The sequence below is a fragment of the Lathyrus oleraceus genome, chromosome 5 (genome assembly GCF_024323335.1).
Source record: "Lathyrus oleraceus cultivar Zhongwan6 chromosome 5, CAAS_Psat_ZW6_1.0, whole genome shotgun sequence".
In the NCBI taxonomy this organism is placed as follows: Eukaryota; Viridiplantae; Streptophyta; class Magnoliopsida; order Fabales; family Fabaceae; genus Lathyrus; species Lathyrus oleraceus.
In genome coordinates, this window is record NC_066583.1 from 573,265,220 (window position 1) to 573,337,308 (window position 72,089).

Sequence of the window (72,089 nt, forward strand, 5' to 3'; positions counted from 1 at the left end):
GACACGTTCGTCACGATCAATTACCAGCATTGAGGATAACTTCATGTGTGATCCACTAACTTTAGGAGATGCCCCTTGAGGTATTTGCACTTATCAGGGTGAGAGGTTGGTGTTCACCCCCAAGCTTCCTTCTCGAAAGGCTATATTCTTCTTATCGATCAACCATTATACTTTAGCTTTGAAGGCTTTGCAGTCCTTGGTTGAATACCCTTTTGATCCTTCATGATATCCATATTGCACATCTGGATCATACCTAGGTGGGTATGGTTGTGACAACGACTTCAGAGGTTTAGGATCCACTAACGAGCTTTGAATTAGAGGTTGCAGAATCTGACAGTATGACATGGGAATTGGATCAAGAGAAGCATTCCTTCTTTCCAGGTTTTTACAAGGTCTACGTTGGCTCTGATATCCTCGATCTTGGGCTTGATGATTTAAATAAGGAGTGATCCAAGGTTGATAGTATGGTGCTCTAGGCATTGCTGGTTGCCTATAAGGATATCATGGTGCTAGAAATGATGATCGTTGAAAAGATGAATGACCATAAGGTTTTTGACAATGCACCATGAGAATACTTAACATTTGCCGTGACTGCATTGATTACATCATCTTCTTCCTTTTAGGAGCTATTGAGGGATTCCATATCACTAGCTTGGCTGCTCGAGGTGTCTTGGATTCTTCCATTTTTTAGGTTGCTCTCGATGCGTTTTCCAACTTTCACCAGGCCAGAGAAGCTTGATGACACAATGCCTACCATTATTTTGAAGTATGAGTTTTGCAAGGTATCTGTAAACATGTCAACTAATTCTTTCTTTTGGTTAATGATACTTGGTATATATAGCATGAATTTAAGGTTTTTTAATATTCAACAATGACAAATTTACCCTTGAATATTTATTTGAAATTAAAATAAAACTAAAACAATTAAGTCAAATAAAAATGAAATGTTTATAATAAAATAACATAAAATGAAAATAACTATTTTATTAACTATATTTATTTTTTATGAACATGTTGACAAAAAGATAAAAATATACGGACTCAATAAATAAAAGTTGAGCGTAAAAGTGCTCGTAAAGTTAAGATGAATGCACCAAAATGATTAGCGCGAAATAAATGACTCAGAAATATACAGGTATTTATCAAATTTTGAAATGGAAAACACCCGGTTAAAACACTCAGACAGATTAAAATATGACGAAAAAGTGGTCGAAAAAATAAATCGAGCATACCAGGTTAAACTACGTGAAACATAGATTAATAAAACTGATGTTTGCAAGTTTAGTTTTGAAATTTTTTTGTCTGTTGTTTTGGCACACATTTGACAATTGATTCAACAAGTTTTCCTGTAGATCCAAAATTTTATTTCGACTAATATTTTAGGCACTATGCGGTATGGAGTGTATGTCATGCTATGCAGAAATGCAACAACTATGATGAATGTATTGAATCACATATTCAATGTCAAAATCGGGGTGTGACAAAAGGTTATGCAGGTTGAAAAATGAAAAGTAAGTTTGAATTAAATGAGGCTTATGGTAGTATGTGTTATGTTGGTGAGAGGATAAGATGAAGATGAAAACGTGTAGTCTGCTTATGAGGCTCTCGACATGAAAAAATGAAGTAAAAAAACAATGGCATCTAACCTTTTCCTTTTTTTCTGTCTTTTTTGAAAATTGAGAGATGATCTATTTGATCGAAGAGGGGCCGCAGATCTTCTATTGGTTTGCTGAGTGTTTTTTCTTTCTTTTGCCATCACATTTAGCTTTTATATCATGATAGTTTGGAGTTATATTTTTACATTAGGCCAGTAATACTTTTTTTTTATATAATAAAAATGAGTTAAAAATTAAATTGAAATGAAATTCACTCTTTTTTAAATAAAACGAATAAAATCAAATTGAACGCTTCACTAATTCTATTTATTTTTTCTTGATATTTTGACTAAAAAACAAAACTAAAAGGGATTAAAATGAATAAAATCATGTGATAAAATGCGCGAAAAATATAATGAATGCATTAAAATAATCTAAGCGAACTAAAGTTCCGTAAAACAGGCAAACAAAGATCAAATCTTGCAATAAAAGTACTCGTGGGAGTTGATATTGATTTTGCATTTTCCATTCCAAATCTCTTTAAGAGTTGTTTGTTGTATTTAGCTTGATTTGTGAACGTTCCTTCTTTTATTTAATGCATTTGTAGCCTAATGAAGTATCGAAGTTCACAAAGATTTGTCATTAGCACCAAATATAAAATCATCAACGTAAATTTGAACAAGTAAAATGTTATGCTAATACTTTGATAAAAAGAATTGTATCAACCTCTTCTATTTGAAAGTTTTTTTCAAGTAGAAACTTGTTGATTAAACAATCATACAAAGAACGTACGCAAGGGTGGAGGGTGGGCTTATTTTAAACCACAACGATCTTTTTTCAACTTGAAGAGATGATTAGGAGAAGATAAGTTTTTTGAGTCCAGAGGTTGATCAACATATACTTCCTCTTGGATGTAACTTCTTAGAACATGCTCTTTACATCTATTTGGAAGTATTTAAAATTTATGATGCAATAAAAAAGGAAGAAACATTCTTATCGCTTATAATCTAGCTACAAATGTATATGTGTCGTCAAAATCTACGTCTTCCTATTGATTGTATCCTTTTACAACAAACCTTGATTTGTTTTTTTTAAATAAAGTCACTTTCATAAAGTTTGTTGCAAAAGACAGCTATTTCGTTTCAATCACAAGATTGGTCATATGTTTGGGAACAAGCTCCCAAATATTGTTTCTCTCAAATTGATTTAACGTTTCTTGTATAATAAGAGATCAATATTCATAAATGAGAGATTCATTAACTTTATTTGACTTTATTTGAGTAACAAAATCCATAAAATTACATACATGATTTATAGAGTGTCAAGTAGTTACCCTTTTTTAGATGTCTGATAATACATTTTGAGTTTGAGGTAACTTGTCGCTTTCCATTCTTTACGTAGATCTTGATGAGTTTCTTTATTGTATATTTATATTTATTTGTATATTTTTCCGTCATTTGTTTCTTTATTTTTGTCTTCATTTGGATCTTTGTCTTTGATTTCGTTTGTCTCTTTGTCTTCTAAGAGGTTTTTCTCTATAATACATGCACAATCAAATACTTCTACGTCTACTACATACTTGGAGTTAGTTTCATTAAATTTAACATGTACGAATTATTATATAGCCATTGTTAATTTGTTATTAAGATGAAAAGCTTGACTAAATGTGGAATAGCCAAGAAAAGATCTCAATTGGCTTTGGAGTCAACTTTACCAAGGTTACCCTTCCCGTTACGAAGAAAAAAACATCTTTAATTGAAAATATAAAGGTGGGAAATATTAGTCTTTGTTCCTTTATATACTTTACTAGCCATAATTTTTAGAATTAACCTTATCAAGACGTTATTCACTACACTGAGTTGTACCATGCAATGAATCCTTTGCCATCTTTCTCGGAAAAAATAGCTAATTCAAGAGTTTTATAACCTCTTGTAAGAGACATTATTTTATCCATTCATCTAGAATAAGGTTTTATATACATGGACTTATCCATGTGTTTCAACTATATCATAAAACATCTCTCAATGGTATCAACCATGAGGTTGGGATCCAACGACTATTGTATATTATATATAGCCTTGATCGTAGCTGGATGACATCAAATATTTTTTTTGGCATTTTGGAACGCTTATTAATATAGAACTTGAGGTGGATTATTATCCCATTGATACATTATTTTGATAAAATAAATTTGTAATTCATGTATGTTCGTCATTATAACTACAAGTTAAACCCGACAAGGATTAAGTTAGTATACATAGTTGATCCACTTAGGAATAAGCATTCCAGCCATATATATTTGTCCAAATTAAAGACTTTTAAAGTCACGACATATCAATTTGTCTTACTACTTAAGGACATTCCAGTCATATATATTTGTCCAAATTAAATATTAACATGATTAAGCACATCATCCGCCATTGATTACTCATCGGGGTTAGCCTTAAAAAGCATTATGCTAAGAATTCAAAAGAATGAAATATGTTTGGTGTATATGATTCAATTAAATCTCTGAAGGCTTACTTTAACACCCCAAATTCGAATAATTTATTTAATTGATTTTTTATTGCTTTATTTAATTATTTGGGTAATTTGATATACTTATAATTATTTATTTTGGTGATAGTATGTGTTATGTGATTTTGGGGGGTTTATTAGAATTTAGTGGAGCTTTATTTGGTTAAAATAATAAAATAAGAGAAATAGTGATATTGGGGAAGAAGTTATAATTATTAGAAAAATAAGGGAAAATGGTGAAAGTAGAGATGGATGGAAGGGTAAAAGTGTGAAAAGAGAGTTAATTATATTTTAGGTTAAAATAAATAGAATATGTGAGGGAAACCAAAGTTACTGATACGTAGAAGTTGTCCAAATTAAAAAGAGAGGCAAGTGTGAGAAAATGAGAACAAGGACTTGAGGGAGAAGAAGAACACCATAACCAAACTTAATTAGCTGCTGAAGATTCAAGTAATGAGGGAAACTACTCTAATATATGTGTTATTGCATGAAAGGTGTAACACCCTAAATACTGAAACTTATATAAAAAGATTTAATTGATAATTTAAGATGTCAATACGATAACCATCCAAAAACTTTCAAAAACATTTGCAACATCCAGCGAAGTTAATATAATAAAAACTTAAAAATCAAATTTCACAAATAAAATATCAGACTTTAAACCACATAATTCAACATTGACTCAAAATATGATAAAAATGCATTGTTCACGATGTTACATATCAGAGCATTTAACCGACTAAAAATGATGAAACAGTAAATAAAACAAAGATTAGCTTCAACAAGGCATCTTCCACACACAACAACAACTTTACTATTGACTATCTGCAAGATTTCCATGGTGGACAACATTAAGTAAAAGGGGTGAGAAATAAATATTGATATGAATAGTGTAAAGAATGCAAAGGTAGAAAAATGTATATCATATCATACATTCAATGCACAACCAACATCACCGTAATCTCACACATGTTCACAATAATATGCAAATATATGTAATGCAACTCACGGTACAACGTGATACTATGCATATGGTACCAACTTAACATTTGTTTCTCTCAAGAACCCCCCCCCCCTTCTGAATCCATGAGCCCCCCCTTCTGAGCTCAAAACCCCCATTATGAGCTTGGGACAAGCCACTAGTCCCCACTAGGGGTGTTCAAAACCAAACCAACCCAATAGAAAACCGCAAACCAAACCAAAACCGCAAAAAACCGCATTTGGTTCGGATGCGTTTGGGTCATTCTCTAACAAAACCGCACGGTTTGGTTTGGTTTGCGGTTTGTATTTTTCAAACCGAACTAAACCAAACCAAACCGCATTATGTTACAACTCAAAATTCAATTATCCCACATCCAATCCAAAACTCAAACTTAGTATGCCTTAACCTTATAATTAAAAACGATTTTCTCTTACTCACACTTAGGGTTTCAATTTCAACCTTCTTAAATCTCTCCTAGTAGTGTCGAACATTCTTCTCATCTTACTTACCATATACGTTTCGCCTTTTCTACTATAATATTTCCTCTCTTATGTTCTTTCTTTTTTATCTTTTATGTTACTATTTTCTCTTCCAATTACATTTTTATCGCACATTTTTTCTCAATCCCGCATCTCTTATGTTCTTTTTTTCATCTTCTCTAATCTCTCCTCTCATATGTTTTTTATGTTTTATTATAATGTCTTTGATATTATTTTATTTTACTATTATATATATGTTTTTTATTCCATTTTTATCTAATCTAATTTTGTGTATATTTAATGTGAAGTTTTTGTCTACATATGATAAGTTTTGATGTTATTTAGTAATGTATGAATGACTAAATACAAAATTATGTTGTTCTCTATAGGTGTATGTATGGCTCAATAGAAATATTATAAAAAACCGAATCAACCGAACCAATCCAAACCGCATTGGTTTGGTTTGGTTTGGTTTGGTTTTATTTCTAAAAGCCAACCGAACCAAACCGAACCGCATGCTTTTTTCTCTTGCGATTCGGATGATTTTTATCGTCAAAACCGCCCAAACCGCACCGCGAACACCCCTAGTCCCCACTCTGAACTAGTGAACATGTCTCTTTCAACAACACGACACAATGATGCATGTTCATACAAATCAAAACAACAATAATAATAATGCTTACGGACCCCCCTTCTGACCATAAACAACATGCATTGACTCACAATAGTAATCTCCCTTCTGAATTTCTATCCACCAATAATATCAACAATGCTCACCATCAATACATAATTAATCATCATATAACCATGCATTTCATAACAATATGAGTCATATTCATATCATATAACATCATCAAGCAATATAAACACATCTAATACACGTCCACACAACACTTAACCATGCTAAATCATCTTAACATGAATTCATCATTAATTCATTCGTTTGCATCAATTAATCATTTGCTCACTGTCGTTTACTATTGTGTAACAAGTAAAACTATTAATTTTCACAATTTACAACACCCATCTAGCCTCTTAATACATCATTAAGGGATAGTCATATGTGTTACCTTTCCAACACTTCAAACTGCATCTTATTTGGATTTGCGGAACTAAAGTTATGACAAAAATAGTCAAATAAAATAATAGGTTTCAATTTAGAAAATTTTCAAAATCCAACTAGCATCAATCGATTGACATCTGTGTGCAATCAATTGACATTAGTCCTCATTAAATTTTGCCTTTCCAATTTTTCATGTTTTGGCTAAGACTAATAGATTGATTCAAGTAATTAATCGATTGACATGGTTTAATTTTTCAGGTATTTCTAATTTTTCATGCGTGCAATTGATTGACACAGGATGTCAATTGATTGACATCACCCCAAATTCGAAAAATCCAAGTTTTTCACAAGTTAACTTCATCTTCCTTATTCCCTATCCCTCGTACATCACCCAATTCTCATTATAACATCCAAACACATCATATCATAAATTTAACAACATATAAGAATCTCATCACGATTAAGCATGATATAGTGCACAAATTAAACCATGAGTCATAACAATTAGACATACAATTTATTCATCACTTTCATTAAAGTCATGTTTATGTTCAAAGCTTCAAGATTCCAACAATGACATAGAATCACATACTCATAAATAGGACAATACACACACAAATTTAGTCATGGAAATTTGATATTCACACTTTCAATCATCAAATTTTCAAATCAACACATAACAACAACGATTCGTAAAAAGTTTCACACAATCCCTAAAGAGAGTAAGGGTCTCTCTTCTCTATCTTTTTATTTCAGACACCCATATAGAAGTCGTGAGTCATAACAATTAGACATATAATTTATTCATCATTTTCACTAAAGTCATGTTTATGTTCAAAGCTTTAAGATTCCAACAATGATATAGAATCATATACTCATAAATAGAACAATACACACACGAATTTAGTCACGGAAATTTGATAATCACACTTTCAATCATCAAATTTGCATATCAACACATATCAACAACGACTCGTAAAAAGTTTCACACAATCCATAAAGAGAGTAAGGGTCTCTCTTCTCTACCTTTTTATTTCAGACACCCATATAAAAGCCGTTTCTCTCCCCTTACCTCAGGTTTCTAGCTAAAATTCAGAATTGATGAAGGTTGATGGTTTGTGTTCTTCCCTTTTTAAGCCCTAGCCTCTTTTTTCTCCAAAATCTCTCACTTTAGGTATTATTTTCCTTAAGGATCCCCTAATCCCTTTTATCTCTAAAAACCTAATTTCATCTCTTAATAATTACACTAAGGCCCAACTCTTCTTATTTTTCTTATCACTTCCATTATTTCTCCTTAGTTCCTATTTCCACCCAAAACCTCTATTTTAATTTTAATTTTAACTAATTAAAAATAATTATTAATTCTAATTATTTTAATTGTTCTATCCATCCACCAAAACTCTCATTATATCCCACCATGCACCATATACACATATAACTCACAATATATTTAACTAAAATTATACCACATACTAAATAATAAAATAAAAACACAATTTATTTGATTAAATAAATTAATCAAATTTTGGGGTGTTACAAAGGGTAAAGAGGGATTTTCACCTTCTTCTAGGTTTTTCTCCATTGATGTGTTTGATGAGTTTTAGAATATAATCATGTAAAATTTATGATAATCAATGTATGTGATATGAAATTTGTGTCATGTGTGTTGCGTAATTTTATGTTTGATGAATGGATATGAATATGAATGTTATGATCACCATTGTTGTGTATTTGGTTTTATGAATAAAGTATTGAATTCATGATTAATTGATGAATTTGGATGTTAATTAATGTATATATGATGGGTTGGTTGTTGTATAATATGTGTCTATTATTTTCTGTGTGATTTGGTATTCTACGGGTCTAAATCGGATCTTCGAACGAGCTTTGCTAGTGAAAAACGCAAATTCTATTTTCTAAAACAACGTGACGATATGACAATCATGCATTTGAGGCAGCTGACTGTCGTCAACATGATGACGGGGAGACCGTCATGGTCTTCAGGCGAGATTTCTCCCGTCGATCGTCATAGGGTGACGGGTTTATGAGAGAATGGAGTTGCGGGCTAGGTGACGGTCGTCACTCAGGTGACGAGCTGGTCGTCACGACCGTCAAGGACCATTTTTGGGCATTTGATCCGGATTTCGATGTTGTTTTCTTTTGTGGTTGATGGTTGACTGTTGTTTTTTATGTATTTGATGAAATTAATTAATTAATTAAGGTGTATTATTTTGATAATGAAATGATTGAATTAACTTGCATGATTATAAGTGGTGAGTTATGATTATATTTATGAGTTGTGATGCTGCTAATATAACTATGTGTTATGAATGTAATTGTAATTGCTTGTGTTAAGGTGCGTAGTTCAGAAGTGGGGACTAGTATGGATGATGTATTGCATGTTGTTTATGGTTAGAAGTGAAACCATAAGCGTTGTTGTTGTTGCGTTACTTTGTATGTCATTAATCATTTTGTGTCAATGTGTTGAAAGAGGCGAATCACGGGTTCAGAAGTGGGGACCAGTGACTAGTCCGGAGTTCAGAAGTGGGAATCTGGTTCGAATGAAGAACCATTGTTAAGTGAACGAGATTAGTAAGAAACCTCTGATGTTCAAATTGGTACCACATGCATTGATTCAAATTATGAGATACATTGCATACATAAAGGCTATGTGAGTTGATTGTTGTGTTGTTGCGTAAATTGAATGTGCGTTGTTGTTTGCGTGATTTAAGCTAGCCTTGCATTCTTTTACATTGTTAATATATTTGAGCATATTCTCACCCCTTTGTTATTTGTTTTGTGTTGTTTTGTACATTGTGGTACAAATACTCAGGAGGAGTAAGTGTTATTGTGAGTTGGAAGAAGACTATGAAGCTCTCTTCATTTTCTTTATTATTTTATCGTTGTTTATTTTGAACTATTACTCTTATTTGTAAAATCATGGAACATGTCGCTTAAACTATTGAGTTAATGTTTGAATTTATTCAATTTCATTAGTACTTCATTTGAGGAGATAATGGAAGTTTACGTTATTTATCTTGAGTTCCGCTACGAGTTTTGAAATATTTGAAAAACATGCATGTTATGTTTGAGTAGTATCCTAAAATGATGGTTTTATTCCTTTAAATTGAGAGTCGAATTTTAATGTGTTATATTTAGGTTCTGTTTGGTTGAGGATAAATGGAAAGGAAGGGAGAAAATATTTAATGACTTATGTGTTTGGTTCAGATTTTAAGAGAGGGAGGGGTGGTAGATAGAGGAAATCAAAATCCCTCCTGAGTCACTTTCCCCTCGTTTTGGGGGATTTGGAGGGGACGAAAGGTATTTCATTTTAATTATAATTATATTTACCAATTTACCCTTATTTATTTAAATATAAATTTAACTTATTAAAATGTTAAAAGTTTTATTTTGAATAAATTTTATCTTCCTTTTATATTTCTTGTATTTTTATATCTTTATCTTATTATCATTATATGTGTTTAATTTTTTTTTTACTTTTTATATTTTAATGTTACTTTTTAATTATCGTATATTTTTGTTTATAATATTTTTTGTTAGATTTCATTGTATTTGATAATCTTTTTAAAATCATATATTATAATCATTACATTTTTATAAAATCTTTCATGATGTTCTCGGATTAAATACTTATAATTCGTCGACGAATTTGTATTTGAATTATAAACAGTAAATCAGGAGTGTTATGGTAAAATTAGAAGGATAAAAAAAAATAAAAATAAAAATACCTTTCCTCCCCTTGTGAACTAAACATATTTATAAATAAAATATCTTCTCTCTTCCCCCTTTCATATTTTGAACCAAACATGTACGAAATTAAAATATCTTCTCTCTCTTTCCCTCACCTCCCCTCTCCCCTTCCTTCGATTGAACCAAACAAACACTTATTATAGCAACAATCATTTGACTTTGAATTGCAATATCTGTCTTAACTCTAGTTCTCTTAAATTCTTTAAACGATGAAGAGAACAATAATGTCACCAAATTAACTCACTTGACCATAAACTTCATTCTATACCATAGACTTAACGATACAATTAAATTATTGAAAAACCTAATACACGATATCATGATCTCCATATCAATTTATATATAGTTTTTATTTAACAACTTAAATACTTTTCCGTTTAAACAATATATATGGTCGTTTGTTTTGGCTTTTTTTTAAAATGATTTTTATAGTGTAACATATTTTGATGTAAAAAAAATTTACAAATGATTTTTTTATAAAAACTTCAAATTATAACTTGATTTGAATAGTTATTTTAGGTATTTCATCATTTTATCAAAAAAAAATTGGATATCAAATTTTTTAAAAATCACTTAATTTTAAAACTATTTCAAATAATTTTTTCTAAAAAACATTTTTGAAATAGAACTTTTTGAAAAAACTGTGATTTTGACTATACTTTGATATTCAATATTTTAATTTATAAAACTAATCATTTAATTTATAAAAAAACAAATTAAAAGAAACTTATAATATTTTAGAAAACATTTTTCTAAAATTCATTTTCAAAAATATAAAAAAAAATCATTTTCTTAAAGCTAAAACAAATTAACCATAATCAAACTATCAAATAATAAAAAATAATAAGCATGTTACCATAATTTTTGTCGTTTTTAGTTAAGAACTTAATTATTTTTACATGTAAATAATATATAATCAAATTATCAAATATATATTATCAATAAAGTAATCAAGCATTTGACCATTATTTTTATGTAAATATTGGTGGATGTATCATCATATCATAATCATATTCATAATATACTAAAAAGAAGAAGAAAATTTGAGTCACATGTTTGTTTATTATTGCTGTATTCCTAAACAAAGAATTTATCATTTACTACACTTTTATTTGTTTGTTTTCCCGGTAACAACATCAACGAAGGACCAATCCCACTCAAAAACCCTAATTTTCCCATTTACAGTACCATACACTGATTTCAAGGTTTTCGTTTCCCTCTGCCTCACTCTAACGTATCTCATCCGCGACCGTTATAGATCAAATAGATCAATCATAGTTAAAATTTTCATTTTTTGCTTTTGCGTTTTCAGTGTATCGACAATAGTAGTAGTTCGAAGAGTTTGGGCTCACTCCTTCGACTTCAATGGCGGAGGACCACAAAGATGCGAGTGATTACAGTTCGGAGGATGAAGGAACTGAAGATTACAGACGTGGTGGATATCACGCGGTTCAGATTGGCGATACTTTCAAAAATGGGTGCTATGTGGTTCAGAGCAAGCTTGGTTGGGGGCATTTTTCCACTGTTTGGCTCGCTTGGGATACTCACAAATTGGTTTGTACCCTTTTCATTCTCTTTGTTTCCTTGGATTAAAATTTTAAGCTTTTGGTTTTTTATGATTGATAATTGAGTTTAGTGTTTTTGGATTATGAAGGGGTGTCAATGTTTCTGTGATGGAGAACTTTGACTAAAATGTATGCTTTGTTTTCTGTTTTCTATGGGTTTCTTTTCAATATTAAAAATCATCTATTTGTAACTGAAATTTATCATTCTTAATTCTCAACTAATACATAGATTAGGAAATTTTGCTGCTTGATCTTCTGTAATATTCTACTCTAGCTATTACCATTGGGTTCTAGCGCAAGTGGTTGGCAAAACTCTGAGTGTTGTAAACCCTAGGGTGCTGAGTTTTATTCTCTCAATATGTATGTGTGTTGTGTGTTCAATTCAGTAAATAAAGTTGATTTTGTAATTAGTTATTCATGCTTCTATTGCATTGATTCTCTTTATAATTTGTTAAGTTGTTGTTCATATCAAGTTTGTGTCATTTGAGTTCTTTTCATTCGACCGCTTTGTGAATATGTTTGTTGAAGCCCTAGACAACACACATGCTATGGTGTTTGTTTATATATTAACAATGAGGGCATTATTTATTATGTAGCGATATGTTGCCTTAAAAATTCAAAAGAGTGCTCAACACTACACTGAAGCGGCAATGGATGAAATAAAGATTCTCAAACAAATTGCTGAAGGGGATGTAGAGGATAAGAAATGTGTTGTGAAGCTTTTGGACCACTTTAAGCATTCAGGGCCTAATGGCCAGCATGTTTGTATGGTTTTTGAATTCCTTGGTGATAATCTTCTCACACTTATCAAGTATAGTGATTATCGAGGTGTTCCCCTTCCCATGGTTAAACAAATTTGTTATCATGTTTTGGTTGGTTTGGATTATTTGCATCGTGAGCTCTCTATAATACACACTGATTTGAAGCCCGAGAATGTCTTGATTCTCTCTCCAATAGATCCATCTAAGGATCCTAGAAAATCTGGAGTCCCACTTATCCTTCCAAAAACCAAAGACAGGACTGTGTCCAAGCATGGGACGACAAATGATAAAAGTTCGAATGGAGATCTAACCAAGAATCAGAAAAAGAAAATGCGCAAAAAGGCTAAAAAAGCAGCTCAGAAGGAAGGTCCCGAGGTAGCAGAGGAGGATTCTGAAGCACCTGAGCAAGATAGGTGTAGTAATGATGTGAAATCAAATGTCGAAAACGGCGAAGGTAAACCTAATAGTCCTGCAAGTTTAGATGAATCCGCAAAGACTTCTGAAATTCAGGATGTTCCACAAGGAAGTCAAGTTTCTAGGAGAGGTAGCCGCTCTACCAGAAAAAAGTTGCTTGCTGCTGTTGATCTCAAGTGCAAGCTGGTGGATTTCGGTAATGCTTGTTGGACGTATAAACAATTTACGAATGATATTCAGACAAGGCAGTATAGATGTCCTGAGGTTCTTCTTGGTTCCAAATACTCGACTCCAGCTGATATGTGGTCCTTTGCTTGCATTTGCTTTGAGCTTGCCACCGGTGATGTTCTTTTCGATCCTCACAGTGGTGATAACTATGACAGGGATGAGGTAACCTGTTTTGAATTTCAAAAGAATATGTTGGCTTTACTTCCTCTATACTTTTTTCTTTGTATATATATATTCTGTCTTAGGAATTTGAAATCCATGTGAAAAATAACATTTTGAGGAAATAATTTGTCGAAATGCTGCTTCTACTTTTGTGATTCAAAAGTGTGTTCAAGTTGGTAAAATTGAAAAGTTCTGTGACCAAAATAGTCTATTTGAAAAATGAATTTTATTCCAACTAAGGATTTTTATGGTATTTATGCTCGATTGCATTCAGAAAGTTGAAGTATTGGTAGAACTTTTGATATGCGATCATGCTACTAGATCACTCAGAAGGCATTTCTTCAAAGAAATGAACTCGTGTCTATACTCTAGCATTACAAAATTATTTTGGTCTAAAGATGTTCCACTGTTTTCAAATTTTAATATATTTGTTGTTTATTTTGTTGATGTTTTTAGAATTGAAGCTTCACTTGTTTAAATTTGCCGTAATTTTTATTGGGCGTACTAAAACCATACATTTTCCTTAGAAATAATGCACACCGACAAGTTTATTTTTTATACCCATTGAAAATCTGTCGATTCTTATTCTCTTGGAAAAAATGTACAAAAACCTGAAATACTGCTGTGGACTGTGGTTATTTGGACTTCAACTTTAATTGATGATTTAGTTTGATGAGATTTCTAAATTTACTCTTCAGGACCATCTGGCATTGATGATGGAGCTTCTTGGAATGATGCCTCGCAAGGTAGGCATGTTAGGTGTTATGCTGCAAAATGTCCAAGTTGTTATATCATCAATTTGCATCTTGATATCTTGATATGCACAAGGAGAAAAATATTGCGCACTATAGAGGCTTCATTATCCTGCATTCTATTCATTCACTTCATTATAGCCACCATCCATAGTCCCTATTGAATATACTCTTTTTCTGTCTATGATTCTCAATTTTGAATTTATTAGTAATTTAGTATCAACATTTTATTTGTTCCCATCCTCACAAGTTGAGCAATTACTTTGTCTAGATTGCACTTAGCGGCCGCTATTCCAGAGACTTTTTCAACAGATATGGCGATTTGAGACACATTCGTCGGTTGCGGTTCTGGCCTATCACTAAGGTGTTGACAGAGAAATATGATTTCAGTGAGCAAGATGCAAGTGACATGGCTGACTTCCTAGTTCCGTTACTCGACTTTGTTCCTGAAAAGAGGCCAACGGCTGCTCAGTGCCTCAATCATCCATGGATGAGTGCAGGTCCTCGGACTCTTGAGCCATCTTTGACTAATGTGCAACCTGATGCTATTAACGGAGAAAAGTCTCTAAAGTCTAGGGAAAAGACCGAGCATGAGGCTGTTGAAGTTGGTATGGGGAATATGGCGATTGATGGAACTCAAAAGTCACTCAAAGATTTTCAGCCCACAAAGTCATTGGAGTAGAGACAAGTTGGCTTATGTTGGTGGTTTATGCAACATGTTGCTTTTATATGGTAAGTTTTGGTGGTCCTTGGAGCATGATATTCTATTTAACTGTTATTTTATAAGTACTATGTGCAAATGAGTCATACTTAAGAGGTTGTGATTTGTGAAACCCTTCATAGGGTAGGGCAAAGGAAGCTGAATGGATGCCTGTTAGAATGGGGTTTAACCACTTCTTTCACCTCTTACAAAAGTGTGTAGAAGATAGCTTCCTTCACATTCAATAGAGAGCACATCATCATCCCGAGAATATTTTAATTTTTTGGAGAGTTTGTTTGATATTTATCTCTAGATTAGGTGTTCATCTTCCAAAATGTTATATTTTAGGAATTTGAACTGTACATTTGAATGAGTTCTTTTTTTGTATCTATATCAGATTTTGTTGCTATAGACATTACTGGGACATGTTTCTTAATTTTTAACATTTTTAATAATTTTACTTTTGGGGATTTTTTACTTAAAACTTATCTTTGGATTCATTATTCACGTTATTTTCTACAATCATAATTACTAGGTTTGTTTCACGAACAATAGGGGATGTTTTGAGTGAATTTCAAACAAATTGAGTGAATATATCTATGAAAAAAGTGTTAAAATTACACTCTATATTTTTTATACTTTAGTCAATTTGTTTATAAATAGAAAAATGAATTTGTAAACAAATGCTTTTCCAACTTTCTTGAATCTCAATTTAGTTGCTCAATCAAAAGATTGGGGTTACTAAGGTAAAAAAAAAACTCGAGTTTCTTGCGTCAAAAGTGGGTTAGGCATACTCCATTTTATGGGTTGTAAAGCTTCTAGTTGACAACTATGTTTTGAAAAAAAATCTGCCTATCAACCTCCCCTACAGATAGAATTCGAATTGGCTTGATAAAATTAGACATTTTAATTTTATGAGAATATGTAAGGAGTTATTAGTTTAATATATTTTTGCATTTTTTTAATTTTATAATTACAAAATAATTACAAGAAAAATAGACTTTATAAGTTTTATGCTAACATATAAATAGTTATTAGGTTAATATATTTTTTTGCGTTATTCAGAATTCCCGTGATCTTAAGTAGAGATTGTATGTGATTTTGACTTTGGAAAAGGGAAGTTAAATTTTAGAAGAAGCCATAGAAATATGAATGATATGACAAAAATGATTATATGAATATATTGGGAGTCTGTTTAATATATATAATAGATTTGACAATTATGTAATTACATGTCTGTCTCTGAAGATAGTGTGACATATGACTAATGTTTTAATGCACTTGCACACAACACCCAAACAACAGCAGTGAAGAGTCTTTTGATGGCTCACATAGCTTATTGTGAACTTGTGAAGCAGTGAAAATTTGTATGTATATCCCCCTCTGGAATAGGAATAAAAACTAATGCATGCTACAGCATCAATAATGTGAGTAATATCATGCATACTTCCAAATCCATTTCGGATGATTGATGATCTTCATGCACAATCCCTGCATTTATGCGTGCTTACTTTCCTTTGCATTTTAAAATAAAACCTGAAAAATGAATCAGAATCCCTTCAGGTTTGTACCACTTAATGCATATTATGGCTATATTGATATTGATGACTAAACCTCAGAAGTAGAGGTCAAAATAAGTTCGGCTGGGCCGAGCTTTCTAAAGCCCGAACATTTTTCCAAACTTAAAACTTGAATTAGAGTTCTACTTTGTAATAAGATCTTTAAATAAGTCATTCGATGATTGCTAAAAAGCTTTAAAACTCAGTATGCAGTTAACAATTTTTGTACACATCTAATCATGCATCGGCATCGAAAAGAAATTTTTCTCTAAAAATTGTAAACAAATCTTGAACACGTCCATTCATATTTCATCAACCTGTCATAGTATAAGTAAGTTTTTAAAAGTAATGTTATGATGTGTTAAGATAAAATATGTTTGGCTATGTTAACCTTGCTTATAAATGTATAGTAGTTAAAATTTTAAATTATTTACATTTATCTAAATAGGTAACAGATTTAAAAGACTTTTAGGATACCTTTAGTTTAGTCTTTTTAGCTAAATAGATTTTTAAAAAAGTCTTGGCCTAATTTATTTTGTAAGTAGGTTAGATCATTAGTCCTCAAACAGAGTTCAAAATACTTTACATATCTTGGATTAAAGATGTTTTATTAGTAGATATCATGATAATACATGTACTCAAGATCTACGAAGATAAAAAAAAATTAGAGCATTTTTGCGGGAGGAAACAGCTGAGAAGTAACAAAATTACCTATATTTGAAGTTTCACTCGATCAAAATATTTTTCTTGCTCTGAGGTAATTATACATAAGAAAGAAAACAATAATGCCACCAACAATGATCCCAGATGTAGTTAGCCAAAATGCAAACTGCATTCCATCCACAAATATAGTTAATTAAAAAGACTGATTGCCAATAACTTCCAAAAAGAACAAAGTAAGTCATACGTGGAATAAGATTTTAGACAGCAACTCACCACACGTTCCTCAAGATAGGACTTCAGGTTCATGCCAAATATACCTGAAACCATGAATATATCTTGATATAAAATCAAGTAATGTAGATAATACTCTCAAATAATAAAACAGACAGACTCGTGTATTTCACATAATTATAAATGGGTATAGCCAAAGTTCTTATTTAAACTGCATATTCCTGTCGAGATCAAATTGGCAACTCCAGATTCTAAATCTTGAAAGTGCTTCACCGAGAAGTATATTTAAGCATAATTCTGCCATAATGGTTGTAGTAGCAAATTTGCACAACAAACGATCATGTACCAAGATGATTAAATCATGCAATGTATGCTAGTAATATCTGGAAAAACTTCAGAACTACATGATCAAAAAATTATTAGATTTTAAGAAGAGCAGTTCCGGCTGTTTCTTATGCAAACCTAAACCACCAACAAAAGTTATAATTAGCCAAGTTTTAGTCCACTTCAATTCCTGGTACGTGGAACTGATTTATTACCTGAGAATATTATCTACATTAAATGCTTAATGTAGACTAGAGTGTGAACATTTAAATTAAGTTTGGTTAAAACTATGGGTGGGTTTATACAACCAACTGCACATACTGTCAAAGAACCACCTAAAACATGTACCTGCCACAAGGGCGCCAACTGCCACACAGAATGTTCCAACCTGGAGAAGCAGTTCCACTCTACTAACTTCAAGTCTTCGTGAGCTGTTGAATGAACGAAAGTTATTAGAGCAAATAAGGTTAATGAAGACAGAGAGTTATGGACATTGACAAATTTCTCTCTTGCATTGAGGTTAAAAAGCTAAGCTAATCTATGGTGTCTGATGTTTTTAATTATCCCATGTAACAATGTTGAACAAAGGACGTAAGACACTTAGATGATTCTTTTAATTTCAAGAGTGACATATATTTCATGCATTCTTAGTTGTGATTGATGTCCTTGAATGCAATATCATTTCATCCATTCTTAATTGTGATTGAAGTACTTGAAAGCAATAATATTTCAGACATTCTTAATTGTGATTCTTCAATGCAAGGTTAAATGCTTAATTTGACTTCACAATGGAACCAAGGATGTCAGTCCAAACACAATCCCACAGTTAGCAGAATGCAGCTTTTGGAGATCACTTAACTTCCTAACATCCACAATCACTTGATACAACTCTAAACCCGCCTTGGTGGAAGAGAGAAAAAAAGAAATTCAAACCTCAAACTGACACCTATAGAATCCTCCATTTCCCTTGCAGAATCAAGAAGCCTTTCAGATTGACCATGACAAGATTCACATCTGCAAGTGCATTTATACATAGAAGTCAACTTTGAGACGAAATATCATCAAAAATGTTAAAGTTATTAAAAAAGAAAAAGTAATTAGCCTTTGTCAGAATCATCAACTAATTGTCGAGTTTGAAACTTTAAGAGACTTGTTTCATAATGCAGATTCCTTTCAGAAATTGCAACATGGATAACAGAGATTTCTGGATATTAATGGTAAGTAAAAGCATAAGATTCTTGGTTTCAACATGTTTCCACCATGCTAGTGTTTTGACTACTGCCTTTTAAATTTGACATAAGAAAAGCCATGAAGGCATACAATATTGTCGTATATATGCTACAAATATCATATATACATCCTCACATGAGTACACAATAATTATTATGAAAAGTAATGCACAAGTTTAGAATGAGAATAACCTTTGGAGATAGTTTTCCAGAAGCATTTCAATTTCCTCCTCCTCCTCTACAAATCATGAGAAAAAACAAATTAGCAACTATGTTGTACTCCCTCCGTCTCATAAAAAATGTCTCTTTGCACTTTTTTCTGCCTCGAAATAAAAGTCTCTTTACAATATCAATACAATATTCATAACTTTTTTCCGCTATTATACCCTTATTTATTAACTTTCACTCTATTCAACTATTCTACTAACTATAATTAATAAGGGTATTTTAATAAATTATATATAATTAAAATTAACATATTTATTCATTTTCTTGAGAACAACGCATAGTTCAAATAAGACACTTATTATGAGACATAGGGACTAATTTGTAAAGTCATCTGCAGAATAAGAAGATCTGTATCGATGTCTCCATATTTCACAGCTTACCATCAGCAACCTGCTTTTCTAAGGGCACTGAGCATTCCACATTATTGTTTCCTTTATTAAGTGTACAGTTTCTTCCCATAATACACATCCGTCGTATTTCATTTGGGTCCTCCAGAAGGTCAAGAAGCATCTGTCGGAGAGCTCCTGCCCTCGAGCCTAACTCAACCTAGCAATTTGGCAGAAAGCAAATAAAATTAGTTGTTTTCTCCCAGAACCACAGCAGATTAGTGAGAAAAAAGTCAGAAGAAATTACCAAAGTTTGTTTGCTAATACGAAGTTGCTCCAATATGTCTCCAGTTATCCGATTTGGCAACGCCTCAAGAAGAGCTTGAACCTAGGGCCACGAGTAGGGGGAGACAAAATGGCTATCCGAATCAGGTACAGGATTCAGAGTCAGAAAAAAAGGTGAAAATATATAATCTTTTATGAACCAAGAAGGCGAATATCAATCTACTACATCAAATATTTCAGCAAGTAAGGAAGTTTCTGCCACTAGATATGTGCTATTGAAAGAGCCAGTTGAGTTCAGCTTTTCATGAAATATTACTTTTATTTTGGAAAAAGAAGACAGCTTCTATGTCAAAGCTTTAAAAAACAAATCACTTTTTACACAATCTTTAAATCAAACAAACATGCTAAATAAAATGTTAGAAACCTTCGTGAAATGTCATTTATAATACTGTTAAGATCTTATACAATGTCTGCATGAAGAAGTGGCAGGAAAACATCACACAGAAGTAGTGGCTAAAGCCCATAGTTTTTTAATCAGTTTTTGCTCCCATGCAGGTAGGGGTGGAAAAATGGGTCCGTTCTTCCGGGCATGCCCGTTTTGCCCGCATTTTTTGGCAGGGTAGGTCAAGGTTTTAGTCTCACACCTAAATCATGTCTGCCCCGCCCCGCCTCGCCTCATATTTTTACAGGCTTTTGTGGCCGCGGCCATTAACACGAACTTTGCAACTTTTAGGCTTTAGGGATGCAACGTCTGTCGAGTCCGCTCCACCCATATTTTTTAGTAGGGCGGACCAAAGTTTTAGACCAGCACCCTCTACCATGTCCGTCCCGCCCCGTTTTTTTGCAGGCCTAAACGGATGAAGGTTTAGAAACAACTGCTTGTCGAAGTCATAGGAACAAAAAAAACAGACAAACTAACACATGCGCAAAAACACACATACCACAAAGAAACAACATAAACATACTCAGTTACTCACTGTGTTTCCATACTCACACGAGGTTCTAAGTCCATCAGTCTCCGCTCCAAACGTTGTATTCTTGAAAGCAATGCTGCTTCGACAACCTGAAAGTTCAACCATGATAACTAGGGGGAAGAGTGGAAGACAGTTCACAATAGTATGCCTACGATGACAAATGAGAACAACATTACACCCATGGTAACCCACTGGTCATGAATGTTAGTATGTACTGTAATATTCAAATACCATTAGTTTCTTAAAGAGGGTATTTGCCACAGGGAACAAGACTTAAACCCAGTTGCTTGGAAATCTACTCCTCAAAAGTCATGACCAGTTTAAGTTCCTATATACTTTCTCTTCCGGCACCTGACTTTTAAGGCCACGCTTTTGTTGGCTTTCTGCATTGGAATTGTTACCATCTTTAGATCCTTCTGCCTCATCTTTTACCCTTAAGCACCATTTTGTTTGATAAAACAGTGTCATTATTTTTTTATTTTTAGACATTCACTATAACCACCAATTCTACCCTTTCCAAACCTTGGGCCACAAATATGTCCTTACGTATACTTTACTATTTCTCTTGTTTATAGTCATTCCTCAAAATAAAATTAGGAATGACAGAATTTTATATTAGTACTGCTATTATGTTGATTCATACCTGAGTGTAACTATCATATTTCAATTCTTGAAAATAAACCATATGCAAATCAGTTTTTCTTTTCTTTCTTTTATCTTATAGGACTGTAAATCACTGTATTCTCATAATGATTCTGCTATTCAGGTTTTTCAGACCTGAGTCTACCCATGAAAAATAACCAAATTCAGTTTAGTTTTCCCTTTTCTTTCTTTTGTCTCGTAAGAATATATGAATCTTAATTTGACACTGCTATTAAGTTGACTCAGGTCTGAGACTAACTATCATAATTCAGCCCTTGAAAATAAACCATATTGAAATCTTTCTTTTGTCATGTAGTACTAAAAATCACCATGTTTTCCTAATGATGTAATGTAGCAGAAAATGAGTTAGGAAACATAGCATTAGTGCACAAGACTGTGCTTGGAGTGAATATAACTATTCTATTTTTCCTCCAATTCAACAATTAGCATGTTAAATGGAGAAGAAGCAAATTCCAACAGACCTCAATTTCAAATGGCATTGATGGCCCTCCATTGTTGTTCTTGGGGTTCAACCTAGGCAGCAATGTGTCTAGAAAAGCTTGCCCACCTTTACTGGTAAAAAAATCAATAGAGATAGACGTTCAGTTTTTAGTTTGGTGTTCCTTTATCAAAGAAATAGCGACAATAATGCATCCTATAATATATGAATTATTTAAGATTAAAACAATACCGATTATAGTCAAATATAAGCACACAATCTTGCATTGCTATTGCTCGTAGCGAACCCAGGTTTAGAAGTATAGCATACTCACGGACCTAATACAAAACAATGAGATTTAATTGTTAGGGACAGAACTTGATATTGATGTTGTGTATTCCCCTATGCCACATATGGTGTAAACTTTTTGAAACAAAACGAATGAGCATGTGTGTGGAGTAGATTAACTTTTATGAGTGTGTATCTATTGATTAACTTTTTATTAGCAACAAAAGCATAAGATAGGATGTAGTTCAATAACAAACATATGTTAAGTAAAGTTACCCATACTTTATAATAATAATACTACAAAGAGCACTCCATGGACATCTTCACGAAACTTAAGTGAGTATTTACAAGTACCACAAGGTATTAAGTAATGATAGAGGAGGAAAATGTTATACCAGCAAAGAAGGCATTGAATTTGTCAAAAACAGTGATGGATCCACACTTCTGACATCCCGGGGACGAAGGCCTGAATAAATAAACGTTCACCATAAAAAAAAAAACTACTTGGCTAGTTTGAACTTGAACCTATTTTAAGTGAAAGAAGCATAGCATGATTACATGAATGAATAATGGAACAAGATAAAATACTAGCTCAATTATTATCAATTGATTTAACTCACCACTCGACTTCAATAATTGTCTCCTGTTGATTTTTCTAGTCGATACTGCCCCGTCTGATTTCACTTCTACAACCTTCACAAATACAGAAATAGAGAGAAAACAGAGTAAGAAAAGCAAAATTAGTAACACTAGAGAAGCTGCAGCAAAATTTAAGAAAGCTTCCTAGGGTTTTAGTTCATTGAATTAGTAATAAAAAATTGCCTAAAATCCACAACATAATTTCTAAACTAAGAATAATCATTAAAGATAGATCGAGAGAGAAAAAGGAGGTGAACAGAACGAACTTCATAAACAGGTTCTCGAATTCCGAGAGAAGGAGAATCGCCGGAAGAGGTAGTTGCAATCCTCTGAGGCTCAATAGAAGGAGTTTGCCTCAGAGCCGGAGCATTCGAATCATCCAAATCTTCATCGGCGTCAGATGCGACGGATTCCGCCTCGCTCCACTGCTTCTCCTCCGTGGATCTACTGCATTTCACCGGCTTCAGAGCCGACGGTGACGTAACAGAGATCTTTCTCCGGCGAAGAAGAGTGAGAGAATCATGACTCCGTGTTTCAAGAGAACGGAATTCGGTAAGGTCGGAGAAGATGACGTAGTTGGTGCGCGAGAGTAAAGGTTGAAAACGAAGGTGCGTCGAAGTTGAAGTTAAAGTTAAAGCCATGTTAATTTAGTTCAGAAGAGACTACGGCGACGGTTACGGTGGTTATGCATGCCGGTAACAGAATGAGGTAGTTGGAGCTGTGTTTCACTCTGCGTAACGATTAAAACGAAACAGATTAATAGTTTATTCGAATTTGGATATTTTATTGTTATTTGATGATTTTTATTTACTACTATACTCCTAAATCCTAATAATTTAATGTTTTTTTTAAATTTTACATTACAGTATCTTTGTTCGGGTGAAGTTGATGGGACCGGTGAGAGGATAGGATAATAAGCAGAAAAAGGCAAAAAGTGGAAGATTTATGTATATTTTTCTATTGGGCAATATTATATGTGGCTGATATTTGGCTACAAATTAAAATTACAGGTGAGGATGTGACTCAAATCGTAACATATCTCGTGCAAGAACACGGGAAGAGAAGTGAGTCCTCTTCTGGTTTTAACACCGGTAACTAGTCCGTCCGTACGAACTTGCGTCATGCCGCTCTTAATTTAGTTTTAAATGTTGTGATTAAAAGATGTTAGAAAAGGGATCAAGGGTGGTGTACCTAGGCATAAGATACGAGTTTGGCAAGATACGAGTTTGAAACGCATATTTGTTTATAAACTATTATAAAAATTAAAAGTTGAATAAAAGAATAAATTTAAAAATAATAGTAAATTTAAATTAAAATATTAATAAAAGTATAATATGAAATGTAAACAGTAATATTATGAATAATATGATAAAAAAAATAATGAAACTTGTATGCGATAAATCAATTTATTTTAATTTTTTTTATAAATAAGATAATGATTTTATAAAAGTGAAAACAATTTTAAAATATACACTCAATCTTTTTAAATAATTTCTCTTAATCTTGTTTATATATTTAAAAAATATGGTCCATAAATTTCTATTATTCAATATTTGTATCAGTAAAGTTGTTTTCGATTATGATAGTAGTATTTTTTTTCGTATATACAATATTTTAATCAATAATGTATTTTTTTCCATATATAAATATTATTTTTGTTTTGATATTATTTATAAAAATATTTTAATCAATAGTAATGTTATTTCCGTATATAAATATATTCGAATCAATAATGTATTTTATTATTATTATTTTGAAAATATTTATAAAATCATTTAAATCAATAATAAAATTGTTCATGTTTATAGCAAAAATAAATTATTTGTATAAATTTATTTCCCATATAAATTTATTTGTATGGTACACATAGATAAAGATGATTGAGTAGATATTGATTCATCTGAAAATATCTTACAATAATTTTAATCTTTACAATATATAATACAATAAATAATTTATGTATTACCCATCAGTTATAATTATTTATTCTATAATAGATCAATTGTACTTTTTTTGTCACTAGACAATTTTATTTATATATTAAACATGAATATTTATTATATTTCTTATTAGATCGATCTATATGAATATTTGTTTGATATATATTTTTTAGTAAGCATTGAATTTTAAAATTCCCTTTAAAGTTTCAAGTTATAATATTTGACTCAAAGTGAATTTGTCGTTATTTAATTTTCTTTATTTTGTCAAACTCATATTTATTTATCATGCATAATAAAATATATTGAATCCAAAGTTATGAAAATGAATCTTAAAATTCAAAAATAAAAAATATTCAATGTTTCATTAAATAAATCATTCATTTTAATTTTCTTTTATAAATAAGTCAATTATTTTTTTTACACAATAAGTCAATAATTTTAGAATAGAGATAATATAATATTAGAATATGCACTCTCTTCCTGGTTCATTCACACAAAATTTAAAAAGTTATACAATTTTTCTTAAACATAATTGAATTTATTTTAATTTCAATTAAAATAATTCTACCAGAGTTCCACTTCATATTTTTTGACTTACTAAATTGTGAAATAAAAAAATAAATTTAATAATTTCAAGTTTATTTCAAATAAATTAAGACAAATGCTATATCTTCTTTATTAATAAATAATAAATTCGTAAATCATATAACAATTCTAAATTATAATTTTAATTTGACAAATATTTATTAACATAAGCAATACATCAAAGAGTGAGAAATATGCAACAAAATCAATAAATAAAATAATTTCAACATTAATTAATGTATCAAATGAAAGGTTAGACCTACTATAAAAATAGAAAAGATAAGTTACAATAAATTATTTTATTAGTGTAGTTCAATGTGAAATTACTTTATTAGGTCTGCTGCAAAAATAAAATATTAAAATGTATTAATTGATTGACATTAGGATGGAAAAAATTCTATTATGATTGACCCAATCATTAATCAAGCGTAACAAAAAATGACATGAAGATGAAAGCTACTCTACCATCTAGTCTCTCATCATTATTATAATACAACTTAAAACAAAAACTTATATCAAATCATTGCAAATGTATTCTTGTTAATTAATAATAGATACAAAAACATGTATAAATACCACAAATTTAATATGTGAATTTTTTTTATTGAATACTAAAAATAAGTCAAAGTAAATTATAAACCATATTATTATATATTTATATTAAAGAAAGGATTTAGTAAAACATAAATCTTTTTTCATGACCTTTTATATATGAACATTAACTCTAAAAAAATCATTTATTTTATTTTAAAAGCAATTTTTTAATATATTTTTTTCCTTTTAAAAGCAATAATTTTAAATTTTATTTAATACAAATTATTAATCATAAAATCATTTAATTAATCTATTTTCTCACAAATATTATTAACCTTAAAATCATTTGCTATCCAAATCATTATAATAACTATTATGAAAGTGAATGCTAAGAAATTGAAGGGTAATGAAATTGATCAAATTAATTGATATTTATTAATTACTATAAAATAAATAAATAAAAATATTCAAATTTCTATTTGTAGGCACGTTATAAAAACCATTTTTTATTGAATATTAAAAGTAATTAAGGTGATGATAAAATAAATTATAAACCATATTATTAGATTTTTATAGTAAAGAGAAGTTTAGTAAAACATATAAATCTATCTTTTCATGACCTTTTATGCATAAAACTAACTTTAAAAAAATCATTAATTTCATTTTAAAAGTAAAAGTTTTCTTATATATTATTTTATTTTTAAAAGCAGGAATTTTGAAAATTATTTATTAAAAATTATTAGATATAAAATTATTTGCTTAAATCAGAATGTTGATTAAGTCTATTCTCTTATAAAAAAAATTATTAACCTTAAAATAATTTACTACCAAAATCATTAAAATGACTATTATATTAATTAATATTTATTAGCTACCATAAAATAATAGAAAATATTCAAATTTTTATTTATCTGCATGTTACAAAAACATACCACTTTAAGTATTAAAACAGATATTTTAATTATTATTTCTATAGTTTAATATTAAAACAAATCTTTTAAATTTTAAGCATACAAAAAAAAAAGCCAAAATGCATATTAATACATTTGCCACATTTCTTATCATTCCTTTCTTTTAAATATATATATATATATATATATATATATATATATATATATATAAAAGATTAATTACTATACATTGTCAGTGTAAAATTTTACACCGTCGATTCATCACCATCATCCGTTTGTATTACTTTATAGATTTTTAAAATAAAAGTCAAATTTCTTTTAATATCTGACGTCTATGATTAACTGACGGTGTAAATTTTTTTTACATTATCAATGTATTTCAATTAAACTCTCTCATATCATTTCTTTATATTTTTCATATTTTAAATTCTCTCTCACATCATGACGTGGATAATAATAACACAATGTTTTAAATATTATTAACTTCTATTGGTTATTCAGAAGCTCAAGTTACAGTTTCACTTTTTAAAGAACCAAAAAATAGTGAGCATTTATTATTATAATAAATAAATATAAATGAAAACTTGTCATAGATGTATAGGCATTAGATAAGTATCATGATTTAGGAAATAGACTTTGAAGACCGATAAGTTGTCTCTCACTTAAAATTAAATATTCATAATATTGTATTAATTTATTTGATACTATTGTAGTATATAGTATAGGGACTATAAATGTCATTGGAAAAATACAAATTTTTAAATCAAACAGCTTCATATAGAGAATCTTCATCCACTTTCAAATGTTCATGTGTAGGACATATATCCTGAATATTAGCATCTCCATCCACTTTCAACTGTTCGTGTGTATGACAATAATGCAGTAACTTGGAATCATGTGACAGAATAAAAATATATAGAAATCTGAGACTTTGGCAGAACTGGAAACTTTAAACCAAGATTAGATGAAAAAAATATGAATATACTGATAGTATGTTAAGATTCAGATATTTCTATCTCACCTTCCTTGGAACTTAAGACAGTTATAACTGAGTTAGTAATCCGAACCAGTACATATTTGAGTTAATTTCAGCTTCATGTCTCATAAGAAGGGGAAAAATAAACAAATATAAAAGAACCAAAAACTACAATAAAGAAAATAAACAAATATAAAAAGAAGAAGAAAAATGTACAAGGTAAAAAACAGACAACCACAACAAGTCAACTCCCAAAAACCACCTTGTAAGAACAACACCATAAGAAAGGATCAAGCTAGAGCTTAAGCCAACTAAACCACCAACACCTGATCAAAAACCACTAGAAGAAGGAGGAAAGAAACACCATACTTTCAACCTGGCCATAATCTCAATCTGTTATTGATGAATCCAATGTTGGGGGAGGTTTTACTATGGAACATTGAATGTTGTGAAACTTATTCTTTTAGAGCAACACCTTTGTGAGAGACACACCACATATTCATCCAAAACCTTAAGGTGATAGGTGAGTGGATTCTCTCACTTATAAATGTTCAAGTTTCCACATTACCAACCAATGTGAGACTATTATCCATATTACTCGCACTTGATACATTCTCAACACTCCTCCTAAAGTGTGAGTCCACAATGTTCCCCCTCAAGTGAAAGCTCTTCTTACTTCCACAAATCCTTGTACCGTACAAAATGTTTCTTATTCACCACACTGGCATCGTTGACACTCTTCAACGGAATGTTTCTTATTCACCACACCGGCGAGCCGTTGACTTTCGATACAACTAAGTTGGTCCTTTTCTAAAACCAAAGGCTCATGATACCATTTGTTGAGAGAGTTTTTCAATAGGGAGCATTAAACATTGTGAGACTTCTTCTTTTAGAGTCACACCTTTATGAGAGACACACCACATATTCATCCAAAATCTTAAGGTGATAGGTGAGTGGATTCTCTCACTTATAAATGCTCAAGTCTCCACATTACCAACCAATGTGAGACTATTATCCACACTACTCACACTTGATACATTCTCAACATCCAAATGATAAGGTTTTGAAGTCATCCTATGAATGTGCAATAGTTCTCTATTGATCTACCTAGAAACCACTTTCAAGTAAAAAAAATATTTCTCTCCTTCATATCTTTCACGTTTATTGAATAATTATAAAAAAAAAAACTCATTTCGGGCTCTCCAAATGATCAAGATCACAACATTTCCAAATCATGAAAAAAAAAACATAAACTTCGCCATACCACCTAAAGAAAATAAACTCTCAAGAGAAGACTAAGATTTAATGGAATAACTGTTTGTCACCTTAACCATTTGAACATCATATACTAGACACTACTAGGTTAGTCACAAGTGACAAATAAGTGAGAAGTTGGTTTGATTGAAACACCACAAATACGGCATATGGTAAGACCAAAGTCCATGATCACCTTTCTATTAAATAAATTCTCTCTATATGAGAATCTATCAAAGATAAGTTTTCAGGAGAAAATAATCACATTAGAAGGTGCCCAACTATCCCAAATGTGAGGAGATACATATTGAAAGTGGAGGAAGAATGTCTATAAAAAGTGGAAGAAGCCAAAAGAGACTGATAAGCAGTGGACATCGAGAAAATACCATCCCTTGCAAGCTTCCAAATCAACTTATTTTTTTCCAAAGATAAAATATGCCCTCTAATGACATATAGGAATTCAACAACAAGAGGTTCCTTACAGAAAAAAAAGGCTTCTTCCACTTAAAGTCCCAAATGAGGTTCTCATATACTCACATACCTACCTTTCCTACCCCTTCAAGATAATCAATGACCGTAAACAACCTGGGAAACATATCCTTAAGATGTATGCTCCCAATTTAAGGGTCAATCCAAAAATATATTAGAAAACCTAAGTCGATCTTCCTAGTGATACCACCCACAAACCAATTAGAAAGGTTTTCCTACTTAGAGTCAATAAGGGAAACTGATTTCCACCAAGAGGAGGATTTTCGAAAACCTGAATCTATACCACTCCTTAAAGAATAAGCAATAGATGTAACATAATAGGAAAGAAAGACATCTTTCCAAAGACCAGAAGCACACGAGATAATACACCGCATCCACTTAGCCAAAACAGTTAAGTTAACTAAATGAAAATCTCTAACCCCCAAGCCACATTTACTCATAGGCTTACAAACATTATCCTAACTAACTCAATAAATTTTAGGTTCTCCCTTAATGTCTCCCCACATAAAACTTCTTTGAACCTGAACTATTTTCCTCAAAGCCTTTACAGGCATCTTTAGAAAAGATAGGAGGAAAATATGGATAACATTAAGCACAAAATTAAACCAAACCACTTGCCTCAAGCTAACATACTCGTGCTTCTAAGAAAGGTGATTAGCGAGGGGGTCTCAACTAACTTTTCAGATATGAATAACCCCAACAGGTAGCCTTATATATTTAAAAAGAAATGTCTCAATTTTACAATGAAGAAAGTCACCAGTAGGATCCAAAAAGAGTCTACTCTTAAAGAAATTCATTCGGATGTCAAATGCTAGCTTAAACCCCCTAAAAATAATCTTAATAGTCCAAAAAATTTCAATTATTGGATCTGCTAAGATAAGAGTATTATCACTATTTAAATATAAATTTCAATAATAAAGTTTATACAAAATTAGAAGGCAAACAAACAACATGTTAAAACTAGTGAGAAGATCCAACTCAATGACCCTAATATTCAAACCACTTAATCCTTCGACTACAAAAAGGAAAAGGAGGAGAGCTACGAGAGTTTTGCTTCAGACTATTTTGAATGTTAATCTCTTGAATTGGACAATCATTTATCAACACCACGATATTCCCAGCAAAAACACAAGCTATAGTCCAAAACCTCCACTTATCATTAAAGTCAAATCTAATCAATATATAATCCAAAAACTCTCGACTCATAGAGTCATAAGCTTTCTCAAAATCTACTTTATAAATGAGACAAGACTTTTTTACTTTCTTAGACTAGCCATTCACTTAATTCACCAATATTCTACTTTTTAGAAAGACATATTGGTAATGGGGAAACAAGTTTTTTTCCATGATCTCCTCTAATTTAGAAACTAACACTTATAAAGCACTAACCAAAGAATTAGGCATAAAATCGCTTAAGTGAACATAAAAGATTTATTCTTGGAAATTAAGGTGACAAAGTAAAAAACAAAGAAGTGAGGTAACAATGCAAACTAATGAAATTAGTGAAACATAACCCCGACATCGTCCCTAAAGAGAAACCAAAACCTCGTTATAATGTTATTGTATACTCATAGACTTTGTTACAAATATAATTGAAGAACAACATTGCAAGAATTCATACTATAGAAATAACATTATCAATAAAAAAATATATCTTGATAAAAGTATAATAAATTCAGCTGTGCTTGAAGATGATGTGAGATATGAGAAAATTGAAGACATTAAAAAAAGATGGAGGGTAGGAAGAATGTTATGTAAGTTGAAAATAAATGAGTAATCTTACAAATGGATGTCTTAAAATCATTCAAATGTTATTTAAAATGTACAACTTAAAATCTAATTACATTTTATATACAAAGTTATATTTTGATATATAAAAGTTGTTGAATAATTTAGAAATTTTTTGTGCCAAAATAGAGAACATTTTTGTAATTATTTATTTATTTGTTTATTTATTATAATTTATTTTACTCTTTTATTTATTTATTAAATTATTCTTTCTTTCATGATTATCCCACTAACTAATAATTTTACATATAAAAATAATTCTATATTTTAAGTAACCACTACTAGCCACTTCTTTTTTAATTTTTAGTTAACATTTTAAATTATAATAATATCTTATATATAATTTTTTTAAAGTCACTTAGCAATTTTTGACACCAAAATGGAAGATATATTTGTAATTATTTATTTATTATAATTTATTCTACTATTTTTTATTTATTGAATTATTCTTTCTTTCATAATTATCCCACTAACTATTACCCCCACTAATTTTATTAACTTCTTCCACAACCTATTTATAGCAACTTCTATTTTTTAAAGTTATTTTCTCTTTTCACTTTTCCATATTAATTCTTTTCATACAAGAGCCCTCAATTTAAAGTTCTTCTAAATTTATTAATATTTGTTATTTTTTTTTTGCAGGTATCAAATTTTAAAGTATTAGTATGAAATGTGAAAGATGGAGGGTTAGAAGATGAATGTATTAGTGGAGTTTATGTTAATTCATTGATGTGTGTCCAATTGCTCTTCTTTTTAATGTATTAGCATTTGTATAATGATAGACGTTTTATCGAGTATTTAGTTATGCACATAAACTATCTCTATCTCTACCTTTCATATCAAGATTTTAATGCCACATATTTATTTTGACATGTTCTAAAAGTATTTGGCCATAGCAATATTAGTGTCTCATGATATTTTGTTTTGTAGAAAATGAAACGAAGAATGAATATTATATTACGAGAAATTTAAATTCATCATTCATCATAACATTAGATATGAAATACTAATACATCTTAAAAGGATGCAGCATGGTGCATTTACAACATGGTTATGTATATTGAACTTTAGAACGAGTGTCTAGAATGTTTGTAGGTATAAGCATGTTAAGGATGAAGAAAAAAGTAAAATATTATTGAATTATGTTGTTTAATTTTTTTTATTTTATTAATTTATTAAATTATTATATATTTTTTAAAAATATTTGTTTTTATTTTTCTAATTATATATTATTTTTAGATATTTATTAATTATAATTTATCTACTTTATTAGTTCATTCTATTATTATTTATTTTTTATTATTATTTGTTTCTATTTCTTACTTATATTTTCTTTTTATTTATTCATTTCTCTTTTTCTTTGAAGTATTAGCATGCCATAATAGAATAAAGAATTGCATATGAAAGTAAGATATTATTCAATTATATGTTTTAAATTTTCTGTTTTATCAATTTATTATATAATTTTATTAGTTTTCTCACATCTAACCACTACCACTATTAACTCAATCATATCATTCTCTTTGTGATTTATTATTATTATTATTATTATTATTATTATTATTATTATAATTATTATAATTCTCTTAATTCTCCATTAATTATATTTTAATTAATTAATTAAATATTTTTCTCTATCATTAATTAGTTAATTATTCTAAAAATATTCCTGTTCATTTTTATTTTCTTATTTCTACTAAACAATACCACCACTAACTCAATTATACAATCTCCACCATAATAAATGCTTTTGTAATTATTATTAATATTAAAATTATTTTTAAATATATTCTTAATTTATTTTTTCTTCTCCTCACTAACCACTTTCACCCTTAACTCAATTAAATCCATCAATAATAATAATAATAATAATAATTATTATTATTTTTATTGATTCCAATAATTATTACTTATAATAATTGATAAATAACTAACTCACTAACTCGGTTAATTCTCTTTATATATATATATATATATATATATATATATATATATATATGTTACATTAACATATATAAAATATTTCACCAATTATTATTATTTTTATTACTATTAATTTTATTAATCATTTTTATTTGTAGTAACTTAACAAATAACTAATCCACTAACTCCATTATCTCCATTACATAAATATATCAATACCCATAAAAAAAAGTCTCTATTAAAATATCAAAACACGTGGTTTTATTATTATTATTATTAACCTCTTTTGTCATATAAAAGTCTATACCAAAAATAAAAAATAAACAAAATATTTGATTTCCTTATTATTAATTAATAACAAAAAAATTATTTATCATGCCTTACCTTTTGACTTTTTAAATTAATTTTTAGTTATGCTTTTTTTAGACACAGGTTTAGAAAATACACAAAATACATTTTTTAGTATAAATATTATTCACTTTATATTTTTTTTCACTCTTAATTTTTTTTATAGGTGTATAATCACAAAAATATTTTAAATAAAGATATTGTCCATCTTATATCTTTTTCTGCTATGTATGAATTTGATAGTAAAATTATATTAAATTTATTATTATTGTGTTTTACTTTGTTTTCTGATTCTTATTTTATTTTTTTCATAATTTTTTTGTTGAGATTAATTTTTTTATATTTATTTTGTAGGTATATATTTTGAAATTTCAAAAAAAATATTTTTTCTAAAAGTATTATTAAAAAAGTTAAGTGTGGAAGATGGTGTGCTAAAAGATTTTTATATATATATATATATATATATATATATATATATATATATATATATATATATATATATATATATATATATATATATATATATATATATATATATATATATATATTATTCTTACTTTCGATATTTTTATTTACGTTTCATATCAAAAATTTATCTATTTGTTATTAGATAAATATATTATATGTAATTAACATATAAACTATTAAATTCAACTTTTTTATTACAAATATTTTTCTAGTCAAAATGATAATAATCCATATAAATTCTACAAATATAATTGATATATTTATTATAAATATAAAAATATTAATATATAGTTAAAGATGTAAATTATTATATTATTTTAAATTTTTTATTATAAAAATTTCAAATACACGACGATAATAATTTATAGTGAGCTCTTTCAAGTTTACTATTTATATTTTAACATTGTTATTTTTTATATTTTAAGCTCACATTTATACATATTATGTTTTTATAATATTTCACATTTATTCCTAATTTTTCAATACTAAATATTTATAAAAATATGTTCTAAATTATTGAATAAAATTACAATAATTATAAAAAAAATATTAAATTTATTCGTCTACTTATTTATGTTTTCTAATCTACGAAATGGTGATAACTATTTAAAAACTTATACACACAATAACGAGAGTTAGAGTTCATTCTTAGCGTTAATGTTTAAGTTAACAAAACTTGGATTTATTAAAAAGTTTATTTTTATTTTTGGTTGCAATTCAAATCTTGAATTGAAAATACCAAAATAGTAGAATACGAGCCGGGTGTTTTTGGAAGAGGCGCGGGGGAAAAGAAACCCTCAAATTCAAGCAACTTCTCTCACTCTCATCTCTGTAGCTTGAAATTGGAGTGAACAACCACAAGCCAAAATAAACCCATGGCGGTTCCGGGAAATCCAGCCATTGAAGAAGATGCAGAAGAGCACGAACGAGATGGTCCCACGCATCATCCTTCTGCTCCGGCACACGAGGTTATCATCACAACTTCACCTTAATTACAAACTCTATTTTAGTTTCACTTGCATTCGGATCCATTTTCACTTTCAAAGAAGCTGTAACAAATAATCATCCCTAGAATTCGTATTGAGCGATTTTTTGAATTATTCCTGATGCAGTTTTTTGATTTATCAACCACTGTTGATCCTAGTTATATAATCTCCTTGATAAGGAAGCTTCTTCCTTTGGATTCTGGTTCTCTTCATGGAGTTGTTTCGAAAGGCCCTAGCCAAGGATTGGTCACCGATAATGATGATAAAGAAGGGGATGCACCGTCATCTGCACCTATTTGTAACGACGATCGCGTTGGATTATCCAAGAATAAACATGAAAATATGGATGTTGATGATGAATCCTGTGAATCTTCTCATGCGCTGGGAGAATATCAGGATAAGAGTGACGGATTTGAACGTTCTGGCGACTCGGTTCGAGAGGACGAGTGGGAAGAATACGGTTGTATTTTGTGGGACTTAGCTGCCAGTAAAACACATGCAGAACTCATGGTACTACTCTATTTTTGTTTAGTGTTCATTTGAATTCTCCTTTATATGTTCTTGGTGAAAAGTGTTAGAATTGATTGTATCTTTAAATAGAGGTTTTAGGAAAGTTAATGAGTCAGTTAATTTCGTGTTCAAATTTCAGTTTGACTAGAAATGATAAAAAAAAATCTATTTGTGTTTGTTGAAGAATTTGATCTGAGATTTACTAAATTGCTTTTGGAGTGAAGATATGAAAACAATAAACATAAGTCATTTTACTTGAAACTCAATTTTTAAACAAATTAAAATTTACAAAACCAATCAAAATCATGCATTTTCAAATGTTCACTGAAATACATCATATATTAGTTTCAATTCACAAATGCTCTCGTCAGTGCTCTCTCTCCATGTAAGAGCTCATTCGATGTGCTATGCAGCCATAATCTGGTCCTCAGCAAACCATTTTGGGCTGAAAAATCTCACTCGTGTGAGATTTTTGAGATTATGATGATTAATGATTGCTTGAATGTATTCTGGTGTGTGTTTTCCAACCATGACCACTCTGCTCATCATCAGTTAAGCATCCATTCCTTTCATCGGTATAGAAACATTATGGAAACTTCAACTCACCTGAGGTCTAAACACATTTCGGTCATCATTGTTTTATGCCTTTCAACCTGTTTAATGTATAAACTAAAACAAGATGATTATATGGTTTAATCCTGCAGGTGGAGAATCTCATACTTGAAGTTCTTTTAGCAAATCTCAATGATTGCAAATCCATGCGAGTTAATGTAAGTCAATATATAAATATGTACCATGATCAGTGTGCATTCTTTTAATGGTCTGAAAATAAAGCTATGATGAGGTGATTAGAAGATCAAATGTTACTTCATCACATATTTTTGTATTTATTACATTCTGCAGGAGGTTAGCATAGGAATTATTGGGAACCTTGCCTGCCACGAAGTTCTAATGAAGTGTATAGTCTCCACTAAAGGACTGATTGAGATGATTGTGGACAGATTATTTCTGGATGATCCTCAATGCCTATGTGAAACATCTAGGTATAATGCTTCTCTGACACATGTAGATGTAGTTATTCTCACTTTCATTTTCGTCAGGGACCAAGTTACCTGATTGGTTACTATTTCCATATTGTTATCCCTGTTTTTTAATTTTATTTTTTATCTTCTGCTTCCTTAAGCATTATTAATTTATTACTGTGAGAAAGAAACACTTGCTAGTATCAAATGTTATGTCTGTTTTTATTTTTTAAAGAAAATATATGTGCATGTTCCATGCTGATATAATTATGCCTTTTCTATTCCGTCTATTTCCTCTTGAGCTTTTTTTCTTCACGGATTTGCCTGTTCGCGAGGTTACTGAGTACTTATGCTGAACTTGTTCATCTTTCTCCTAATCCTGACGAAAGACTTTGGAATCTTTTATCCTGTAAATCTTGTCATTTGTTCCTTACCCATTCTCCTAATAGAGTCTCTAAAGCTTCGCCTATGGTCAAATATCATGTTTGGATTGTTGTTTATACATAATTCTCAGTAACATTAATGGCATGTAGCAGCATAGAATCTCATTGCTTTCTCTCCCAAAAATGTCTATATAATTCTAGTTTACCAACTACGGATCATTTCGTTTTGAATTGTTTCATAGCCGCTTTTTCCTAGAGTACGATGTGTAGGGTTTTTGGTGACCAGTAGATTTGTCCTAGGGACTTGCGTAAATTTCTTCTGTTGATTTCAGAGGTTTTGGTTCACATCAATGCTAATATTGTGGCAAAAGTCTTGTCTCTGCAAGTCTTTGTTGTATATGTCTGGAGAGGAAATTCTAGAACTTTAAAGGGCTCTTGTTCTCCTCTGGACTTATTTTGCACATGGTTATTATTTTAGCCACCATTTGGTATTCTACTAATGGCCTTTTTATTACCGGTTCTTTCTGAGCCATTTAGTGATATTGGCGTGCTTTGCTACATGATTCAATACCTAGGCTCTAGTTTTATTGTTTCAGTGTTATTTTCTTGAGAAGCTGTGTCATCTCATCCACTTTCTTTGAACTATTATCTTCTTCCTTCATAAATTTCTTTCTGTAAAAGAACATTCACACAGATACACACCATCCTGAATAGATAGGAAGAGGGGATGATGTTCTATTAGTTTATTTATTTATCTATCCATAAACTTTTATTTGTGTTGTGCTGTAATCTACATGTCATACTACTTTTTTTAAAAAAAGATCAGAACTTTTATGTTACAAACTTTTCTTGTGTTCTGAGAACAGATTATTGACTGTGGGCCTTCAAAGTGACGAATCCATTTCATGGGCTGAGGCATTGCAGTCCGAACATGTATTATGTCAAATATTATGGATTGCAGAGAATACTTTGAACCTTCAGCTTTTAGAAAAGGTAGTGAATACTTTCTAATTCCTTATTCATCATAGTTTCAACTTTTTTGATCTTTACAGAGGTGATACTGAACTAGGTATTCTTGCATTGGACTTTGTGAAAAACATGCTACTAAATATTGCACTAGAAACATAAACAATTTTGGAAGGAAAAGTAATGTGATAATTTTTATTACTTGTTTTGGCATTCTTTCTGAATCAGAGTGCAAGTTCCATCTAAATGATCGAATCAATAGCTAAGATTATTTATTCCCTAACAGGTTGCAGGACTTATATTAGCTATATTAGAAAGCCGGCAAAAAGTTGTGGATGATCTTCTTCCACCTATGATGAAGCTTGGTTTGGCAAATATATTGATCAATCTCTTGACTTTTGAGATAAGCAAACTAGCGAGTGACCGAATACCTGAAAGGTACCATGATCCACAATCTGCCATTTCACATAGATGAAATTATGCAGTTCCTTTTATTTTCTGATGCCAATTCTGACCCCATCCATGACAATGTTTGTAACTATTCATCCAGCAGTCTGGTGGAATATTTGTTGTTGCAAAAGACATTCTGGTGAATTTGATTTGAGAACCTAATAATATCTTCAAATTTCAGGTATTCAATTCTTGATTTAATTCTTCGTGCAATTGAAAGCCTTTCTGTTATAGATGGTCATTCTCAGGAAATATGTTCAAATAAAGAGCTTTTTCACCTAGCATGTAACTTGGTCAAGTTCACAGATAAAGTCGAGGTACCGTATTGTTGTAGTTAACACTTTCGTCAAGACGCAATTTAGTTTACATCAACTGTTGAGTTGAGATGTTTTCAGAGGAGTTTCTTAATCTGAAAAACTATATTCACAAAACACACACAAATGTTATAATGACTTCTCCAATAAGAGCAATACATTTTTTCCCTTCCAAGATGCATTACAAGCTTATATAATTTTACAACAAGAATTTTTTCCACCAATTGCCAGATTCTTTTACTTTTCTCTGCTTTGTTCTCTTGAGTAGCATCAGTTGAATTGTGTACTTGATATTTTTCACATATACTCCAAATTTTCTATTAGTCATGATTAGTTGTTGATAGATTTTTTGCTCGGTAAGACAAGATGGGTTAGGGTTTTCAAATATTATGGATCCTTGGGGAAAAAGGGCGGCAATGATGTCACATAAAAAACAACCTTAGAATATATCTTACAAATTTTAATGATGATTATTTTTTTAAAAATATATCAGCGTTGCTGAGAAAATAAGTTACTGCTCCTTGTACTTCAACCAGAATGGTCTTCCTTCTTTGCTATGGAAGATTTTTATTAATACTTGAGGCTAAATTCAATTAAGGTAGACTTAGAAAGACTATCAGAGAAGTTATTAAGAAAAATCTCGAGATTAACGATTTAGATAGAACATTATGGCGGAAGTTGATCCATGTAGCAGATCCCACTTAATGGAATATGACTTGGTTGTTGTTGTTGTAAATTCAGTTGAGAAGTGAACTCAATGCGGCAACTTAATCAGGCTGTCCAAGTTGAGACCAAGTATCCAATCAAATGATTTCTCAAAGAATAAACACCTACTTTCTAAATTGGTTTAGAAAATGGTATGAACTAGTAATATTGTTGATAAAACTGAAATAGTGTCATCTTGTGACCTACATGCTATTATGCCCCTTTCTATTTACTATGTGCTTCTCATAGATTGATAAGAAATGAAAATGATTTGTATAACTGAAAAACAATGGTGTATTGGTCGTATCTCTTGTAGGTTGGGAACTGTTGTGTTACTGCTGCAGTTCTTATTGCAAATATTTTGTCTGATGTTGATCGCGTTTCCGAAATATCACAAGGTAAAACATATATCTCTTTCACTCTCATCCATAAACTATAATGCTCTACTTATTTGTTTGTTTGTTTTTGGTGTACCTGAATTAGTTGTATAATGGTAAATGACATTGTGCCTTCTAGATTGGTGCCTCTTAGGTGGTCTGCTTGATATATTTCCTTTTGCTTCGGATGATTTGGAGGCAAGAAATGCAATCTGGAGCGTACTTGCTAGAATATTAGTCAGAATACACGAAACTGAAATGAACTCATCAAGTTTATGTCATTTTGTTTTGGTTCTTGTCAGAAGAATTGATTTGATTGAAGATGAGCTTCTGAACCAACAATGTGTTGACTACAGCCCTGGCTCAACAGCAGATACTAGAAACACATCTGTATCCTTCTCATTTAGTTCTTTCGGTTTATCGTTTGCTGTTTTGAGGCCCCCTTTGAATGACAGGAATTGAAAATTTTGAAGAATCACAATTCTTGGGATGAGGTTTCAGTTTTTTAGAAATAAGATGTTGCATTAGTTTGCATGCTGTCGTGATTATATAATTATAAATCCATGTTGATTCCTCTTGCAGTAATTTGCTTTGAACTGACTTTATTTTTTCTTTTGTTATGGAAATTGCTTTTACATAAACTTTTATATGCATAAGCGTATGTTTGGTATGGCGTTTGGAATGACATTTTCCATCTCGAGGCATTTTTTGATGTGAAAATTTAGAAGCTATACATCAAAGCTTTTGTGTTAACCTTTTTGATGCAATTTTTTCTAACCCAATGATTTACCAAACATGTACTTAATTACTGTTTATCCAATCTGCTGCTACTAACCATCCCAATGCAGCTAAGTCTAACTATAAAAGGCCAGCCGCGTGTATTGATATTTAGGTTGACATGCTTATTTGTGTAGATGTGTGTTTTTTTCTATTATTTGTTTCCCTTTACCTTTGGAATAACAGCTCGTGAGAATAATCAGCATTGTGAATCAGTGGACTGCTGTAAGGGAGGAAGCTGAGAATAATGGGAATGCTGAAACTTTTGTAAGCGAGACAGATGTAAAAAAGTTGTTGGATTGTTGTCACAAATTCTCGAAGTAGAATTACTCATTATATTGTGAATTACTGTTTTCCAAACAATCTTTGAAGGTTTGACAAGTTTTGTTTAACTCACTCTTGAAACCTCAGTTAGCTAAGCCATTGAGAGTTAAGAAATCCCAATATAAAAAAATTATGAAGTTTAATGGTTTGAATGGTCATGCTTTGTTTGACCTTGAATAAAACAGGAAGTATAAGTGTGTTCAAAATACACAGCAAAGAAATTATGTGATTTGTTCAAGCAGATTTTTCAAAGTCTGATTTGCATCCTCCATATTAAAAGGTTGGTGAAAAAATTGTTTTCCAAACACACTATTAATCACTATTGCTACACATGAAGTCCCCGTTTTTAAAATTCTAAGTTTGTTACTTTTTGGTTTTCACTATTAATCACTGTTACTACACATGGAAGTCATAGTTTTTTAGTCTGTTTGTTATTTTTTGGCAAATCTAACATGAACAACTTTGAACACTCAAACAGAAAATTTACACAAAGCTCTCAAAAACTATGGTCTTATTACAACAATGAAACACCTAGTGAGCTTTATAATTAATCATATTCAAACTCCTTATACATAAGCCAAACTCATTTAACAGCAGCAACCACACACACACACCACTTGAAAGCTAAATAATGATAGTAATCATAATAGACAGAGCTGATAATAACCCAAAACATGTTGGATTAGGATATGAGGGAGATGCCAGAAAGCAGCAAACCATCAGCCAAAACCTTGTTTGCAGCCTCAGATGGATGAAAACTGTCCCAAAACACATATTCAGAAGCATTTGCACATGTTCCTATGGAGTCCTTGTTGCACAATATAGACGTCTCTATCAAACCAGATCCACAACAAGCCTTCCTTGCTTCGAAAAATCCTGTGAAAAGAGTTGCATGTCGATAATAAGATTAAACAAACTGGAAACAAGTACATAACTTTGGAGTTTACTAGTTTACCATTTTCTGCAGGCTTAGTGACAAGGTTATGGAGAGGTTGGTAGATATCAAGGACAGCCAATGTAAGGTTACTAAGTGATATTTGCAAGTTCTGAGATGTGATGTTTAGCTTATTGTTGAAGTTAACAGCATCAGTGTTTAGCCTCTCCACACACTCATTGCTACGAGAGCCAAAGAGAGTGATGGCGGTCGGCAGACAACCCAATGGAGGTAATGTTGTTACACCAATTTTCCTTGCTCCAAGTGCATATAAATTCTGTAGCATAACATCCATGTTTGCAATTTAGAAACTTCAAATCAAAATCACGTTTAAACAATGGTTAAATAGAATCTCATAACGCATTTGACAGAGTTAAACCGTGGCTAAATAGATTGTTATTCGTTTTGTCAGGGTTGAACTTTGGCTACACTGGGAGCAATACACAAGACCACCAAAAATTTAAGACGGCTCTGGTAATAGTTAAACATTAGATTAAGACATACCTGAATGAAAACGATATAATCTTGCATAACAATATCTGAGAATTGATCAGCAGTGTAAACCTTGTAAAGTAAAGGATTTATGTAATAGTTTTGAACAAAGTCACTGCTACCAGCACTAACAAGATATATAGCATCAGATATAATCGTTGAAGCATTTGATTGTCCTGTTACTCCCACCAATATATTCTGGCATTCTTTATAGTGTTCCAGTTGTTGGTCCAATGGAATTGCGCGCTAGATCCAAACGAAACAAATATAAAAATAAAACCAAGACTAACCAATATATTCAAAATAAACCAGAAAAGAAAAAGAGATTTGTTTTGTTTCAAACATGAAAATGTATATATTTATTTACATATAGTTTGGCTGTAGGACCATAGAAGCCAGAAGCACCAGATGCAAAGTTTGCACCATTCAAGAGGTTTTGTCCTTTAACCTGTAAGTTGAGGTAAGCTGGTGGATAAGTTGTAAATCCGAGATTTTCAGCTGCAATAGTGAAGAAATTCAACAATGATCAAATATAAACACAGGTACCAGACACGACACTGATAGATCATCGCATGCATGCATGCTCATGTATGTAACTGCATAGACGCGCACTGATGTCCGACACTAAACGATGGTTTTGAGGAAGGAGGAACAAAATACCTGTAAAATCTGTTGCAAGTTTTCCATTACAAAACCTTCCTGTTGGCATGTGATTCTTGAAGTCTCTTCCATAAGGAGGAAAATTTGACTTAATAAATGTGTACAAGTTGTTATTATTTCCTGCATCAACAACAGAATCACCAAATATGAACAATGCAGGGACAAGAGGTTGTCCTTTAACCACATTGAACACCATAACCAGAACAGAAAAAGTCAAGAAATAAGTTGAATGCTTCATGTTTTTTTCTACTTCTTTCAAGTCTTGTTCAGCAATGAGTTTTTTTCAGAGAGAGAGAAGGATTTTTTAGATATGTGTTGGGAAGTGATGATCTGAAAAAAAGGTGGTTTTGTGCATTGAAGGTTTAGCATGCATTGCAGTGGTGTAGAAAAGGTTGGAGTTTCGAGAATGTTATAAATGCTTAAACTGTGAAAGCTTCAACTATACTGTTAATAGGTGCAGAAGTCAAAATGGAAAAGTGAATGATGATTTGTTTAATTAAGTTTGGTGAATTTGGAAAAGTGATTGCATGCTTTCATTGTTCTAGGTAACTATAAATTGACAAGTGGATATGCTAATATTAGTCATAAACAGCTTTTTTATTAGTAGCTAGCAAACAATAACTTTTTTTGGTTTTTTTAAAATATTTTTTATAAGTTGGTCTTCAAATTTAAAAATGCAATGATAATTTTTTTATGTTTATATCTCTAATTATGCTGTACTATAAATTTCCTTATAAAGAAATTACTCCCGTCCCACGATCAATTATCCATTTGAAATAAAATAATATCTTAAAATAAATTATTTATTTTAATTTTTAATATTTTTTTTCAATTCTATCATCTAATTAATATATCATTTTTATTATTCTCAATATTTGACAAAAATACTTTAGTAAAAATATCATTCTCCATCTTTCATTTTTTTTCACTGAATCACTTATTATAGGACGGAGGAAATATAAATCAATAAAAATAAGTTATAAATTTGTAAGAAAACAAATTTATAAAGTAAGCTCAAAATATGTCTTTGTCGTCTTAGTTTTATTCCTTCAATACCAAAATAAATGTCATTTTAACCTGTAAGAAAAAGTGTCTATTATATTTGAAAAAAAAAATGAATGCATCTATCATATTTGAAACACCACAGTATTTAGTCATAATTTTAATAATGTTTATATATGATACAATATGAAATAGACCCACTTTTAATGTGTTTGAATTTTGAGAAGATAGAAAGATTTTTTATAAAAAAAATTTATGCATAAAAAACATTTTTATATTTGAAATAAGTCAATGGTGTTTTGTTTTGGTTTCCTTGCTCATATATTATGATTAAGCTAAAGAAAAAAAGCTTGTAGAAGTGACAACATAAAACACCTATGAGCAGATGAATTAGATGATTATAAATAAAGACATCATTTCAATGATGTCACATTTTAGGATAATTTTCCAAAAAAAAAAGTATGACATTAAAGAACTTAGGACGAATTTGGCCTAGGAGGACACATGACCAGGTAAAATCAACTTGGAGTAGGACTGTTAGATGGTACAAGGATGAGATTTGTTGACATCTGTCTTTATGGACAACTGTCCACAAACTGAAAGTTTAGGGTTTTAGGAACCTTAGAACCCAACTATAAAGCCTAATAAAGGCCCAATAACTTAAGTACAAATCGTTCTAATCCTAAAATATATTTCACTTTATCATCGTCACTAGCTTGGGAGTAAGAATGTTCATAAATACCTCTGACATCGGATCGAAACATCGAGATACCAATCATGCACCAAAGTTCATCATCAGATTCGAGTTCACCACCCTGTTTCCGAGCTTCTAAGATCTTTGCAAGATCATTAGCACCGTAAATGGGAAACACTCACCAATGTTTCCACCACATCAATCAACTTTAGAACTATGAACAAAGGAAAAACAACCACACAAGATGATCTCTAGCCGCTGAGATCATCCGAATCAATTATGAAAGACATACTCACGATATCCTCATAACATTAGGGAGCGTTGGTTTCCCCTACCACCAACCATCACAACACTTAAGTACCACCAACTATCACAACACTCAAGTAATCTCCTTTACAGATTGAGAACATCCCATCTCCAACAGTTTCTTTGCCAAACAAAGAGGTTCCACTAACACTTCCAAACTCACAAGAAGACGACAACACACCACCACATCGACCTTGTTAGCCCATGTGGCCAATGAGGAATCACATATATTACTGAGGGGTTTATTGGTGGGTGTCTGTAAGACCCCAATTTTGACCCTAAGATCCCTCATGCTATCTCATCATATGCATTAGCATTGGGATCATACCTTGGCATCCTCCTTACCCCTCATCCATTGGATTTGTATTGGGAGAGATCACCAAGCACCATGTGATTGTATCATACTTTGTATTTTTTATCATTTACTAAACAAAATACCAAAAATATGTCTTTGCATTTGTCTAACTCTTTTGTAGGTAGGGCACATGATCACCTTTGATTTATCAAGTTCATAGCTAGGGTTTAAGACCCTCATTGCTAAGAGCTCAACCAAGAAATGATTCACGATGGCTCTATGCATCATATATGAGTCCCTATGATCTTTACATGGTATTATGATCAAGAATCCTTCAAGAGTTTGGAATTGGTTTGCCTTGGAAACCCTAGTGCATCTGGGTATCTTGTGTAACTTTTTCACCAAGCTTCTTCAACAATTGATCAAATATTTTAAGGGGTACTTCAAATATCATAATATTATGCATATATGATCCTCCATGAGTCCCAAAAGTCAAGATAATTACAAGTTAGCAAGTTGGTTGATGGTGGTTGACTAGAGGATTTCATCTGATCAAAACTGGGGTCCCCTAGACCCTATCTCCTACAATTTTTATCATATGAAAATGATTCCAAGATAAACATTACTCTAAATGACATTCTAAACAACTTTCATGTTGATGTCTAGAGCTAGTTTTGCTTGGAAAGTCATTCTTTATGGTGAAAGATTATATGTCATTTTGTCTAAACCTTAATTTGGAGGTCAACTTCTCAAGGCCATAACTTGCTCAATTTTTATGAGATAAAAGATTTACAAGTTGCACAATCAAATTCAAGGTGTATACTTCAACTTTGATGTTTGGAGGAAGAGCTAATTCAACTTTTATGAGCATGTGATATGAGGATAGATTATAGGTCATTTTGGACCATATCCATTGAACACGTGATTTTTCTCAACTTCAAAAATGCATCACTCATTCATATTAAATTAAAATGAGGTCAAATTTGTGACTATTTTGAAGGAATTTTAAAGATATACAACTTTGATGAATACACTTTTCTCATTTGAAGCTCACATAAAAAGTTAACCAAAGTGGAATAAGTGAACATATGGCTTGACACTTAGAAATTGTTTTGATATGTTAAAATTTCCAAACTTCCACCTCAAAATTAATCATGATACAAGCTTCAAATGGAAAAGTGTTTAACGTAAGAGTTGTTCCTCTTGATCCAACCTGTCCAAAGAGTCCAATTTCATCCATTTTGGATAAGGTTTGAGTGGTCTGCGCATGGCTTGAACAGAGCATCATCATTTGGCAAAGATCAAACTTCAAACAGTTGTACACATTTGCCTTGCATTCCAATTCACTTTCAGATTCATTCACACTTGAGTATGGATCTAATTGAGTGACTTTATGGGCCTGCACACGCTCATGCAAGCATGCATCATCCATTGCCAAATTTAGAAGTTGAATTTGAAGGTGCAAATATCACAAGTTGCATCTATAAATAGAGACCTCTAGCATCAGAATTAGGGACCCTTGCGCGCCAGCTTTGCTCCAATACCCCAAACCCTCACATTTGAAAGGAGAAACCTGAGAATTTTCTTTGAAAATTGAATTTGAATCTCACTGTTTGGAGATTCAAAACTCCAGGGATCCAAAGCTTTTGTTCCATTCTAATTTACTTCTGCAAGCTTCCTGAGTGAGATCAAGCAAGAATCAAAGCAAGAGCAATCGAATTCTACACAATATTGAAGGTATTTTCCATATTTTTTCTTCTTTTCAATTCTCTCTTAATTCTCATCAATTCTCTTGGATCCTTGGTTGTCTGAAGTCCTACCAATGTAGGCAAGAAAATTGAGTTGCTTTGAGGTCAAATCGAAGCAACTCAGATCATGTACCTCAAATTTCAACTCCATGTATCTCTCAATATACTTGGAGTTAGGATGAATTGAGGTCAGATTCGTGATCAGTGTCATTTTTACTTTGAAATCATGTCCTTCTCTTTTATTTTTGTGATGGTGATGAGTGAACCAGTCCGGCCAGGGTCGCATGAGAAGATGACCGGTGTTTTGCTCCGGTGATGAGCTGGAATGGTTCAGAGCCACATGATCATTTCATTTTGTTTTAATCACGAGCGTTGGTTTTGAATACCGTTTGTGTGGCGCGCTGACTCAAGTGCATGGTGGAACGCGCGTTTGGATCCACTTGATCTGCCACCTCAATTAATGAGGGAGATCAAGTGGTCCACGTTTTTCTGAATACTTGAATTTCATTTTATTTGTGTTATTTTCATTAATTCATATTAAATTTAATATTGATCCAAAAAATATGAGAGTTTCACCAAAAAAATATAAATAAGTTCCACTTTCATTTTCTGAATTAAGATTATTTTTTGGATCATTATTAATATTTTTCATAGTTTAATTGATCTTATGAATATTTTTAATTGTTTAAAAATATTTTTAAGTTTTCAAAAATGGTGGAATTTTTTCTCCAAGGTCCTTTGACCTTGTTTGGCCTATGATAAATCTCATGGCCATTTCTTTGGTGTTTTGATGAGGTTTTAGGAAATTGATCAACCATTATTTAATTGAATACATATTTTTATTATTTTTAATTGTTTAAATGCCAAATAAATTATGTAGAGCCATTTTAATTGACTTTGTGAGTTTGACTTGTGTTGTTGAGCCTTGGTCAAGGTTGATTTGACTTTGTTAGATTAAGATCATTGGATTTAGGGGATTGATGGAATGTACATTCCATCTCCCAAAATGAATGAATGATCTTAATTTGGTAAAAGTCCTCCTTTAACCAATTTATGTTGAATCCATCCCCCCCTCTTCATCTCATTCCCATTCTTCCTTCATTCATGTCATGGACCTATGACATCTCTATATCCTAAGGCTAGTTGATTGCAAAATCAACATGAATATGGATGAGATTAGGGGGCCCATTTTGCATATTCTTTTTGTGTGTGGTATGTTTCATGAGCGTAGTTCATTATACTATGTCTCTAACATGCATTAACACCAAAATTCTATTGCCCAGTCTCAAAAAGTTGTGACTTCTACATAAGTCCAATTACAATTGCTTAACATAGCGCTAAATTTGTGACACAAAAGGCATAACATTCTAGTTAGTGAGATTGTAAGTCTCCCCTCTTTCATGGTATTGTGTGGAAACTTGGTCTTTTTTCCTTCCTTTAGAAGATGTCTTGGTTCAAGGATCCATGCTTATGATAAGTGGGTTGAGTGTTCTCCAAAGAATGACTTAAAAAAACAAAGCAAAAACAATACTAACTTCTAATCAACTAACAACTAACATTTAATTTCAAGTCATTTACTTTTATGCACTTTAATTTTTAAGATTTTAATTCATTTTCCATTATTCATACCATTCAATTTGTTTACTTTAATGCTATTTTCACTTTGTCCACTTGGGCCATATTTTGTGATACATTGTATTTGTATATATTTGTTTGTTTGTTTGGTCTTTTGACATTAATGTACATAATAAGAACAAAACCCCTAAAAAACATCTTGTGTGGACTATTGGTTTGATCTGAGACTATTGGACTTAGAGTTTAGGCAACATTCCCTATGCAAAGGACTTGGCCAATGCCAACTTTCATGAAACCAAGTGCTTGTGAAGTGAACATTCATCTGGTACAATATTAAAGATCCATTTGAGTTCATCTGCAACATGATCATTGTGAAGCTGTTATTTTGAACCTGTGTCTCATGCCATCTTTGAAGTCATCTGATACATGGGAAATTTTGAAGAAGATCATGGAGTTGCTAAGCTTGGATGTGGCTATCTTTATTTGATGCCTTGCTCTTCATCTTGCTATTTGTGTATTGATATAGCTTGATTCTAAAGTCCAAGGGAAATTTGAGTTTCTATATGACATTCTTGTCTATTGGATTGCAGCCCATTGGTCAGATCTTTTCAACTCTTAATTTTTAAATTTGTGCTTAGGATTAGTCTCTTCATCTCCTCCCATTTCTTTAATTTCAAAATCTCTCCCACTTTTCAAAATCTTATTTGCTTGTGTTTGTTTTCTAAACTTAGACTATTTTGCAAATTAGAAACTTTGGCCTTATGTCATTGCATTTTAAAACTTTTTTCTTAATCAAACTTGTAAATGAACTTAACTATACTTTACTTAAAATTTCAAAAGCCAAAAAGAACTAACATTCATTCAAACCATTTTTTAGGCCTTTTGTGCCTTTTTCAAACCTAAATTTTTGTTAAAAGCAATGCACTCACTTTAAAATTGATACCGCAAACTACGAGGTTTTGATCCCTCATTTTATGTTGGTACGTAGGCACAAGTCCGAAGGTCTTGTCAAACACAAAAATATAATTAATGAATTCTTTTCTCGTCCCTCCATTCTATTTTATTACAAACATCATTTTGTACAAAAATACATATGCACACAAGAAAGGGCTCCCTAGGAGTACCTATGACACTTTGGGTGCTAACACCTTCCCTCTGTGTAACCAACCCCTTTACCTGTAATCTCTGACATTTTATTAGTTTTGATTTGAAAACTTCTTATCTTTTGGGTTTTGTTCGTACTTTTCCCTTTTCTCTTGGAAACAATAAAAGCGCGGTGGCGACTCTGGTTTTATTGACGTCTAGCTTATCCATAGCTTGATGGTCATGAATTTATCGCTACAGTGTCCAAAGATAATCAGCAACCTTATAACTAAAAAATGGAAGAGTTCAAATAATTTAGGCGGCTGATCTAAATCACTAAACGCCATAAGAGCCTAGAAGGCCCATAAGATGTCTGATTTGGGTATATAGCAAAAAAAACATACCACAATGATAATCAGGCATAGTGATCTTACCATAACAGATCACATGACCATAGAATACACATAACTCGTTCTATAACACCCTGAAGGCTCTCACCTTCCAAACCCCAATCATGGGGATACCCTAGCCACCTTTGCCATCAATGTTGACGTACCTCACCATCCACCTCATCTTACAATAGTATAGGCGATATAATCACTCTATACAGAAACTCTTTCACCGATATAAGCACTATCTACAGAAACTCTTTCACCATAAGAATAAAAGAGTACCCCATGTGCAAAGAGTTCCAAAAAATCATCGGGGAAGGGGGTATACGGTAAAATGATAGATTTTGAAGAGCAAGTAGAGGTCGTGGATGCCATTCTTTATTTTCAAGGAAGAGGTAAAAAAATCTCAAGTTTCTCGTCTCCACCTTGAAGGTAGAGCCATGTTCTAGTTCTTAGGATAAGTCTATTGATTGATTGAGAGAACTATGTCGGAGGGTCACCACCAATTTTGTCGCGTCAATAAAGTAGTCAAAATCAAAAAAGAGTCTAGGATAAATAAGTAACTTGCATGAGCATATTACTTCCATAAACACTCAACATATTACTTCCATAAACACTCAAATGGAAATATCAGGTCCCAATGACTTGCTAAAATGCAAACTTCTTTCTATGACGCTAAAGAAGGCAACACTAAGCTGGCACATGAGCTTGCTTAGGTTCTCTATGACCAACTACCAATACATCTACAAGAAGTTGATTCACCAATTTTCTTCGAGCAAACACCATAAGGTATCCATAACTAGCTTGTTTAATGTTTGCCATCAACATTTTGAGTCCCTAAGAGAGTATATGGCAAGGTTCAACGAGGCTATCATTAAAGTGATAAAATCTTAACCAATAAATGGTCGTAGGATCCTTCTAGAACTATCTAAAAGTTGGGAATTTCAATGAATCTCTCACCCAGAACCTGCAGATTCCATGGAAGAGATTACAGTGAGGGTTGAGTTATATATAAAAGGAGAGGAGAATAACACTCAGAAGAAGACCAATGATGCCTAGGAATGCAACATCGGGGGACCTGAGTCCTCCTACCAATGTAGGAACCATTTCCACCAACCATCAATGAGAGGGAGGTCTTTAAACCCACTAGGAAGCTTATTGAAACCTACACATTGCTTAACATCAGGTGAGAGTAGTGTCGCAACCTGAAAAAGGAGATGCGAAAAAAACAACCGGCGAGAAAGAAATGACAGAAGAGTCGCCACCGTGCGTTATTTATCCCAAAGGAGGGAAAGGAAACGCTCGAAGTAAACCTGGAAAAAAAGGAAAGGAAAAGACAAGGTCTCGCAACCAAATCTTGGGTTCGGGAGTCGATTATGCGAAGGGAAGGTATTAGCACCCCTACGCATCCGTAGTACTCTACGGGATCCACTTTTGTTGTTCTTGTCTAAAGAGTGTGGGTTTATCTAATGTACTATTTACTAAAAGAGGGGGTCAAAAGAAAATGACTCGCACGAATATCGCATCCACTGCATACGTATCTCATCTGGATATGAGAATCAGAGTCTTCGTAGCTCGGCAGCCTATGGGCTAAAGAGGAATGTGCTCGCTAAGACATCACGTCTTATGCCTACGTATCTCATCTGGAATGAGAATCAGAGCAAACCGTAGTTCGGCTAACTACGGGTTAAGGGTTGTGTTTTTTAGATGAACGGCGTTACTACGCAATCTACCGGATGCTCGACCTTTGAAGACTTACTCGCCTGTAGTAGAAGGAGTTAACGTGTTCTTAGGAGAAGAAAAATCAATGAGTTTGTTTGGGTTTTAGGAATGCTCATGCAAAAAAGGAAGTCCTAGACGAAGGAGCAATGCTACCTTAATTGACATGCAAACGAGAGACTATACGAAGCTTAGCAATCCTATGGGGAGACGATCACACCATACAAAACAAACATGCATAAAGTAAAATGCCACCAAGGGGGCTCAAACCTACATGGGTAGGGCTTTAGTTAAGAGGGGTCATATCAACCTCGACAAACAAGCCATGGAATAGGTAATCAAATGGGCTCTTAACCACCGACATTGAACGTCAGGGTGAGCAGATCAAAAGGGTAATGAGGATAAGACCTCATAGCTCTTAACCCTGGACAGGGTGAGCTCATGACAAAAAGTGGGGATTCAGAAAGGTGGAACCCTCTCCACTGACTGACCGGACAAAAGATCTTGGACTTTTGTTATGAAGCATCAGCACGTAGTGCGAGCTTAAAGAAAGACACACTGAATAACGGGGGATTGATTACTAATCCCTTTTATCCGTCAATTGCCTCTTCAGGGAGGTCTTTAGCATTGATGCCTCTTCTTGGAGGTCTTTGGGCACAAAAGTAAACAAACAAAAGAAAACATTGCCTCCTATTGAGGTCTTCCAGCTAAGAAAGCGGTAAAATGTAGGAAAGATAAATGATCAAGAGATCTACCACACGGATAAAAATCTGAAGTAATAACAACTAAAGAAGCAAGAAACCCAGAGATCTCTCGAGCTGGCACCATCAAAGAAAGCAAGTCAATACAGGTAATCAGAATAAATCTCCAAATGGTATCCCACAAATAAAGTGGAACACCAAGCAAGCTATCCCTGCAAGAGTATGTGAGCCCTCACAAAAAACTCAACAAACAGGTTAGAGTGACAAGATGGGGTGCAATCAAGAGTTGCCCCAAATCAAAATGTAACCACATGAATAATGCCATTAAAATTCACAAAAAGAGCTCATAAAAAGCAACCAAGTGTAGGAGGCCTAAACCTCTTGTCAAACACATGCATCAAAAGGGTATCAAAATTCAAAGTCAGGGGGCAAGGGTCCACACATCAAGACATGACATACATACTAAAACATGTGGCCACATGCAAAACCTAACGATACCCACTCTTCTAAATTCACCCATAATACCTCATACATTCAGAGCATTCAAATTGAAAGCATAGAGTAATGGAAATAGGGCAAACCTGATTGGAGAGATCGAATGAAATTGAATTGCCCGGTTGGGTTTGCAAAGCAATCTGAGGGTTTATATGAGATGGAATTGGCTCTTTGCAGATGAGTTCCTTTCAGTCTCTGGAGGTTGCTCTGAACTCTGTTAGCTCTTCTCTCACTATCTTTTTCCCATGGTTTTTTGGGAGAGGGAAGTCTAGAATTTATAACCTGATTTTTGTGACTTTGTGGGCTCAAAAGAGAGAGGTCCAAGTCCAAGATTTTTCTGTTATATTTTATTTATTTATTTATTTATTTTATTTTATTTTAATTTTTTTTTCTTTTTCTTTTTTTTCATTTTTTTTTTCAAAACGCGTGGGCTTCGCCTAGCGAGCATGACAGTTCAAGAAATTCCTCTGAGCGTAGGTGATTCTGATGGCTTTTCTTGGGACTCGCTAGGCGACCCATTCTGCTCGCCTAGCGAGCATGACAGCTCATGAACAAACTTTTGCTCTTTCAAGATTAACGTTTTGACTGATGAATAGACCCCATTTGAACATGTTGGAAGTATCTCAAGCCATTCCCTTGTGTTGACTGATCACCCAGATAGGACCCACAAAGTGTCTTGGATGATATTCAAGCTTCTTGGATCTAATTCCGATTGACATGATGAAATGCAATATGAAATGTTAAATGACCTAAAAATGAATGCATGAATGAGGGGGGCAAATTTTGAGGTATTACAAGTAGGTATGGAGCAAGGCGCTCCATATAAAGGGCATCCCACCTCCTCTGAATCCTAAGTGGGAGGTGACAGGGGAACAAACCAAACAAGTGGTGTAAGTACCACAAAGTTAAAGGCCATTACATAGAAATAAGGGATGATGAATCTTATGTAATTCTAAGATTAAATGTTGTTTCTTATTTTCTTTTGTATCATTTCCAACTTATGTATTTTATGGAAATAACGTGCCTTGTTGAATTTTATACTATTATAAAGTATTATGTCTTGTTTATAAATTTTATTAGATATTATATTATGTGTTTCATTGAATGTGAGTGTTGTAAATGGGTATGATTGTTTTGAGTTGTGTTACATTTTTTAAAAATAGACAAAAAGAATTATAAAAAATATAATTTTTATTTGAAACCCAACCCGCGAACCCAACCCATTAATGAACAGGTCGATTCGGATCGGCTTTGACAATAAAATGACGTGTTGGACAATGGACCCAACCCATTGAAGTTTGAACGGGTTAGGTAATGGGTTAGGACAAACCCGGTCCAACCCAACCCGCATACACCCCTAATCTTAACCAACCTTTTATTAAGGAGCTCGAATTGAGCTAGTAAAGCAGTGTGTGTATCCAATGTCAGCCTACCCTTAGGCGCATCGATACTTTCCACTTTGACCCCTCTTTCACTCTTTGAGCGGTATTTATTTAAGCACATCTTCTTAACTAGATCTTTTACCTGTACTTCAGTCAAGACTCAGATTGTACCTCCCGCCAAGGCATCCAAAAGCATCCTTTTGACTCCTAAGACCTTTTATGAAAATTTTCATTTGTTCAATGTTGCTCATGTTGTGATTAGGACACCTTCATAATAACAATTTAAACCTTTCCCATGAGTCATACAAGGATTCTATATCTTGTTGCTTAAATTTTGTGATCTTAGCCTTTCTCTTTGTAAATTGATTGGTGGTGAAGAAACTTTCCATAAATTTGTCTTTTAGCTCCATCCACATTCCAATAGTTATGTTGGAAAGACATAATAACCAATCATTTGCTCTCCTAATCAACGAAAAGCTGAATAGTCTTAGCTTCACCTGATCATCAGTTATACATGTTGGTATGCACATTGAAGATGTTTCATAAAAGTGAGCTAGATGCTCCTAGCGATCTCATATTTCATTTCCATCAAACGAATTATCCATTAAACCTGAAAGCACATAATTTGTTATCTCAAAAGTAGTAGGGTTATCAGGTACAACACCCATAGAAATTTTCCATGCATCCGTTTGTTTGCAGTATTCTCCCATGGTTTGTGGTTGTTGCTACGCCATGGTTTCTTCTTTTTGTCCACTTTCGTTATTAGAAGAAACACTTGCACTTTCATCTACTAAAGCTTCTTGTGCTACTTTCTGGTTTGCTCGTGCGGTCTTTTCGATTTCTGGATCAAATGGTACTAGCTCTGATCTCGAACCTCACATAAACAAACAAAGATACCTTTAGTAGTACTGTCCAAACAAACAATTAAAAGAAAAAGATAAATAAATAAATAAGCACTAAAAATGCCACGCAAAAGTTGCCTTGTTTAAATTTCAACAATCCTCGACAACTGCGCCAAAAACTCATTGACAAATCTGCAAGTGTATCGATAGTGTCGAAGTAATACTTAAAATTTCGGCTCCACGAGGATTGCAATTTAACAAGGTGTACGATTATGCGAATTAAATGTAATAATTGGGGGTTTTCGATTTTGAAAGAGAAAAGGAAAATAAAAAGGTTATTAGACTGTGAAAGGCGATTAGGTTTCGCCTTGAATCCTTTGTATGTATTTGTTGATGCTAGTGTCTATTTACCCTTATGATGATTAATTCAATTACTACGACGATCTAAGTAAGCAGACATACCCAATCTCTTGATGTATAACTCATTATTCTAAGTTATAATCCCCTAATCTCTTAGGTAAATTCAATAGTTAAAATAGGAGATGTTCGTTTGTTAAACCCTAAGGCACAACCTTACCATTTCCTATCTCTAACTCAATTATTAGGTTGCAAATTTCACTTAGATCTGATTCACATAGTTTGGGTTAGTACTCAACATGAATCTGAATCGATACATGGACATTCATAAATGCATGTAAAGCAATAAACATAAATACTAATTGAATAAAAATTTGAATAATCAAAAGCTTAGATAGTACAAAGACCTAACATATGATCTCATCAAATCCATATAGGTTAATCTAAACAAAACCTAACCTAATAAAATTAGCTACTCATACCTAAATAATTCATAAATGAAATATACATAAATTACTGGTTAGAATTCAGCTTCCGATGGTGAAAACCTTCACTCTAGAGCTCCACAATATTTCTCCACAATAAAAATTAGGTTGCCAGAAAAAAGTCCTCCAAAAGTGTGCCAAAAATCCCTTTAAAAATCTTTAAAACTAGTTAAGCCACACGTGGCATCGTGCCAGAATGTTAATGTGTTGCGCTACAATGGCTACAGTTCAGAATTGCTACAAATTTTCTCTTTTTCCCAACATTTCTTTCTATTTTCTTATTTTTTTTTCCTTTTTCTTCCATTTATTCAAAAATATGGTAAATATTAATCAAACTCAACCAAAATGAGATGAAACTTAATAAAATAACTGATAAAATACCATAAAAACTACGCGTTGACAGAGTGTCATCATTTTTTTAATAGAATGTTGCATGAATGAGCTAGTGGAAGGTAAATAGGATTTTGAAATCAAAGTGGAACAATATTTAAGAATAGATGAAAATGGAAAGACTAAGGGTCATACATTTATACATGAATAATTTTCTGATAAGCTGAGTAGAAATTTGCAGGGTCCTAGATATCATTGTTGTGATAAAGCATTAAGGGTCTTAATTGCAGGCATGGAAACAAAAGAACGAATTGAATCATTTGATTGTTCTAGATACTGGTTTAATCATTTCACTACATTGACTACACCATTAATCCCAAGGTTTTACGATCTTACCAAAGTTGATCATTAATCATGAATTAGTCTCTGCCAACTCCTCGTGACACACCACAACCAAAAATCCAACCCAAATACACATATCAATTAACAAGTCAGTTGGTGTTTCCTCCGAACACACTTTAATCACTTCTCCATTACAAGCCTCATGCTTAAGGTACTTTGGTTTGAAATGTTCTAGCCTAATAAATTTGCCCTTACATACATGTTGAAAGTAGGATTTGCACCAAAAGGTAATATATATTTGTTTGTATCGTCTCTATAGGGGATTGTACATTATTCAAAAGTCGTTTAATAATTTATATGATTCTAAGCAAAGTAGTTTGAAATGTTTGTTTGTTTGATAACTATGTTAAAATAATAGCAAATGAAAATAAGATTTAACATATGAACTGAGATTGCTGGGGTTAGATTTCATTATCCAATCCTCATGCATTTTCTATATTCTTTGCCATTAGTTAATATTATCACCTATCTTTCTAAGTCTGTTATTTATGCCTAAACAACAATGTAAAATCAATTGTATTACTTACAAACTATTTTTCTAGTTGAATAACCAATACAATATCATTAAGTTTCGATAATATACGTGAATGTTAAACCTAAATTCGTGTAAGTTTAACATCTAAGAGATAAACATATTTGAATTAGTTAAAAAACATATTTGTCAATATCAGTTCAAAACTAGTATAATAAGTTATAAGTAGTTAATTCATAATAAGCATTAGGAATGAAGAAGATAATCATCAATATTAATGAATAACTAGAACATACATAATACCATTCTCAACATGAATACATGAATGTTTGTATAACTAAATTTAACCCTAATAAAAAAGAGTTTAGTTAGTCTTACTCATAGTAGCTTTATAATGATGCCCAAAAAGAAAAAATGAAAAAACATCCACGACAATTTCTCATTCAGATAGAGCCTATGCCTTTGATTCTTCAATATCTCACTTGAGAAATTTCCCTCTCAATTCTCTCTTGTTATTATATAACGAATTTAACTTCAAAACTATGAAGAAGATAGAACTTCTTTGATTCTTCAATATCTCACTAAAATTCACCATCATATTCGTATTCACCACCCCGTCCTAAGTGTTTTAAGGCTTCTCATTTGTAAAATATTTTTGTTTTAAAAGGATTCATTTTGAATTTATAATATGGAGTTGATTGTTTTTTACTTCTTTATTGAGCTATTTAATAAATTTTATTTATAAAATTTTATTATCATTATTATATAATTATTATTATTTTTATTATTATTATTATTATTATTATTATATTATTATTATTATTATTCACATTTATTATAATGATGCATGAATAATTATAATTGATAAATTAACATTTTTAATTTATTATATTTTTTAAATACGTGTGAAATGCCGCAACAATTATTGTGAGACAGAATATGAGTTACTTCCTAGCTAACGTAACAATTTTTTTGTTTGAAGTAATAAGCAATCTTAGAAGTAACCATATTTAAGCCACTTAATTTTATAGAAATGTTAATAAACAAAGGAAATTATTAGAATGTCTTTCCATACAAGATACAAAGAGAGCTATAACAAGGAAGTTAATTGGTATATGTGTGAATTTAGTTTTCATTATACAATAAGCTCTCTAATTTGAGAAGCAAATACATGTCATTTTATCTTAGTTTATTCTACAAATGTCCAAAACTAAAAACATGACCAACATTAATCCTATACTATTAACAAATGATGATGGTTACAAACTAGACTCTTGTACGAAATGTATTAAGCTGTCACAGCTTCCTCAACAAGCACGGTTTATCTATTGTACAAGTGCTTCGATATATTTTTTCTTGATAAACTAAGATATCAATTTGTCGATGAAATTAATATTTATATTTGAGATTCGTTTAAATGATTAATATTTTAGAAGATATAATGGTTTTTTATAAATATCGATTGAAATTGAGTTTTTGCACAAATAATTAAACCATTTATATACATATTTATCGACTCAGACAAAGAATAAAATTCTCAAATCTTACGAAAAAAAATACAAGAATTTTTTATATATCTGAAAAGATACATTTTTTAAAATTAATAATATACTTTTATCTTTTAATTCTTTACATTAGTATACAAATCTGAAGAAAAAAAATGATATCATTCTAAAATTTTCAAATCGATAAAACAAATACATGTTATATCATAACCAAATCACTCCTTACTCTAGACATTATTTATTTATGGACAACTACTTATTGTTTCTTGTTCCTTTAGGTTTCAACCGGTCTTTGTCCAACAAAAGAAAACGTTTTGACTTAAGTAACAATTCATACACGCAATCACCAAATCCATTGCAATGCTATGAGTGCTAACATTAGCATAAAAATATAAAATGTCGTTACGATCGTTATCCTATCATTATTATTATTTTTTATTTTTTGTTGTTGTGATTTTTGTTTATGTTGTTTATTATTTGTTAGAAAGTAATAGAACATGGTGACAATTTTTCTTCCAAGTTTCTCTCGGTGTTAAATAGGTAAAAAGTGATTATTGATCGAGGTTTGAAACAATTACTTTGAATCAATTACTTGATAGACAATTATAATATTCACTTCTTTCAATTTTATCATAAAAGTAGTGGTTCACATGGAGAAAAAAAAAGAGAAGAAGACCGATAAAAAGTAACAAGAAGTAACCGGGAGAAGAAAATGGGGAACAAAAAGAGATGATATAAGATGAAAAAGGTGGAATATTATCTATAGAAAAGAAGCTGCAAATAAGTTAAGTATTTTCTTTTTTATAGATTTTTCTGAAAATTTTGGTGTTAAAGAGATGTATGATGAATCATCATGGAAGAGAAACATTTATGTTGGATCAAATACTCACTTAAAGATTAAAGATTCACCCAAATAAGTGAAAAAAATATAATATATTCACGCAAAACCTTAAGGTGATAGGTGTAAGGGTCATTTTACGTATAAAGTGTTCAACCTCCATTTTTCTAAGCAATGTGGGACTTAGAACTCACACTTATTTCTCAACACAACTCACATTGTTTCTCAACAATCTCCCCCTCAATTGTGAGTTCATCCACTACTCTCCCCTTAAGTGGAAACTCTTTCGTTCACATGCTTGTACCGCCGTTGAGAGACACCCGTATCTCGTCATGGTCACTTCAACAGAACATATCGTCTGACCACTATGTCAGAAAGACTTTTGACACAAACAATTGGTCCCTTACTCGAATCAGGCTTTGATATCACTGATGGGTCATCATGAGGGGGAAACATTCACATTGGATCAAATACTCACCTAAAGGTCAAAGACTCACCCAAACAAGTGAGAGAGACACCACATATTCACCAAAAACCTTAAGGTGTTATGTGTATGGGTCCTCTTACTTATAAAGTGCTCAACCTCCACTTTTCTAAGCAATGTGAGACTTCGAACTCACACTTGTTTCTCAATATAACTCAGATTTATTTCTCAATAATGTACAATATATGTCAAGAGTATGGTAGAACTAAAGAGGTGGTAATTCCACCAAAAAGGAACAAAAGAGGCAAAATATTCGGGTTCGTAAGATTTTCAAAAGTAGGGGATGGTTTTTCTTTTGCAACAAGATTAGACAATATTTTCATCGGAAGTAAGAAGGTGTTTGTTAACACTCCAAAATATTAAAGAAAAGAAAAAAGAGGATGCCAATATAATTACTCAAATGAAGCAAGACATCATGAGGGGACAAGCAGAGGGCATATCAACAAAAGGATTGCAACCAACCCAACAAGAGACATATTCAGATCATATGCACAAGCAGTGAATACTGGAGGCTTAATTGGAAATATATACAAACAATACTTCATGAGAAAACCAAAAAAGCATAAACCACATGGAGACCGTAGAAACTTAGATTCGCCCATCTGAAATTCAATGTGGAAGAGGATGAAATCAAAAGATTCAACAAGATGTATGTGGGAGAGGCATCGTACCAGGAATGACATACAATCTAGAAAATGAGTTTCACATGCAAGGATATTTTACAATCAAAGTTACACCATTGAGAGTAAATTTATGCCTACTAGAAGAACAAGAGGAAGGAAACATACAAGCAATTATAATTAATGCTAGAGACTGGTTGGAGAAATGGTTTGACGAAATTAGACATGGAGATAGTAACATGGTTGAGAATACACTGTGTACCTAGGCATGCATGAGATCCAACATTCTTCTCATTTATAGTGTCAACAGTTGGTAAATACATCAACTTAGATGAAAATACGCACAACAAATCTATAATGGATGTGACCAGAAAGATGATTAGAATCAAAGGCTTTGGAGTAGTGAATGAGGTGTTCAATGTTGAAATCAACAAGTTTGTTTACCCAATTATGAAGTTTGAAGAACAATTTGGTCTAATGAGAATCAGTATCCCATTTAAACAAGACATAACATACTACTCATATCAAGATTTTGATAATGACTCCAAAGATGACTGTCATACCCTGTCAAAATTCAACATGTACCGGAAGAAAAATGTGTTTAGAGTTGGCCTAATGATGACGATACAAGGACAAAAACGGGCGCTAATGGGTTACTAGCGTCACCTTAGCATCTGTGTCGTGGTCGACACCTCCTTCTTTGAAGTAGTCAATGCTAATTAGTGCCAGCTATATGAAACGCTAGCTAGAAGCTAAGACGTGGTAGAAATGATGACGCTAATTAGTTATATAACATTGACTTAGAAAGACACAAACTTGCTGATATGTTTATTCTTTAGCTTCGACTTTAGCCTACACTAATTATTTTATGGTGACACTATTTATCTAAAGCACATAATATTTAGCTTTGATTTTGGTCGACGCTAAGTGGATTTTTTTTGAAAATATGTTTTTAGAATATTGAAGAACCTGTTTAAAAACCTACTTTTAAAACATATTTTCACATTTCCATACATAGACGTATATTTATTCCACATTTATGGTTAGAACAATATTTATTCCAAGTACAATTCAAGTAATCCATATCTATTCATATAATCCATAAAAATATGGATTCATATTAGAAAACCTACACCCATCAAAATAAACCAAGTCTTCAAATAAACCATCAAAACAAACAAGGTATTCAAATAAACTATCAAAATATTGTCTATAATCAATAACCATCAAAATATATCAAATATAAAACAAACCATCAAATCCATCACTCATCTTTGTTTTTGATCATCGAGTGATCGCCAAATTCAGCATCGTAATAAGGATGGATACTAAGAAGGGCAGTAGAAGAAATCGCCATCATAGCCACCATTTGTCTTTAAAATTCTTAAAACTTCTTTTCTAACATCCTTGACCGTTCGTTAGGTGTTGCAGCCTCTACACGTGCATCAACAACGTTACCTCTAGCAGTTTCATTGGCTGGGCTCTCGAGTTCCTTGTTGCAATGTGTATCTGCAACATATGTCAAGTATGACACTGCACATCTTATATATTCAAGTCTAACTGAAGTTATGCTTTTCATCAAAAGAGACTATGTGGTTCAGTCTTGATTTTGTTGAAAAATAACAACTCAATAAGAGCTAATATGACAGTGAGTCTATAATGTACACTATTTGGTGGTCGCAAGTACTGAACTATAATGATGATATTATTTTTCTCTGTTATTCGTCATCCATTTATAGTTCAAGTCATCATACTAATTGTTGCTTGTTAGCATGACTAACAAATATCACTGCAAATTTTGTTTTGCTTGTATATATTGACTCATTTAAACTCGAATGCTGTAAGTTTTTAGGTAATTTAGTTGTTTATCCTTTAGAATTTAAAATGAACATCAAGTCTAGCTTACACACAATTTTTCTATTAAAACAAAAAATGCAGTAACTTTTGGTTATTCAATGACAGGTATTGCTAGTGAAAAGGCTATAAATAAACTAGCAACATGGAACAACAGAAAATTATCACATAAATATGCTATATTCTTGCATACTGTGATTCCTAGAAATTTAATATGTTAATTTATTTATTTAGTTGACTTTCACTTCCCTTTTCTACTTCCCTTTTTTAAATTTAATGACTCTAATGCTTGATTGAACTTTGTTTTATATATATATCAAACATTGGTACTATTTATTTTGATGTGAATCTCTTATTTCTATCAGACTTACGGGATCATACAAAGTTAATGGATTAATTTTGTAGTTTCATTAGTGTAATTGAAATATCTCAGTTTGCACATAAAAGCATTAAGGAACATAAACACAACTTTTTCTCATAATACCAAAAAATAATCGTAAAAACATTTTTTTATTGACTTACATGTGTTATCTTTTAACGATGATCAACCCACTCCCCAATCTTCTTTTTATGGGTGGCCATGAAGAGATCTTAAGGATGGATGAGTCGTTTGAGCTTATTAGCCTATAAATAAAGAATATATATATATATATATATATATATATATATATATATATATATATATATATATATATATATATATATATATATATATATATATATATATATATATATATATATATATATATATATATATATATATATATATTACAATGTATATCAAATGTAAGGTTTTTTTACAAAAATAATCCTTTTTTAAGGAAACTCCCAAAATACCTCTGATTTCAAAAAAAATCCCCGAATACCTCACTTTTAGGAGGAGTCTCCAATTGAATTGGCGACTCCTCTTAAAACTCGAATGGAGGCGCCAATTGGATTGGCCAATCCAATTGGCGCCTCTGTGTAGGTTTTAAGAGGAGTCGCCAATTCAATTAGAGACTCCACCTAAAATGTATTTTTTGTCTTATAAATAGATGCGTTGTGTGACTAATTGTTCCACATCTCATATAATCATTTGGCTATTATGTTTGGTGTTCGTCGCCGATACGGAAAGGTGATTTATGCGAGAGACAAACCTCAAATGATGATGCTGTTTTGGAACATCACCACGTTCGATCAACTGAAGAAGGAGTTGCTTCGTTGGTTAGATGGGAAAATACAAGAAGGGAAAAAAATCAGAAGTATTGAGAGACTTGACAGTATCTTTGGTTGGGTGCGAATGAAGACTGATAAGGATGCTAGGGAAATGATGTTCGGTCGAGACGACATCAATTTGATTGTTGTAATCAGTTAGAAATATTAATGTTTTCAGATGTTTTGTACTGATGTTTGTTGTGAACCTCGTTGTAATAAGAACTTAATGATATATAATGATTGAATGTTACAGAAATACAATGTTACAAAAAGCTTAAGACCTAGATGATGCTCCTCGATCGGGACAGTTGTTCTTGTTGTGTCCTGGTTGACGACAGATACTACATAATTTTATCATTTTATATGTGGAATCCATCTCTATTCTTATACGTGTGATGTTTGGCCTTCCTTTCTTCTTTCTACGCATCTCGTCATTGTGCCAAACAATATCACCTTCATATGGAGGCCAGTAATCCTCCATTGGTAGTACTGAGAAGCTTTGAGTATATATATTCATGATGGTGTTTGCCTTGTACACATCAGATAAATGGTTGTAAGTGTCTTGACGAGTATAAGCGCATGCTGCTATGACATTGGAGCAAGGTATGCGGAAGGCTTGGAATTTTCCACAATCGCACCAACTTCTGTTTAGTCTAACAGCGTAGGCTAAATTTGGTCTCCCCTCGTTGTGGCCCATTGTTTCCTGGACGTTGAAATTTTGTCTATGACGGTCAAAGACTGTTACAGCGTGTGTGCTAGCTTTGATGCTCTCCTCTTTCATGACCTTCATGCAACACTCACTGAATACTTGCCCGAACATTAACACTGCACTCCATCTTTCATCTCTGGTTGCGAACATAGAAGCCAACCTATAATAGGTTGATCTTACCAAGGCGGTTATCGGCAGATTTCGAATTCCTTTGAAAACCTCGTTCATGCATTCCACAATGTTTGTTGTCATGTGGCCCCATCGACAACCTCTGTCAACTGCTCTTGTCCACTGCTCTACTGGTATGTTATTTATCCATCTCCCTGCGTCTTCATTAGACAGTCTGATTTCATCACGATAATATTAAAATGACTGTTGAGTTAAAGCATACCCAACATTCATCACCTTCTTGCGAAGATTCTTATCTTTTATAGCACGCATGAAGTTTTGTGAAATGTGTCTGATACAGTAGACATGTGTAGAAGGAGGATCATGCCATCCGTTGTCATGGATGTTGTAGGCACTCTCAATGGCAGCATGTCTATCAGAAATCAAACAGAGATTGGCTTGTGGAGCCACATGCGTTCTGAGATGTCGAAGAAAGAAACCTCATCCACCAGCCGTTTCACCTTCAACAAGAGCAAAGGCAATGGGAAAGACATTGTTGTTGCCGTCTTGTGCAACCGCCATGAGCAAAGTACCCTTGTATTTTCCGTATAACCAAGTGCCATCAATTTGAATAATAGGTTTGCAGAATGTGAAACCTTTGATGCACGGGTCAAATCCCCAAAAGAGACGGTGAAATATTCTATTACCTGTAGCACAGGTTCCGTCTGGCATCATCGCTGGCACTGTCTCCATAATTGCCACAGTTCATGGGACATATGTTTTTAGTGCCCATAAAAACCATGGCAATTCCTTGAATGAATCCTCCCAGTTGCAGGAAACCTGTTCAACAACCTTTGTCCTCGCAATCCAGGCTTTCTTGTAAGATGGAATATAATTATATGTTGTTCTGATATAGGATATAATTATACTCACCTTCACTGATGGGTCTTTATTAACCAACGGCAGAATGTCTTGACATATCAAAGTTGCGCTTAGTTTATGGTGATCTTGTTCAATGTTAGTTGCAATGCAACTGTGCGGTGGGTCTATTGAAGCGATCTCCCAAGAGTCGTTTTTCTTCTTGTAAGACGCAGCCAAATGAAACTTACAAAACATGTTACGACATTCAATAACATACCTTCTAGAATCAGTGCGTTTCACTGTAAAGTCAGCAGAGTTGTTCATGTGGAATTTTTTGATTGCCAAAACACATTCTTCTTTGGTACGAAACATGTCTCCCACCTTTAATTTGCCTTCTGATCTCGGATACGGATTATAGAAAACAATGTTGGTTGTTTCATCGTCGTGAAGATCTATATTTGTCATATGTTGAGGCGGATTGTAGACATGACTAGGAGGTATTGGTGGTGGTTGATCATCATCTTCATCGTCGTTGTTCAGCATGTGATCAACCTGTATCTCGGTCTCCTCTTCTTCTTCATCAACGACATCCACTTCTGCCTCTGCTTCTGGGTTGACGTCATCTGACCATTGTCGATCATCTTCACCAGATTCATCATGAGCGGTTAGTTGAGACTGTAGAGATGATATACATGGTTAAAGAGTAATGCACAACTCAATACAGTTGCAGCCTGAATGTTCATGACTAACAAACATGTATTCAACATCTTTATCGTCTCGTACCTTAAGGGGGAAATACTTGCATTGACCATTCTCAAAAAATATTGGATTTTGATATGTGATCTTTAACACAATACCCGATCCTATAAAGGATTGTATTCTTTTTTTCAAATGCAAGAAGGTTGTATTTCTCTTGATCGTGATTCTAATGGTATCAGTGTTTCGAAAATAAAAACCTTGTAGCTCAGACTCGTATGTTTCACCGTTGTAGTGAACGTTGACACTGTATAATGATGAAGATGAAATTGTGTAGATGAAAACTATTTTCTTACTGCAGATGAATGTGAGTGAAGTGTCTTGGATGTTGATAGTAAGACACTTAAATAGATGAGTGAAGTGTCTCACATGCTAGCTAGTTCGGAGTGACGTGTCGGACATGCAAGCTAGTCCGAAATGACGTGTCGGACATGCAAGATACTCTGAGATGATGTGTCAACCATGCAAGCTATCAAGAAATGACTTGTTCAGCATGCAGGAGACAAGACAGCCACGTGTCAGACATGCAGACACACACTCCAAATAGATTGGCGCCTCCACTTATTCCTTGCACATGGGCGCCAATTCAAGTGGAGACACCATGCATTCAGACCTCGAAACCACGCAATCAAACCTAGGTCTTGCACGCATGTCTCTATGGAGGCGCCAATTTGAATGGCAACCCCTCTTAAAGGTTGTACATGGTCGTCAATTCAAATGGAGACACCATGCAAGCACAACTTTTCATGCTCCCATCCATTTGCCTATAAATACATCCACTCCATCAACACTTCTTCCACACCATCACTCACACTACTTCTTCTACAGTACTTCTTCTACAATTTCATCTGCAACAACTTCTTATAGTTTCATCTACACCAACCCCTTGACAAAATGTCTATCCTCACAATGGGCGAAGCACATAGAAGAACGGTTGCAAACATCGCAACATATGTAAGTTTTTTCTTTTGTTAACTTTTTATCTTTCATCTTCACCAACCCCATTTTATTTTAACATACCAACTTAGTCAAGTTTTTTATTCTTTCTTTTATAGGATGTATCAAGGTTCCGAACTTGGGTCCACGAATATGTCCATATGGACCCGATGATTCAACCTTATGTTGAACTCGCCGATTTTGGTCATATTAGCAAGATTTTGTCTTGGTCCACAGATAACAAATTCCTTCTAGCCTTATGCGAAAGATGGAGACCAGAGACACACACAATTTGGTTCCCAACCGGTGAGTGTACCGTGACGTTAGAAGACGTCTACATGCTTTTAGGACTACCCATTGAAGGTAAGGCTGTTAATGGTAAGACCAACTATGCAAATTCAATTTGCATAGAGCTCTTAGACACTGATTTTTTAGATGATAATGCTAGAGGTCAAGGTATACTACTCTCACGCCTTAAGTCGTACTATAATAGTTTATACTTAGATGAGCATTCTACCGAAGATGCTCGAATAATAAAAACTATGTGTTACATTATGTTGTTAATTGGATCGTTTTTATTTCCCGAAGGTAGTGGTTCTAGCATGCATATTATGTACTTACCTCTACTTAGACATGTAGATAGAATAGGAAGTTACAGTTGGGGATCTGCTTGTCTAGCCTATCTCTATAGCTCCTTGTGCAAAAACTCCCACAAAGACACATCTACATTTTCTGGATGTGTTGTTTTGCTACAAGCATGGGGTTGGTCAAGACTACCGTCTCTAGCACTAGTCAATAACAACCCTTTCACTTTTCCAAATGCACAAAAGTAAGTTGTTTAAATTGCTATATCTTTACTTACTTCCTTAAAGTTTATTACCTCAAGCTAATTTTTTTTTACTTTTTGGTGTAGACGGTTGGCATGTGGTATGAGTTACAATAAATGTCTGAGACACTGTATTACTCAGTATCACAACCTGTTGGATCACCTTCAACCGACAGACGTAAGCAAAATAACTTAATTATTTCGTTATATTTTGTTAACTTTTTCTACATTGATTATAATCCTATCTTCTTTCACATTTCAGTTCATTTGGCGTCCATACCTTAATTTGGATCATGACCATGAGGTCAACGCTGAAGACGCAGTCGTATGGACTGCATGCACACCGATAATACGGTTCATAACTGCGGAGATGCACAACACCGATCGTGTGTGAAGCTGCAGTTCAATATGGTTCAGAATATCCCAGATCCCCCAGCTAGCCTAGGAGAATGGCATCTGCGTAAAGTTAACGACCAATGGAACTTCAATCCATGGCAAAGCTTCACAAGATCGGAGTGTCGCAAATGGAAGCACTGTCATGACCATGTCTTAACTGACGCAGTCATGCCAACTGAGGTAAAACCAAGTCGTACTTATATGGCTTGGTACAGATCGGTTGGTTTTCAGTTCATCGCCGAAGATATGTACCTATACGACCCACGCCAGGCAACTTACACACAAGAAGGATCAACATCTAACCCCCAACAACATTCTCATCCCGGTTACTCACAACCCCCTATCCGTCAAACTTTTCGTTCCACAAACACACAAACATACAACCAAAACATGCCATTCACCCAACCCCAATACCAAGAGCATACCCCATACCACCACCAACAAATTGACCATCAACCTGAGACCCAACATCGCTTCACACCCACCCCATCACCCTACCAAAGTCACCTTAGCCAAAACACCAACCGCCCTTCCTCCTACCGTAGCCAAGAAGCCCAAACATCACAAAACCAAAACATCCAACAACCCTATCTCTACCAAACACCTCAACAAGCTTTCCAACCTTTCCTCGATGCATCATTCACACCCATGTCTCCCTTCAACCGTCACGGTCGCCCATCCATGAGTCAACCACATCCCAACTTCTCTGACATGGGTCATGAGCTCAGCTACGACGGTACACCATCAATGCATACTGAAGACTATGTTGACTTGTCTGAATATCTTAACGGACCTTCTCTTGTAGTTGGTAGTGACGCTCCTGACCCCTCAGATGATCAAACACCGGTGCAGAATCGTCAACGTGGGTTAGGGCCAAGGGTTAGGGTAGCTAGAGGATGTGAGACCGGAGGTCGGTTAGGTGATCCCGGTCATCACCATTAGGTTTCTTTGTGTAAACTCCAAACTTTATTAATATCAAGTCGCCTTATATCAAATTTATCTTTCACTTATACCATAAAACACAAAAAAATGCATTTTAGGAGGAGTCTCCAATTGAATTGGCGACAACTCTTAAAACCTACACATGGACGCCAATTGGATTGGCTAGGGCACCTGCCCTAGCCAATCCAATTGGCGCCTCCATTCAAGTTTTAAGAGGAGTCTCCAATTCAATTGGCGACTCCTCCTAAAAGTGGGGTATTTTGGGATTTTTTTTTTAAACTAGGGGTATTTTGGGAATTTCCTTGAAAAAGTGGGTTATTTTGGTAAAAAAACCTCAAATGTAATTATATTGTTGCATTGTAAGTAGAAATAAAATACACACAAATTCAAGAAATGTCATGATGAGCTCTACGACTTATGGTATGGGTTGCCCCGCCTTTACTTGATGCTCGATTAAACTTATTTTGTGTTGAGAGATTTTTGAAATCATCTTTCTTTCACTAGTCAAGAAGAAACATCCATGGATAAACTTAAAAAGGTTATCATTAAATTGTTTACCACATTTATGCTGAAACATGGCTTCGATTTTCCCCTCATCACATGATTCTCAAGAAACAAGCGACTGACATACTATATAAGAATAGCAAATTAAACGTTAAAAAAGTACCTTATCATAAAACTACTAAAAAATAAATTATATATTGTACTTTAAACATATCAAATCATTCATTTCTATATTTTTCTCCTTTAAAATCACTATAGTGACTGGAAATTCCCTGGAATGTATTTTCTATAGTTTTTCTAATCGTTGCAACATTAACATTGCTTGAACTAACCTACAAAAACAATATAAAATTCAACACAACATTGCATTATTATGACGGTCATGCTATACAAGATGCATACTTCTTATCAAATAAGGCTTGGAATATAAAAGTATATAAGAAAAATAAGCATATGAATGACTAAGTATGGTTACTTTCATCCATTTGTTTCCTCACAGACATAAGGGAATTAGTACTTATGAGTGGCATAACTTGATGGATATATCCTAACACTCCTTGTGGTTGCGCCATTTGACTAAGATTGCTTAAAGCATATCCGAATGCTAAGTATGGATTAAGAGGAGATGAAACTATCATTGTATTATCTGCATACATAGATGCACTAGTAAAATAAAATGCTTAGATTAACAACTTAAGGATAAGGACGCAAATTCATACATGTTTCCTCAAAAACTATTTTCTCTTTGTGGCTTGGATACTCGAGTTCTATAGAGAATACTGATAAAATTTGCAAACTATTGTTACATGAATGAAACATACTTATATACTACATTTTCATAGTTGTTGATAATGGTCTACTCTTTAGTACTCAACACATACACCATTATGTAGCTTTACGTCCTCTACTTTGCTTCCATATGTAGGTCTTTAAAACTGCCTCTCAACTACTACTAATGTAGACAACTGCTCTCAAATCTCTGTAATTATGGAAATTGTTGTATATGCTAATGGTTCATAAATTTGATGTTTGATATGATATTGAGGGTTTTAAAGCATGAATGAAATTCTGAATTTTGATGATTTATGGAGTAACGTGTTAGATTAATAGGAAATAACATGCTAATGTGTGATAATCATATATATAATAATTTTGGACTATTTTGAAGTGTTTGGAATTGATTTAGATGAGTTTTGGAGGTTCTGCAATGACAAAACGCGTTTTTGCTTCTATTAACAGGGTGGCGCGCGTCACCTGTATGACACCCTGGTCGTCATGTGTTGCGAGGTGCTGACGGGTGTCAGGTGTCTAACGGGGAGACTGTCACGGTCTCCAGGAAAGCGTAGGTATTGTCGGACGTCACAGGCACTACGCCAAAAATGACTTTTAACAGCGCATCTTAGACAGCGCTTTTAAAAGAAAGCGCTGTCTAAGGTTAAAATTAAAATAAAACACGGAAAATGTTCCAAAAAAATAATGAAAGCGCTGTCTAAGGGGGGGTCTTAGACAGCGCTTTCTAAAAGCGCTGTCTAAGACCCCCCCTTAGACAGCGCTTTTAGAGAGCACTTTTAAATATAGACCTTAGTCAGCGCTTTTGATAAAGCGCTGTCTAAAGTCTTTAAATTAAAAAAAAAATTAAAACCAAAAGCGCTGTCTAAGGGGGGGTTTAGAAAGCGCTTTTGGAAAGCGCTGTCTAAGGCATACCTTAGAAAGCGCTTTCCACAAAAGCGCTGTCTAAGGTCTAATTAAAATAAAATTTCAGACTCCATTTCAATTTTCGTTCTCTGTTCTTTTGTTTTCCCTCCTGCGAACGTTGAAACCCTATCAGTTCCTCTTCTCTAGCTAAACCACAAAACGCCATAAATTCCTCTTGAAACCTAACCCTAAGCTCCAATCAAGCCAAACTGGGGAAGAACCCTAGGTTTTTCAACTTAAATTAACCTAACCCTGAGGAATACCTTCGAAGTGGGGGTTTGCTCTTGCGAACGTTGAATCGAAGGTTGCAGCGCAAGGAGATCACTTGAATACGGTACGTTCTGCTCTAATGCTCTTCCTCTTCTTCCATCTTTTGAACTTGTTGTGAATTCTAGTATGCAAGCTCGAAATACGAATGATAGTGATTGCGGATAGGGATGATGAGGAGGCTGAACTCTTGTTGTTTCATACCTTCGATGTGATGTGAGGCTCTGAGCAACATTGAAGGAGAACGAGCTTTACAGTGAGGCTGAGAGAGAGAAGTGAGAGAGAAGAGAGGGTGATTTTGTAGAATTTTTGGGAGTGATGAATGGATGAAACCCTAACTGAACTATGATGCTAGCTTTTATAGACTCCAATTCGGTTACAG

At 32.6% G+C, this 72,089-nt stretch overlaps 4 protein-coding genes, 1 long non-coding RNA gene and 1 other non-coding gene across 10 annotated transcripts; 3 read left to right on the forward strand and 3 right to left on the reverse strand.

The window, feature by feature from the left end:
- Positions 1 to 11,434: 11,434 nt before the first annotated feature.
- Positions 11,435 to 15,425, forward strand: LOC127086563 (uncharacterized). 3 transcript variants are annotated; one of them, XR_007789510.1, is made up of 6 exons: positions 11,436 to 11,612; positions 11,720 to 11,961; positions 12,569 to 13,537; positions 14,236 to 14,283; positions 14,561 to 15,021; positions 15,133 to 15,425. XR_007789510.1 is itself a non-coding variant. In XM_051027340.1 (5 exons), the coding sequence occupies exons 2-5, from the start codon at positions 11,773 to 11,775 to the stop codon at positions 14,969 to 14,971; spliced, it is 1,617 nt and encodes a 538-aa protein (XP_050883297.1). In that variant the 5' UTR covers positions 11,436 to 11,612; positions 11,720 to 11,772; the 3' UTR covers positions 14,972 to 15,425. The 3 variants fall into 3 exon arrangements, 2 of the variants coding, with proteins under 2 accessions (XP_050883298.1, XP_050883297.1); XM_051027340.1 differs by having other exon boundaries at positions 14,561 to 15,425; XM_051027341.1 differs by having other exon boundaries at positions 11,435 to 11,961; positions 14,561 to 15,425.
- Positions 15,426 to 16,159: 734 nt separating this feature from the next.
- On the reverse strand, positions 16,160 to 23,647 carry LOC127086564 (magnesium transporter MRS2-11, chloroplastic). 2 transcript variants are annotated; one of them, XM_051027343.1, is made up of 14 exons: positions 23,083 to 23,641; positions 22,798 to 22,870; positions 22,573 to 22,643; positions 22,142 to 22,227; positions 21,933 to 22,023; positions 20,829 to 20,897; positions 19,857 to 19,937; positions 19,604 to 19,769; positions 19,188 to 19,233; positions 18,700 to 18,780; positions 18,115 to 18,197; positions 17,485 to 17,528; positions 17,260 to 17,377; positions 16,160 to 16,525 (listed from the first exon to the last, which is right to left on the reverse strand). In XM_051027343.1, the coding sequence occupies exons 1-13, from the start codon at positions 23,455 to 23,457 to the stop codon at positions 17,282 to 17,284; spliced, it is 1,362 nt and encodes a 453-aa protein (XP_050883300.1). In that variant the 5' UTR covers positions 23,458 to 23,641; the 3' UTR covers positions 16,160 to 16,525; positions 17,260 to 17,281. The 2 variants fall into 2 exon arrangements, with proteins under 2 accessions (XP_050883300.1, XP_050883301.1); XM_051027344.1 differs by lacking the exon at positions 20,829 to 20,897 and having other exon boundaries at positions 23,083 to 23,647.
- An 11,053-nt stretch (positions 23,648 to 34,700) lies between these two features.
- On the forward strand, positions 34,701 to 40,998 carry LOC127086565 (uncharacterized). Of its 2 annotated transcripts, none has more exons than XM_051027346.1 (10): positions 34,701 to 35,000; positions 35,177 to 35,528; positions 36,233 to 36,298; positions 36,432 to 36,571; positions 37,800 to 37,926; positions 38,186 to 38,337; positions 38,531 to 38,666; positions 39,685 to 39,766; positions 39,885 to 40,135; positions 40,709 to 40,998. In XM_051027346.1, the coding sequence occupies exons 1-10, from the start codon at positions 34,942 to 34,944 to the stop codon at positions 40,844 to 40,846; spliced, it is 1,503 nt and encodes a 500-aa protein (XP_050883303.1). In that variant the 5' UTR covers positions 34,701 to 34,941; the 3' UTR covers positions 40,847 to 40,998. The 2 variants fall into 2 exon arrangements, with proteins under 2 accessions (XP_050883303.1, XP_050883302.1); XM_051027345.1 differs by having other exon boundaries at positions 34,705 to 35,000; positions 35,145 to 35,528.
- A 309-nt stretch (positions 40,999 to 41,307) lies between these two features.
- LOC127086566 (GDSL esterase/lipase At5g22810) lies at positions 41,308 to 43,411 on the reverse strand. The gene is made up of 5 exons (XM_051027347.1): positions 42,933 to 43,411; positions 42,640 to 42,770; positions 42,285 to 42,518; positions 41,802 to 42,057; positions 41,308 to 41,722 (listed from the first exon to the last, which is right to left on the reverse strand). The coding sequence occupies exons 1-5, from the start codon at positions 43,168 to 43,170 to the stop codon at positions 41,529 to 41,531; spliced, it is 1,053 nt and encodes a 350-aa protein (XP_050883304.1). The 5' UTR covers positions 43,171 to 43,411; the 3' UTR covers positions 41,308 to 41,528.
- Positions 43,412 to 54,573: 11,162 nt separating this feature from the next.
- On the forward strand, positions 54,574 to 54,680 carry LOC127089709 (small nucleolar RNA R71). Its single transcript, XR_007791267.1, has one exon. It is a non-coding gene; the product is annotated as a small nucleolar RNA R71 (small nucleolar RNA).
- A 7,049-nt stretch (positions 54,681 to 61,729) lies between these two features.
- LOC127083254 (uncharacterized) lies at positions 61,730 to 63,122 on the reverse strand. The gene is made up of 2 exons (XR_007788354.1): positions 63,036 to 63,122; positions 61,730 to 62,168 (listed from the first exon to the last, which is right to left on the reverse strand). It is a non-coding gene; the product is annotated as an uncharacterized LOC127083254 (long non-coding RNA).
- Between the last annotated feature and the right edge of the window lie 8,967 nt (positions 63,123 to 72,089).

Coding starts and splice junctions, on each gene's coding strand:
- LOC127086563 (XM_051027341.1), top strand. CDS start 11,773: ATGGCGGAGGACCACAAAGATGCGAGTGATTACAGTTCGGAGGATGAA. Junction 13,538..14,235: donor ATAACTATGACAGGGATGAG/GTAACCTGTTTT, acceptor TTTACTCTTCAG/GACCATCTGGCATTGATGAT. Junction 14,284..14,560: donor TTGGAATGATGCCTCGCAAG/GTAGGCATGTTA, acceptor TACTTTGTCTAG/ATTGCACTTAGCGGCCGCTA.
- LOC127086564 (XM_051027343.1), bottom strand. CDS start 23,457: ATGGCTTTAACTTTAACTTCAACTTCGACGCACCTTCGTTTTCAACCT. Junction 19,234..19,603: donor AGAAAAGCAGGTTGCTGATG/GTAAGCTGTGAA, acceptor CATGATTTGTAG/AGGAGGAGGAGGAAATTGAA. Junction 17,378..17,484: donor CCTATCTTGAGGAACGTGTG/GTGAGTTGCTGT, acceptor GATGGAATGCAG/TTTGCATTTTGGCTAACTAC.
- LOC127086565 (XM_051027345.1), top strand. CDS start 34,908: ATGGCGGTTCCGGGAAATCCAGCCATTGAAGAAGATGCAGAAGAGCAC. Junction 36,299..36,431: donor GCAAATCCATGCGAGTTAAT/GTAAGTCAATAT, acceptor TACATTCTGCAG/GAGGTTAGCATAGGAATTAT. Junction 39,767..39,884: donor CGTTTCCGAAATATCACAAG/GTAAAACATATA, acceptor TGTGCCTTCTAG/ATTGGTGCCTCTTAGGTGGT.
- LOC127086566 (XM_051027347.1), bottom strand. CDS start 43,170: ATGAAGCATTCAACTTATTTCTTGACTTTTTCTGTTCTGGTTATGGTG. Junction 42,771..42,932: donor ACTTGCAACAGATTTTACAG/GTATTTTGTTCC, acceptor TCACTATTGCAG/CTGAAAATCTCGGATTTACA. Junction 42,519..42,639: donor GTCCTACAGCCAAACTATAT/GTAAATAAATAT, acceptor GTTTGGATCTAG/CGCGCAATTCCATTGGACCA.